General features: G+C 52.6%; 2 protein-coding genes and 1 pseudogene across 2 annotated transcripts; 2 read left to right on the top strand and 1 right to left on the bottom strand.

The window, feature by feature from the left end:
- Positions 1-4567: 4567 nt before the first annotated feature.
- On the top strand, positions 4568-16608 carry LOC137361987 (sulfotransferase 1C2-like; annotated as a pseudogene).
- A 2189-nt stretch (positions 16609-18797) lies between these two features.
- Positions 18798-36212, top strand: LOC137361973 (cytosolic sulfotransferase 2-like). The gene is made up of 3 exons (XM_068026571.1): positions 18798-18925; positions 23623-23801; positions 35951-36212. Exons 2-3 carry the CDS (start codon positions 23630-23632, stop codon positions 36061-36063), a joined length of 285 nt encoding a protein of 94 aa, XP_067882672.1. The 5' UTR covers positions 18798-18925; positions 23623-23629; the 3' UTR covers positions 36064-36212.
- An 11614-nt stretch (positions 36213-47826) lies between these two features.
- On the bottom strand, positions 47827-53869 carry tufm (Tu translation elongation factor, mitochondrial). Its single transcript, XM_068026570.1, is given in 10 exon segments — positions 47827-48521; positions 48997-49116; positions 50200-50351; positions 51127-51231; positions 51440-51572; positions 51871-52035; positions 52823-52927; positions 53419-53507; positions 53510-53671; positions 53806-53869. Coding segments are annotated over 10 exon segments (1266 nt in total). The 3' UTR covers positions 47827-48350.
- Between the last annotated feature and the right edge of the window lie 8631 nt (positions 53870-62500).

Below are 62500 nucleotides of genomic sequence, written 5' to 3'. Positions count from 1 at the left end.
GATAATGAGAGACAGATGTTTTTTATCCTTTCACGGGACATGGGCATCGCTGGCAAGACCAGCATCTGTTGCCCATCCCCAATTGCCCTGGCGAGGGTAAGTGAGTGCTTCGCTGGGTAGTAGCTTAGTCCAGTGACATTACCACTACACCTCCCCGTCTCCCATAATAGATTGTTAGGTTACAGAGAAATAGATAGAGTGATAGATAATTAAGAGATGGATAGAGCGATAGATGGATAGAGCTGTGGATAGATAAAGACAGGCATTGCCAAGCGCTTCTGAACCCTGGCCAGTTGGACTCAGGTTGTAATTACACCATGACTCATATTGGGGGCGCTGTTGCGTGACGTGTTTACATCAGGAAACCCCCCCCCCCCCCCCTTTAGAAATACGCACGTGGGACTTTGACATGGTCAAGGTGGGGGTAGAGTGGAAATCTTGTCAAATCCCACTCATCCCCCTCACGGAGCCAGTTCCCTCTTTCACCAGGAGTGATAGGTGGGATTTTATATGGAGACAGAGGGAGAACGACAGAGAGGCAGAGACAAAGAGAGGGTGACAGAGGGGGGGGGGGATAGGGGGGAGAGAGAGAGCGACAGACAGACAGAAAGAGAGAGAGCGATAGCGAGAGGGGGAAGACAGTGAGACAGAGAGGAAGCAGAGAGAGAGTGATCGATAGAGAGACAGTGTGAGAGAGAGAGAGAGAGGAGCACAGAGTGATCAGAGCACGGAGCACTTCGTAAACAGAGTGCGACAGTTGGGAATCTTTCTGTTCCACTTCGCAGTAGCTCGTGAGTGTTCATCGTTTGTCTCCAAGCAAGGAATGTTAATCTCATTATTACTTCATAAAATTAGTAACTCACTGGTTGTTGAGTTGCAGTTTGAGCTGCAGGGCTTTCTGTAAGAAATGCACTTTTAGGAATGTTATAGAATTCATCGGCATAATCTTGTGTTGTCTAACAGGAAGGTATCGTTTCTCTCTCTTAGAAAGGGACAGAGAAGCATTTTTTTTTTTTTAGCAACCAGGGACATGAGTCTGTCGTGAACACTGGACCTGGTAACAAGGTTATGTTTTTATACATGTTTTTACGTTCAAGATGGAGTCCAGAAAGTCAGGTGACCTCACCTCCACTCTGCCAAAGGACGAGACAGAATTCTTTGGACTGGGAAGAGCTTGGGCTTCATAACTTGGGGTATCAGCCGCTTACAAAGTGCGGTTCAGTTAATTGGGGATTTCTTTAGTTTCATGGTTACAATAAAAGTCTTAAATGTGAAATGTTGAGCAATTTATTACGAAGGTGCCTCTGTGTTTTGTTAAATACATCTTTTCGATGATTCATTTTTGAAAGATTGAGAAAATGATAAACTTTGGGGCTTTCAAAGGGGGTCATGTCAAGGCCACTTGGCCTTGAGAAACAGTCCCTGGAAATGTTTTTCTTTAACAAGGGGCACTGACAGGTATGGTGAGGAAAACAAGCCTTTCCGGGAAATCACCTGACTTCCAGCTCAATAAACAACAGAGAACTTTGGGCACCTGGAGAAGTTGTTTACAAAGAAGTGACAGGTCAAGATTGATGGCGGTCAAAAAGTTGACCTCCTGTTGCCGGTTTCGCTTTTGAATGTTTTGAGTTGGTGTTGAGCTGTATAAAAATGGGGAGAGAACTTTCCGAGGCGAGAAGAGAATTCCCAAGGAAGGAGAGAAGTCCACAACCCAGCTCAGCTTTCCAGCACCTCTCGAAAAGACCCTGAGAAGGCCACTCACCTCGTCTCCTGGCTTTGAAGAAAAGCCTGCTAAATTAATTCTCAACGCCGCCTGAACAGAACTGTTCGAAATGATGCCAGTGACCCGCCCACATGTACTCGGAGGCCGGACTGTACGTCAGTTTTGCATATCTCACCTGCTGTTTCTTGAAGAATGAGCGAGTATTCAGCCCATTGGTTTTTTTGTCTGTAATAGAGCTCTAAAAACAAAGATCCCTTTATTTTTTCCAGCTAACTGGTGAAAATGTGTATGTATATGAGTGAGAGGGGCTAAGGTAAAAAGGGAACTTTACTATTTCAATCTGTGTGTTTATGCTTTACTTCCTTACGGATTAAAACTTGTTTTACAATAAACTGATAATTTAATTGTTTATTTGAGAAACCTGGTTGGTGTGTTTTATTCTGGGATAGAAATAGAGTCAATGATTGACCGTATTGGTAAGTGGGAAAGATTTAAATCTATGTTGTGGCCCGCGGAAAAGTTGAACTGGGACATAACGAATTCTAGAAATTGGTCTGAGGGGGTAACAGGCTGAAATAAACAAAGGTAAGGACCAACGGGTTCATGAGAAGGCCATATAGACATTCCTAAGCTGGCAGCTTGCAGTATTTTGTACCCTTTTATGTGGGGTTTCACACCTGTGCAAAGGCCCATCCCTCATTGCCCCTTGAGAAGGTGGTGGTGAGCTGCCGTCTTGAGCTGCTGCAGTCCGTGTGAGGTAGGTACACCCAGAGTGCGGTGAGGAAGGGAGTTCCAGGATTTTGACCCAGCGACAGTGAAGGAACGGCCGATATAGTTCCAAGTCAGGATGGTGTGTGACTTGGAGGGGAACTTGCAGGTGGTGGTGTTCCCCCGCGTCTGCTTCCCTTGTCCTTCTAGGTGGTAGAGGTCGCGGGTTTGGGTGGCGCTGCCGAAGGAGCCTTGGTGCATTGCTGCAGTGCATCTTGTAGATGGTACACACTGCTGTCACTGTGTGTCGGTGGTGGAGGGAGTGAATGTTTGTGGATGGGGTGCCAATCAAGCGGGCTGCTTTGTTCTGGATGGTGTCGAGCTTCCTGAGTGTTGTTGGAGCTGCACCCATCCAGGCAAGTGGAGAGTATTCCATCACACTCCTGACTTGTGCCTTGTAGACGGTGGACAGGCTTTGGGGAGTCAGGAGGTGAGTTACTCGCTGAAGAATTCCCAGCCTCTGACCTCCTCTTGTATTCACAGTATTTATATGGCTGGTCCAGTTCAGTTTCTGGTCAATGGTAACCCCCAGGATGTTGATAGTGGGGGATTCAGAGATGGTAATGCCATTGAATGTCAAGGGGAGATGGTTAGATTCTCTCTTGTCGGAGATGGTCATTGCCTGGCACTTGTGTGGCGCGAATGTTACTTGCCACTTATCAGCCCAAGCCTGGATATTGTCCAGGTCTTGCTGCATTTCTACACGGACTGCTTCAGTATCTGAGGAGTCACGAATGGTGCTGAACATTGTGCAATCATCAGGGAACATCCCCACTTCTGACCTTCTGATTGAAGGAAGGTCATTGATGAAGCAGCTGGAGATGGTTAAATTACAGACATGTCTCAGGGACTGTTCCTCGAATTGAGGTGAAGTAGCAAGCATCGCGAATTGAAAACGGGGTTAAGGGAGTAAACGAATAAAGAGAGGAGATAACGGGGCGCATTCCGTCCCCTTTTCTACCGCTCAACGGCTGCACGGTTGCAGTGCTGTCTGCTTAAAACGCTGGTATGCATGTCTGAAGCTTGCCGACTGTGGCGGGCATCACATTTTTTTTTGGAAAACATTCTGAAAGCAGAGACAGTCAATGCAAAACACCACGCAAAAACCGCCAGGCTTGCCGTCATTGTTTCTGTGACTTGAATCGACAAAATAAATTGTACACGAGTTGCAATTTCAGACACTCAAAGGGAAACTTTAGCTAACGATTAAGGGGATATGTAAAATATTTTTCGGGATAGTGGGAAATGATACCCAGCCCCGGGTATGTCTTTTTCTGCATCTTTTGTGCCCCCTTTCAGGGTGTTATATTGACAGGACCTCATTGCCCCCTCAATACAAAATGTCCAATCGAATGTCGCGTTCTTTGTCCAAACCACGGGGTAAAAGCCCACCCCAACGTTAGCTCCTACTGCCTGGAGCTTCTCGAGCCTACCCGCACGCCTTCCGTCGCTGATCGATCGGGGCCTTTACAACCTCTTCCATCCCCTCGTTCTACCCTGTTTGCCACGATCAGTTCCACAACCCGCTCCGAGGAACCAGGGGCTTCATTATGTGTTTTCTGTCAGGGCTTGCTGCTGCCCGGGGGCCTTGTACGTATCCATTAGTTTTTAATTTTACGCTTTTGGCCGTGCAAAGGATGCTGGTACACCCCCCCCCCCCCCCCCCCACCCCCGGTGACAGTAAATTGTCCAGCGGTAATCTGTAATCTTACACTCCTCACTTTCCCTTCTCCAACTGCTCATGTGACACAAACAATAACTCAATGGTCAGGAACCCCAGTCCCTGTGGAGATTAACTGTTGGAACGGAGCCAGTTGGTTTAAAGATCACACCCACTCCTTCAAACACACAACTCCAAGTTAGACGCTGACTGCAACTCGCGAGGTAACAGTTCATCTCTCTCCCTCTCTCCCTCCCTCCCTCTCCCTCTCCCTCTCCCTCTCTCCCTCTCTCATACCGACTACAATGGAGTTTGGACCTTTACTGTTGGAAGTTTGTGAGTCAGTATCTGACCCGATATGGGATAGTCTAACACAGCGAGATGTGGGAGCTCGGATAGATTGCCAGCCAGGTGTTTACAGACAATTCAGAACTTCCTTGGATACTGCATGGGAGTGAGGGAGACGAGAGCCTCTCAGTCACTGTGGGTGAGGGTCAGGGGGGAGTGAGGGAGACGGGGGCCTCTCAGTCACTGTGAGTGAGGGTCAGTGAGGAGTGAGGGAGACGGGAGCCTCTCAGTCACTGTGGGTGAGGGTCAGTGGGGAGTGAGGGAGACGGGAGCCTCTCGGTCACTCTGGGTGAGGGTCAGTGGGGAGTGAGGGAGACGGGAGTCTCTCGGTCACTGTGGGTGAGGGTCAGTGGGGAGTGAGGGAGACGGGAGCCTCTCGGTCACTCTGGGTGAGGGTCAGTGGGGAGTGAGGGAGACGGGAGCCTCTCAGTCACTGTGGGTGAGGGTCAGTGGGGAGTGAGGGAGACGGGAGCCTCTCGGTCACTCTGGGTGAGGGTCAGTGGGGAGTGAGGGAGACGGGAGCCTCTCGGTCACTGTGGGTGAGGGTCAGTGGGGAGTGAGGGAGACGGGAGCCTCTCGGTCACTCTGGGTGAGGGTCAGTGGGGAGTGAGGGAGACGGGAGTCTCTCGGTCACTGTGGGTGAGGGTCAGTGGGGAGTGAGGGAGACGGGAGCCTCTCGGTCACTGTGGGTGAGGGTCAGTGGGGAGTGAGGGAGACGGGAGCCTCTCGGTCACTCTGGGTGAGGGTCAGTGGGGAGTGAGGGAGACGGGAGCCTCTCGGTCACTCTGGGTGAGGGTCAGTGGGGAGTGAGGGAGACGGGAGTCTCTCGGTCACTGTGGGTGAGGGTCAGTGGGGAGTGAGGGAGACGGGAGCCTCTCGGTCACTGTGGGTGAGGGTCAGTGGGGAGTGAGGGAGATGGGAGCCTCTCGGTCACTGTGAGGGAGGGTCAGTAGATATTTGAAGTGAATTAACATGTGGATCCCCATTTACAGGAGGTTTGGAAGATGGCGCTGAATTATCACCCTGAGATTGAGGATGTTAAACCTGGGAGGCCGCAGGTAAAACATGTCCAAGGTGTGGCTTTCCCCGATTGGGTGGCTGATAACTGGCAGCAGGTACAACAGTTCCAGGCGAAACCGGGAGACCTTCTCATAGCAACATATCCTAAAGCAGGTGAGTGAGTGAGGGAGAGGGCCAAGGCCCCACGGTGCAGGGAGAGGGCCCAGGCCCCGGGGGGCAGGGAGAGGGCCCGGGCCCCGCGGTGCAGGGAGAGGGCCCTGGCCCCGCGGTGCAGGGAGAGGGCCCAGGCCCCACGGTGCAGGGAGAGGGCCCAGGCCCCGGGGGGGCAGGGAGAGGGCCCAGGCCCCACGGTGCAGGGAGAGGGCCCAGGCCCCGCGGTGCAGGGAGAGGGCCCAGGCCCCGGGGGGCAGGGAGAGGGCCCAGGCCCCACGGTGCAGGGAGAGGGCCCAGGCCCCGGGGGGGCAGGGAGAGGGCCCAGGCCCCACGGTGCAGGGAGAGGGCCCAGGCCCCGGGGGGGCAGGGAGAGGGCCCAGGCCCCTCGGTGCAGGGAGAGGGCCCAGGCCCAACAGTGTCTTTCTGTCTCTCTCTCTGCCTCTGGCTGTCTGTCCCTCCCTGTCTCTCTGTCTCAGTCTCGCTGTCCCTCTTTATCTCTCTCTCTCTGCCTCTCTCTCTACTTCTCTCTTTCTGCTTGTCTGACAGGATCTCTCCCCTGTAATCTCTCTCCCCTGTAATCTCTCTCCCCTCGTGATCTCTCACCTGTGATTTCATCCCTGCGATCTCTCTCCCCTGTGCTCTCTCCCCTACTGGTCTCTCTCCCCGGTGATCTCTCTCCCCTGGCATCCCTCTCGCCTGGCATCCCTCCCGCCCTGTGATCTCCCCCCCTGTGAACTCCCCCCGTGATCCCCCCCCTGTGATCACTCTCCCCCTGTGATCACTCTCCCCCTGTGATCACTCCCCGTGAACTCATTCCCCTGTGATCACTCTCTTTCCCTGTGATCTCTCTCCCCTGTGATCTCTCTCCCTCTCTGCTGTCATCTCTCCCCTGTTACCCCTCTCTCTCCCCTGATCTCCCCCCTCTCCCCTTGGATCTCTCTCACCGTAATCTCTCTCCCCCGGCAGATCACCCCCCCGTGATCTCATCCCCCGTGATCTCCCGCTCCCCTCTGATCTCCCTCTCCCTGCGATCTCCCTCTCCCTGCGATCTCCCTCTCCCTGCGATCTCCCTCTCCCTGCGATCTCCCTCTCCCTGCGATCTCCCTCTCCCTGCGATCTCCCTCTCCCTGCGATCTCCCTCTCCCTGCGATCTCCCTCTCCCTGCGATCTCCCTCTCCCTGCGATCTCCCTCTCCCTGCGATCTCTCTCTCTCCCTGCGATCTCTCTCTCCCTGCGATCTCTCTCTCCCTGCGATCTCTCTCTCCCTGCGATCTCTCTCTCCCTGCGATCTCCCTCTCCCTGCGATCTCTCTCTCTCCCTGCGATCTCTCTCTCCCTGCGATCTCTCTCTCCTGTGATCTCTCTCTCCCTGTGATCTCTCTCTCCTGCGATCTCTCTCTCCTGCGATCTCTCTCTCCTGCGATCTCTCTCTCCCTGCGATCTCTCTCTCCCTGCGATCTCCCTGTCCCTGCGATCTCTCTCTCCCTGCGATCTCCCTGTCCCTGCGATCTCTCTCTCCCTGCGATCTCTCTCTCCCTGCGATCTCTCTCTCCCTGTGATCTCTCTCTCCCTGTGATCTCTCTCTCTCTCTGATCTCTCTCTCCCTGTGATCTCTCTCCCTCTGATCTCTCTCTCCCTGTGATCTCTCTCTCTCCCTGTGATCTCTCTCTCTCTGATCTCTCTCTCTCTCTCTCTCTGATCTCTCTCTCTCTCTGATCTCTCTCTCTCTCTGACCTCTCTCTCTCTCTGATCTCTCTCTCTCTCTCTCTACAGGCACCACTTGGATACAGCAGATTGTGGATTTTATTAATTGTAACGGTGATGTGGAGATGTGTAACCGAGCCCCCATCCACCATCGGATTCCATTCCTCGAATTCTTTGCCTTCGGCCCATCCGGTGAGAATCTTCAACAAATTAAACCTCTAATGACCCGTTTCCCGGGGAGAGTCGGTGCCCGTGGGGGACCCGTACCCCGGGGAGAGTCGGTGCCCGTGGGGGATCCGTACCCCGGGGAGAGTCGGTGTCCGAGGTGGGGCTCCTACCCCGGGGAGAGTCGGTGTCGGTGGGGGACCCGTACCCCGGGGAGAGTCGGTGTCCGTGGGGGGACCCGTACCCCGGGGAGAGTCGGTGTCGGTGGGGGACCCGTACCCCGGGGAGAGTCGGTGCCCGTGGGGGATCCGTACCCCGGGGAGAGTCGGTGTCCGAGGTGGGACCCGTACCCCGGGGAGAGTCGGTGTCGGTGGGGGACCCGTACCCCGGGGAGAGTCGGTGCCCGTGGGGGATCCGTACCCCGGGGAGAGTCGGTGTCCGAGGGGGGGGGCCCCTACCCCGGGGAGAGTGGGAAATACTATTGGATGGTACAATATGAACAGGATTCTTGCACTGTAACACTGGGAGCTCGTAACATCTCCATCTCATTTCAGGTCTTGAACAGATTGAGAAACTGTCGTCTCCCAGGATGATTAAGACCCACCTCCCCATTCAATTCATCCCGAAATCCATCTGGGAACAGGACTGCAAGGTACAGGACCCGACAGACTCCTCTTTGACCAGCTCCCCCACCCCCGGGCTAACCCTTCATCCCTCCCCCCTCACCGTGTTCAACTCCACACCCCTCGCACCATCTCCAACACTAACTCATTCCTGCCCTCAGCCTCCAAACTGAGGGACTCCCTCTCCCTCAGTCTTTGAACTGTAGGACTCCTCACTACAATTATACAGGGTATTGGTGAGACCACACCTGGAGTATTGAGTCCAGTTTTGGTCTCCTTACCTAAGGAAGGATATAGTTGTCCGAGAGGGATCATAACAAAGGTTCACTAGACTGGTTCCTGGGATGAGGGGATTGTCCTGTGACGAGAGATCGAGTCGAACGGGCCGATATTCCCTGGAGTTGAGAAGAATGAGAGGGTGATCTCGTTGAAACGCATAAAATTCTGATGGGGTTTTGACAGGGTAGATGCTGAGAGTCTGTTTCCCCCCCTCACCCCCGGGGCTGGAGAGTCTCGAACACCGGGGGGGGGGTCACAGTCTCAGGATAAGGGCTCGGCCGTTTCACACTGAGATGAGGAGAAATTTCTTCACTCGGAGGGTGGTGAATCTTTGGAATTCTCGATCCCAGAGAGCTGTGGATGATCAGTCGTTGAGCATATTCCAGACGGAGATGGGTAGATGTTTGGGCGCTGAGAGAATGAAGGGGATATGGGGAGAGTGCGCGAAGGCGGAGTCGGGATAGTAAATCGTCCGTGATCGTATTGAATGGAGGAGCAGGCTCGAGGGGCCTTATTAAACACCTTTGCAAAACCCAGTTGAGATGGTAACACATTACTTCTTCCCTCTGTCCTCTCGAATGTTTGCTGTCCTGATGGAGAAAAGTGTGATTCCGGCTCTGTGCCAGCAAACCTCGAGAAACACCTCTCCTTCCCAGGAAGGATCCATTTATCTCAGCTGCCGAGACCCTCAGCTCCTCAATTCCCCCGCCTTGCACCCTCCGTGCACCTCATCTCAGCCGAAACTGCTGCAGCATGTGTCCCTCATGGGATCTTCTCCTCCCTGTTTCCAGGTGATAACGGTTGCTCGGAATGCAAAGGACAACCTCGTGTCTTACTTTCACTTCCATCGGATGGACCGGGTGATTCCTGAGCCGGAAGCTGGCAGGAATTCCTGCAAATATTCATGGATGGACAAGGTGGGATTTATACTCCTGACACAACCTGTCACTGAACAGAGCAGGTACAGTACGGGGGTTAGATACAGAGTAAAGCTCCCTCTACACTGTCCCCCATCAAACACTCCCCAGGACAGGTACAGTACGGGGGGTTAGATACAGAGTAAAGCTCCTCTACACTGTCCCCATCAAACACTCCCAGGACAGGTACAGTACGGGGGTTAGATACAGAGTAAAGCTCCCTCTACACTGTCCCCATCAAACACTCCCAGGACAGGTACAGTACGGGGGGTTAGATACAGAGTAAAGCTCCCTCTACACTGTCCCCCATCAAACACTCCCAGGACAGGTACAGTACGGGGGTTAGATACAGAGTAAAGATCCCTCTACACTGTCCCCCATCAAACACTCCCCAGGACAGGTACAGTACGGGGGGTTAGATACAGAGTAAAGCTCCCTCTACACCTGTCCCCATCAAACACTCCCAGGACAGGTACAGTACGGGGGTTAGATACAGAGTAAAGCTCCCTCTACACTGTCCCCATCAAACACTCCCAGGACAGGTACAGTACGGGGGGTTAGATACAGAGTAAAGCTCCCCTCTACACTGTCCCCATCAAACACTCCCCAGGACAGGTACCAGTACGGGGGTTAAATACAGAGTAAAGATCCCTCTACACTGTCCCCATCAAAACACTCCCAGGACAGGTACAGTACGGGGGTTAGATACAGAGTAAAGCTCCCTCGACACTGACCCCATCAAACACTCCAAGGACAGGTACAGTACGGGGGGTTAGATGCAGAGTAAAGCTCCCTCTGCACTGTCCCCATCAAACAACTCCCAGGACAGGTACAGTACGGGGTTAGATACAGAGTAAAGCTCCCTCTACACTGTCCCCATCAAACACTCCCAGGACAGGTACAGTACGGGGGTTAGATACAGAGTAAAGCTCCCTCTACACTGTCCCCCATCAAACACTCTCAGGACAGGTACAGTACGGGGGTTAGATACAGAGTAAAGCTCCCTCTACACTGTCCCCATCAAACACTCCCAGGACAGGTACAGTACGGGGGTTAGATACAGAGTAAAGTTCCCTCTACACTGTCCCCATCAAACACTCCCAGGACAGGTACAGTACGGGGGTTAGATACAGAGTAAATCTCCCTCTACACTGTCCCCATCAAACACTCCCCAGGACAGGTACAGTACGGGGGTTAGATACAGAGTAAAGCTCCCTCTACACTGTCCCCCATCAAACACTCCCAGGACAGGTACAGTACGGGGGTTAGATACAGAGTAAAGCTCCCTCTACACTGTCCCCCATCAAACACTCCCCAGGACAGGTACAGTACGGGGGTTAGATACAGAGTAAAGCTCCCTCTACACTGTCCCAGGTTTGTGTCTGCTCCAGTTGTACTGATCCTGTTTCGGGAGCAGGGAGAAACACAATGGGATCTTACTGTGTCTAAACGTTCTGTGTTTCAGTGGCCTGGGGTTCTTGGTATGATTACGTGAAGGGATGGTGGGAAGCGAAGGAAAAACATCGAATTCTCTTTCTCTTCTACGAAGATCTGAAGGAGGTAATGGAGGCAGAGGAAGCAAGTTAAAGAGTGGGACAGAGAGGAGAGAGAGAGAGAGAGAGACAGCGAGAGCGGGGGAGACAGCGAGAGAGGGGGAGACAGCGAGAGAGGGGGAGACAGCGAGAGAGGGTGAGACAGAGACAGAGAGAGACAAAGACAGAGAGAGAGAGAGGGAGAGAGAGCGAGAGAGAGAGAGGGACAGAGAGAGAGAGAGACAGATAGAGAGAGACACAGAGAGAGATAGAGAGAGAGAGACAGAGAGAGACAGAGCCAGAGACAGAGCCAGAGAGAGAGACAGAGACAGAGAGCGAGACAGAGAGCGAGACAGAGAGCGAGACAGAGAGCGAGAGAGAGAGAAAGACAGAGAGAGAGAGAAAGACAGAGAGAGAGAGGGGCTCGTAGAGAGAGAGAGAGGGGGCTCTGAGCCTCTCTCTCTCTCGCTGAGCCTCTCTCTCTCTCTCTCTCGCTGAGCCTCTCTCTCTCGCTGAGCCTCTCTCTCTCTCTCTCTCTCGCTGAGCCTCTCTCTCTCTCTCTCGCTCTCTCTCTCTCTCGCTGAGTCTCTCTCTCTCTCTCTCTCTCTCTCTGAGCCTCTCTCTCTCTCTCTCTGAGCCTCTCTCTCTCTCTGAGCCTCTCTCTCTCTCTGAGCCTCTCTCTCTGAGCCTCTCTCTCTGAGCCTCTCTCTCTGAGCCTCTCTCTCTCTCTCTCTCTGAGCCTCTCTCTCTCTCTCTCTCTCTCTGAGCCTCTCTCTCTCTCTCTCTCTCTGAGCCTCTCTCTCTCTCTCTCTCTCTCTGAGCCTCTCTCTCTCTCTCTCTGAGCCTCTCTCTCTCTCTCTCTGAGCCTCTCTCTCTCTGAGAGAGTGAGGCGCTCAGAGATAGAGAGAGAGAGAGGCTGAGAGAGAGAGAGAGAGAGAGAGCGAGCGAGAGAGGTTCAGGGGGAGAGAGAGAGAGAGAGAGGTTCAGGGGGAGAGAGAGAGAGAGAGAGGTTCAGGGGGAGAGGGAGAGAGAGAGAGAGAGCGAGACAGAGAGGCTCAGCGAGAGAGAGAGAGAGACAGAGACAGAGAGCGAGACAGAGAGCGAGACAGAGAGCGAGACAGAGAGCGAGACAGAGAGCGAGACAGAGAGCGAAGACAGAGAGCAGAGACAGAGAGCGAGAGAGGCTCAGTGAGAGAGAGAGAGAGAGAGACTCAGCGAGAGAGAGAGAGAGAGAGAGGCTCAGCGAGAGAGAGAGAGAGAGAGAGAGAGAGAGGTTCAGGGGAGAGAGAGAGAGAGAGAGAGAGAGGCTCAGCGAGAGAGAGAGAGAGAGGGCTCAGCGAGAGAGAGAGAGAGAGGTTCAGCGAGAGAGAGAGAGAGAGAGAGAGAGGTTCAGGGGAAGAGAGAGAGAGAGAGAGAGAGGCTCAGCGAGAGAGAGCGAGAGCGAGAGAGAGAGGTTCAGGGGGAGAGAGAGAGAGAGAGAGAGAGGCTCAGCGAGAGAGAGAGAGAGCAGGCTCAGCGAGAGAGAGAGAGAGAGGTTCAGCGAGAGAGAGAGAGAGAGAGAGAGAGGTTCAGGGAAGAGAGAGAGAGAGAGAGAGAGGCTCAGCGAGAGAGAGCGAGAGCGAGAGATGTTTGTTCTTGCACAGGGTGGGAGTTGACGAGACGTGAACGGGCAAACAGATTACATTTGATGTTTCCAGGACCCCTGGACTGGATGTTCAGTCACCCCTCTCACTGACCCCTGACCCCGGGACTGGATGGTCAGTCCCCCCTCTCACTGACCCCTGACCCCGGGACTGGATTGTCAGTCCCCCCTCTCTCTGACCCCTGACCCCGGGATTGGATTGTCAGTCCCCCCCTCTCACTGACCCCTGACCCCGGGATTGGATGGTCAGTCCCCCCTCTCACTGACCCCTGAACTGGGGGTCAGTCCCTCCCTCACTGACCCCTGAACTGGGTGGTCAGTCCCTCCCTCACTGACCCCTGAACTGGGTGGTCAGTCCCTCCCTCACTGATCCTGGGACTGGATGGTCAGTCCCCCCCCTCTCACTGACCCCTGACCCGGATGGTCAGTCCCCCTCTCACTGGACCCCTGAACTGGGGGGTCAGTCCCTCCCTCACTGACCCCTGACCCCTGAACTGGGTGGTCAGTCCCTCCCTCACTGAACCTGGGACTGGATGGTCAGTCCCCTCTCTCACTGACCCCTGAACTGGATGGTCAGTCCCTCTCTCACTGATCCTGGGACTGGATGGTCAGTCCCCCCCTCTCACTGACCCCTGATCCCGGGACTGGATGGTCAGTGCCCCCTCTCTCTGACCCCTGACTGGATTGTCAGTCCCCGCGCTCATTGACCCCTGACCCCAGGACTGGATGGTCAGTCCCCCCTCTCACTGACCCTGGGACTGGATGGTCAGTGCCTCCTCTCTCTGACCCCTGACTGGATCGTCAGTCCCCCCTCTCACTGACCTCTGACCCCGGGACTGGATGGTCAGTCCCCCCCTCTCACTGACCCCTGACCCCGGGACTGGATTGTCAGTCCCCCCCTCTCTCTGACCCCTGACCCCCGGGATTGGATTGTCAGTCCCCCCCTCTCACTGACCCCTGACCCCGGGATTGGATGGTCAGTCCCCCCCTCTCACTGACCCCTGAACTGGGGGTCAGTCCCTCCCTCACTGACCCCTGAACTGGGTGGTCAGTCCCTCCCTCACTGACCCCTGAACTGGGTGGTCAGTCCCCTCCCTCACTGACCCCTGAACTGGGTGGTCAGTCCCTCCCTCACTGATCCTGGGACTGGATGGTCAGTCCCCCCCCTCTCACTGACCCCTGACCCGGATGGTCAGTCCCCCTCTCACTGACCCCTGAACTGGGGGTCAGTCCCTCCCTCACTGACCCCTGACCTGGGTGGTCAGTCCCTCCCTCACTGAACCTGGGACTGGATGGTCAGTCCCCTCTCTCACTGACCCCTGAACTGGATGGTCAGTCCCTCTCTCACTGATCCTGGGACTGGATGGTCAGTCCCCCCCTCTCACTGACCCCTGATCCCAGGACTGGATGGTCAGTGCCCCCTCTCTCTGACCCCTGACTGGATTGTCAGTCCCCGCGCTCACTGACCCCTGACCCCAGGACTGGATGGTCAGTCCCCCCCCTCTCACTGACCCTGGGACTGGATGGTCAGTGCCTCCTCTCTCTGACCCCTGACTGGATCGTCAGTCCCCCCTCTCACTGACCTCTGACCCCGGGACTGGATGGTCAGTGCCCCCTCTCATTGACCCCGGGACTGGATGGTCAGTCCCTCTCTCACAGACCCCTGACCCCGGGACTGGATGGTCAGTCCCCCCTCTCACAGACCCCTGACCCCAGGACTGGATGGTCAGTCCCACCTCTCACTGACCCCTGACCCCAGGACTGGATGGTCAGTCCCACCTCTCACTGACCCCTGACCCCAGGACTGGATGGTCAGTCCCACCTCTCACTGACCCCTGACCCCAGGACTGGATGGTCAGTCCCACCTTTCACTGACCCCTGACCTGGATGGTCAGTCCCCCCCCTCACTGACCCCTGACCCCGGGACTGGATGGTCAGTCCCACCTTTCACTGACCCCTGTCCTGGATGGTCAGTCCCTCTCTCACTGACCCCTGACCCAAGGACTGGATGGTCAGTCCCACCTTTCACTGACCCCTGTCCTGGATGGTCAGTGCCCCCCTCTCACTGACCCCTGACCCCGGGACTGGATGGTCAGTCCCACCTTTCACTGACCCCTGTCCTGGATGGTCAGTGCCCCCCTCTCAATGACCCCTGGCCCCAGGGACTGGATAGTCAATCCCTCTCACACTGACCCCTGACCCTGGATGGTCAGTTGCTCCCTCTCACTGACCCCTGACCCTCAGACTGGATAGTCAATTTACCTCTCACTGACCCCTGACCCCAAGGACTGGATAGTCAACGCCTCTCACACTGACCCCTGACCCTGGATGGTCAGTTGCTCCCTCTCACTGACCCCCGACCCTCAGATTGGATAGTCAATTTACCTCTCACTGACCCCTGACCCTGGATGGTCAGTCTCCCCCCCCTACCCTCCACAAGGAACCGCCGTTCTCTAACGCCTGGCCATTCTCACCCTAGAACCCCAGACGGGAAATCCTGAAGGTGGCCAAGTTCATGGAGAAGGTTCTGGAAGAGGATGTCGTTGAGAAGATTGTTCGCCTGTCCTCTTTCAGTGCCATGAAGGACAACCCAATGGTCAACTACAGCACCCTCCCGCCGTCCGTGATGGATCAGACCATCTCCAGTTTCATGCGCAAGGGTACGTTCGAAGGGTCAAGGGTCAGAGGCCTGAGGACTGGCCGCTCACCTGCTGCAGCCTGTGGGGGGTGTGGGGTGGGGAGGGTTGGAGGGTGAAGTGTGTCTCTGGACAGCGGGAACGAAAGACTCCTCTCTCTATGGGGTGTGAACGAGGGGCTCAGTGGGTGAGACACCGATCTTTCGCCCCTTTGGGGCCTGGTCATGGGACTCCAAGGGCCCAGGTCCCAGGACTTTTGCAGGAGGCTGGGATTAGCCTGTGTTAAATTATCCTGATTTCAGGAGGGTGTAGAGACTGGTGGAATGGGCAGGCAGGGGGCAAATACAGTTTAATACAGGGAGGGGTGGAGTAACAAGCTGCCTGAAAGGGAGGAGGAAGGAGATTCAACAGTGACTTTCAAAAGGGGGAAATCGGAGAAATACTGGAAAGGGGGAAAATTTACAGGGATAAGGGGGGGGCGGGCATTAGTAACATTCGTGCCACACAAGTGCCAGGCAATGACCATCTCCAACAAGAGAGAATCTAACCATCTCCCCTTGACATTCAATGGCATTACCATCGCTGAATCCCCCACTATCAACATCCTGGGGGGTTACCATTGACCAGAAACTGAACTGGATCAGCCATATAAATACTGTGACTACAAGAGCAGGTCAGAGGCTAGGAACCCTGCAGTGAGTAACTCACCTCCTGACTCCCCAAAGCCTGTCCACCATCTACAAGGCACAAGTCAGGAGTGTGATGGAATACTCTCCACTTGCCTGGATGGGTGCAGCTCCAACAACACTCAGGAAGCTCGACACCATCCAGGACAAAGCAGCCCGCTTGATTGGCACCCCATCTACAAACATTCACTCCCTCCACCACCGACACACAGTGACAGCAGTGTGTACCATCTACAAGATGCACTGCAGCAATGCACCAAGGCTGCTTAGATACAGGGCGAGGGGAAGGGAGGGGATGAGGTTAGTTCCACAGGCATCTACCTCTTTAACTGTACTTACATTGTCTCTCTTTCTCTCTGTCACTGTCTCTATCTGTCTCTCTCACACACTCTCTATCACTCTCGCTCACTGTCTCTCTGTCGCTCTCGCTCTCTCTCTGCCTCTCTCGCTCTCTCTCTGCCTCTCTCGCTCTCTCTCTGCCTCTCTCTCACTCTGTCTCTCTCTCACTCTGTCTCTCTCTCACTCTGTCTCTCTCTCACTCTGTCTCTCTCTCACTCTGTCTCTCTCTCACTCTCTCCCAGGTGAGGTTGGAGACTGGAAAAATCATTTTACCGTCGCTCAGAATGAAGCTTTCGATGAACATTACGAGAGAGAGATGGCAGAAAGTTCACTGAAGTTTCGTGAAGTTCTGTAACAAATCTGAGTCATAAAACAGCACGGAAAAATCAGAATTAAACCTCTTTAACCATCAAACTCTTGAAGACAAATTATTTCACATCAGGTCTGGTCAATCACTGAAACAGTCGTCGGAGGCAACTGAGAGACACCAGTCAGTGTATAGATATCATCCTGACAGAGAGGGACTGAGAGACACCAGTCAGTGTATAGATATCACCCTGAGAGAGAGGGACTGAGAGACACCAGTCAGTGTATAGATATCACCCTGAGAGAGAGGGACTGAGAGACACCAGTCAGTGTACAGATATCATCCTGAGAGAGAGGGACTGAGAGACATCAGTCAGTGTAAAGATATCACCCTGAGAGAGGGGACTGAGAGACACCAGTCAGTGTACAGATATCACCCTGAGAGAGAGGGACTGAGAGACACCAGTCAGTGTACAGATATCACCCTGAGAGAGAGGGACTGAGAGACACCAGTCAGTAAACAGATATCACCCTGAGAGAGAGGGACTGAGAGACACCAGTCAGTGTACAGATATCACCCTGAGAGAGAGGGGACTGAGAGACACCAGTCAGTGTACAGATATCACCCTGATAGAGAGGGGACTGAGAGACACCAGTCAGTGTACAGATATCACCCTGAGAGAGAGGGACTGAGAGACACCAGTCAGTGTACAGATATCACCCTGAGAGAGAGGGGACTGAGAGACACCAGTCAGTGTACAGATATCTCCCTGAGAGAGAGGGGACTGAGAGACACCAGTCAGTGTACAGATATCACCCTGAGAGAGAGGGACTGAGAGACACCAGTCAGTGTACAGATATCACCCTGAGAGAGAGGGACTGAGAGACACCAGTCAGTGTACAGATATCTCCCTGAGAGAGAGGGGACTGAGAGACACCAGTCAGTGTACAGATATCACCCTGAGAGAGAGAGGACTGAGAGACACCAGTCAGTGTACAGATATCACCCTGAGAGAGAGGGGACTGAGAGACACCAGTCAGTGTACAGATATCACCCTGAGAGAGAGGGACTGAGAGACACCAGTCAGTGTACAGATATCACCCTGAGAGAGAGGACTGAGAGACACCAGTCAGTGTCCAGATATCACCCTGAGAGAGAGGGGACTGAGAGACATCAGTCAGTGTACAGATATCACCCTGAGAGAGAGGGGACTGAGAGACACCAGTCAGTGTACAGATATCACCCTGAGAGAGAGGGACTGAGAGACACCAGTCAGTGTACAGATATCACCCTTAGAGAGGGACTGAGAGACTCCAATCATTGAGAGATCTCCCAGATTATTCATCGAAGTGTTATCTGGACCAGCTTTAATAAACAGTTCATCACACATTTCAACCCTGCTGCTCTGAGTGAGAGAGAGACAGAGAGAGAGAGGTTGAGCTAAGGAGAGATGGAGAGATTCGGAGAGTGAGACAGAGGAACACAGAGAGAAAGACAGAGATTGAAAGAGAGAGGGAAAGGGCTAAGGTTGCTCAGTTGCATGGAAACAGGGAGAGAGAGGCGGAGTGAGGTGGCGTGCGAGCGAAGGAGAGATCGGGAGAGAGAATGTGAGAGCAAAGGGCACACATCTGGATAGAGACAGAGGGTGAGAGAGAGAGACAGACAGGCAGAGAGAGATAGACGGAGAGAGAGAGAGACAGAGACTGAGAGAGACCGAGAGAAAGAGAGAGACCGAGAGAAAGAGAGAGACAGAGCGAGAGAGAGACAGACAGAGCGAGAGAGACTGAATGGGAGAGAGACTGAATGGGAGAGAGACAGAGCGTGAGAGAGACAGAGCGTGAGAGAGACAGAGAGACAGACAGACAGAGAGAGAGAGAGAGACAGAGAGAGAGACAGAGAGAGAGACAGAGAGAGACACAGAGAGAGACACGGAGAGAGACAGGGAGAGAGACAGGGAGAGAGACAGGGAGAGAGACAGGGAGAGACACAGAGAGAGAGAGACAGAGAGAGAGAGACAGAGAGAGGCAGGGAGAGAGAGAGACAGAGAGAGAGACAGAGAGAGAGACATGGACAGAGAGCGAGACGGTCAGAGAGAGAGAGAGACGGACAGAGAGAGGGACGGTCAGAGAGAGGGAAAGACGCACAGAAAGAGAGAGACAGAGAGAGACGGACGGAGAGAGAGAGACGGACGGAGAGAGAGAGACGGACAGAGAGAGAGAGACGGACAGAGAGAGAGAGACGGAGAGAGAGAGAGAGAGAGAGAGACAGACGGAGAGAGAGAGACGGACGGAGAGAGAGAGAGACGGACAGAGAGAGAGAGAGAGAGAGACGGACAGTGAGAACGTTATTGCATTGTACAAGGAGGGTTGGAATCGGACTTTGCGTCTTGTGTTTCCTGCTGTGACCTCTGTCCTGGTGATGGTGGTAAGGGGGTGGAGTCTGTTTGTTCGGTTTGATCTTTGTCACCTTGATCCGAGTGAGTGAATGACTTGCAAACTGTGGGTGGGTGTCGACAAAAATGCCTCAAACAAAACCCAGAGGATTGAGGGTTCCTCTCCCTCCGCTGAGCGGGTCGGTGGGTGCAGCAATGGCTGAACTCTGACCTTTAACCCCCCACCCCCCCCCAGGGACCTGCGGTCAAACCTGTCCACATTGTTTAACCCTTTCAGCATCCCTGCCCCTTCGCTGGAATACCCTCAATAAGGAGATTCCAGGGACAGGCAATCGAAAGCTCGGTCAAAGAGGTCGGGTTTAAAGAACGTCTTAATGGAGAGCGAGAGAGCGAGAGAGAGGCGGAGAGGTTGAGGGAGGGAATTCCAGAGCTCGGGGCCCCCAGGCAGCTGAAGGCACGGCCGCCAATGGTGGAGAGATGGGAATCGGGGGATGGTCAAGAGGCCGGAATTGCAGGAGTGAAGAGATCTCGGAGGGTCGTAGGGGCTGGAAGAGGTTACAGAGAAAGGGAGGGTTGTAGGGGCTGGAGGAGGTGACAGAGATAGGGAGGGTTGTCGGGAGTGGAGGAGGTTACAGAGATTTGGAGGTTATCGGGACTGGAGGAGGTTACAGAGATAGGGAGGGTTGTAGGGACTTCAGGAGGTTACAGAGTTAGGGAGGGTTGTAGGGACTGGAGGAGGTTACAGAGTTAGGGAGAGTTGTCGGGAGTGGAGGAGGTTACAGAGATAGGGAGAGTTGTAGGGACTGGAGGAGGTTACAGAGTTAGGGAGAGTTGTAGGGACTGGAGGAGGTTACTGAGATAGGGAGAGTTGTCGGGACTGGAGGAGGTTACAGAGTTAGGGAGAGTTGTAGGGACTGGAGGAGGTTACAGAGATAGGGAGAGTTGTAGGGACTGGAGGAGGTTACAGAGATAGGGAGGGTTGTAGGGACTGGAGGAGGTTACAGAGATAGGGAGAGTTGTAGGGACTGGAGGAGGTTACAGAGATAGGGAGGGTTGTAGGGGCTGGAGGAGGTTACAGAGTTAGGGAGAGTTGTAGGGACTGGAGGAGGTTACAGAGATAGGGAGGGTTGTAGGGACTGGAGGAGGTTACAGAGATAGGGAGAGTTGTCGGGACTGGAGGAGGTTACAGAGATAGGGAGGGTTGTAGGGACTGGAGGAGGTTACAGAGATAGGGAGAGTTGTAGGGACTGGAGGAGGTTACAGAGTTAGGGAGAGTTGTAGGGACTGGAGGAGGTTACAGAGATAGGGAGGGTTGTAGGGACTGGAGGAGGTTACAGAGATAGGGAGAGTTGTAGGGACTGGAGGAGGTTACAGAGATAGGGAGAGTTGTAGGGACTGGAGGAGGTTACTGAGATAGGGAGAGTTGTCGGGACTGGAGGAGGTTACAGAGTTAGGGAGAGTTGTAGGGACTGGAGGAGGTTACAGAGATAGGGAGAGTTGTAGGGACTGGAGGAGGTTACAGAGATAGGGAGGGTTGTAGGGACTGGAGGAGGTTACAGAGATAGGGAGAGTTGTAGGGACTGGAGGAGGTTACAGAGATAGGGAGGGTTGTAGGGGCTGGAGGAGGTTACAGAGTTAGGGAGAGTTGTAGGGACTGGAGGAGGTTACAGAGATAGGGAGGGTTGTAGGGACTGGAGGAGGTTACAGAGATAGGGAGAGTTGTCGGGACTGGAGGAGGTTACAGAGATAGGGAGGGTTGTAGGGACTGGAGGAGGTTACAGAGATAGGGAGAGTTGTAGGGACTGGAGGAGGTTACAGAGTTAGGGAGAGTTGTAGGGACTGGAGGAGGTTACAGAGATAGGGAGGGTTGTAGGGACTGGAGGAGGTTACAGAGATAGGGAGAGTTGTAGGGACTGGAGGAGGTTACAGAGATAGGGAGAGTTGTAGGGACTGGAGGAGGTTACTGAGATAGGGAGAGTTGTCGGGACTGGAGGAGGTTACAGAGTTAGGGAGAGTTGTAGGGACTGGAGGAGGTTACAGAGATAGGGAGAGTTGTAGGGACTGGAGGAGGTTACAGAGATAGGGAGGGTTGTAGGGACTGGAGGAGGTTACAGAGATAGGGAGAGTTGTAGGGACTGGAGGAGGTTACAGAGATAGGGAGGGTTGTAGGGGCTGGAGGAGGTTACAGAGTTAGGGAGAGTTGTAGGGACTGGAGGAGGTTACAGAGATAGGGAGGGTTGTAGGGACTGGAGGAGGTTACAGAGATAGGGAGAGTTGTCGGGACTGGAGGAGGTTACAGAGATAGGGAGGGTTGTAGGGACTGGAGGAGGTTACAGAGATAGGGAGAGTTGTAGGGACTGGAGGAGGTTACAGAGTTAGGGAGAGTTGTAGGGACTGGAGGAGGTTACAGAGATAGGGAGGGTTGTAGGGACTGGAGGAGGTTACAGAGATAGGGAGAGTTGTAGGGACTGGAGGAGGTTACAGAGATAGGGAGAGTTGTCGGGACTGGAGGAGGTTACAGAGATAGGGAGGGTTGTCAGGAGTGGAGGAGGTTACTGAGATAGGGAGGGTTGTATGGATTGGAGAAGGTTTCAGAGATAGGGAGGGTTGTAGGGGTTGGAGGAGGTTACAGAGATAGGGAGGGTTGTCGGGAGTGGAGGAGGTTACAGAGATTTGGAGGTTATCGGGACTGGAGGAGGTTACAGAGATAGGGAGGGTTGTCAGGACTGGAGGAGGTTACAGAGATAGGGAGAGTTGTAGGGACTGGAGGAGGTTACAGAGTTAGGGAGAGTTGTAGGGACTGGAGGAGGTTACAGAGATAGACTGGATCCTGGGAAGAAGGGATGGTCCTTTGAGGAGGTAATTGGAAATGGTAATCTTTGCCTGGAAAGGCTTAACTATCGGGAGTCACTAAAACACATGAAGGATATTTATTTTTAAAATCCGTAACGCAGAGGGATGATAAGGGTCGTGCGGTGGATGCTGTGTATATGGACTTTTGGAAGGTTTCTGACAAGGTGCCACAAGATAGACTTGTTAGAAAGATTGCAGTGCCTGGTTTTAAAGGGACAGTGACTGCATGGATAAAAACGTTTCTGAAGGACAGAAAATATCAGGGATGGGTTGTCAGACTGGAGGGGAGCGCAGTGTGGGGTTTCCCAGGGGTCAGTATTAGGAACGTTCCGTTATATATTAGTGACGTGGACTTGGGGTGCACAGTTTCAAAGTGTGAAGATGACATGAAATTCGGAAATGTAGTGAACCGTGAGGAAGTCCGCAACAGATTTTAGAGGGGAGATAGACAGAGTGGTGAAATGGGCAGACAAGGGGCAAACACAGTTTAACAAAGGGAAATGTCTAGGGATGTGTCCTGGGAGGAAGAACGAGGAGAGACAATTGAAAATAAGGGGTACAATTGTAAAGGGGGTGCAGGAACAGACAGACCTGGGGGCTGGGTGTACACAAATCATTGAAGGTAGCAGGGGCAGGTGAGAAAACGGTTCATCGAACAGTCATGATCCTGGGCTTTATAAACAGAGGCACAGAGTACAAAAGCAAGGAGATGATACTAAACTCTTTGTAAAACACCGGGATCGGACCCAGTTTGGAGTACTGCGCCCAACTGCGGTCGCCAGACTTCAGGAAGGATGTCGCAGCCTCGGAGAGGGTGCGAGGGAGATTTACTGGAACTTTCCCAGGGAATGAGGGACTTCAGTTATCGCGGAGAGACTGGGAGAGGCTGGGATCGCTCTCCGTAGAGCGGAGAAGGTTAAGAGGAGATTTAATCGGGGCGTTTAAAATCAGGAAGGGGATTCGGCGTAGTAAATAATGAGAAACTGTTCCCAGGTGGGGGGGGGGGTCACAGCGATGGGTGAAAGAACCAGAGGTGACGTGAGGAAACATTGTTTTAACGGAGTGAGTTGTTGTGATCTGGAACGAGCTGCCTGAAAGGGAGGAGGAAGGAGATTCAATAGTGACTTTAAAAAGGGGGAAATCGGAGAAATACTGGAAAGGGGGGGGCGGGCTTTAGGGTTTTGGGAAAGTGGGATTAATTGGTTCGTTCTTTGGAAGAGCCAGCACAGGTACGATGGACTGAACGGCCTCACCCAGTCTCTGTCTGATTCGACTACACACCGAGCCCTTCCTATTCTGCGTGCCTGTGCGTTCCCGGGACTCAGGACTAACAACGGGTGTGAGATTGTCGAACTGAGCACTAGGCCGCAGCTGCAGCCTGGGGCTTTCCTGCTCTGTGTGTGCGTGTGTTGTTGCGGGGGTGGGGGAAGACGGGGAGGTGGTGAAGAGGGGGGGGCGAGGGAAGCGATGGGCTGCGGGAGTGGGTGGGGGGAGGTCCTCCGGTGAAGGGGCCCGTTAATCTGAATAGACTGCGTGCTCTCTGGAGGCTGAGCTGCCGCTGAGTTCAGGAAGCAGCCTCCCCCGGTCGATGGATTCAATCAAACGCTTGGCCGGGTCCCGATTCGTTCCAGAGCAGAGAAAGACGGACATCGGGGAAGCAAAGCAACGAGGAACCCATTTCAGGGACGGGCGGGAAACAGGAACGTTTTAACTCCACGTCGAATTATCCGAGGGACTGGCGAGCCCTTGACCCACGCCCGGCGTGTCGTAAAGACACGCTTCGTCACGCCAAGGCGCCAGGCTGAAACTTTGCTGGAACATTCCACCCCCTAATCCCTTGTCCCACCTCCCCCCTCCTTCTCTTTATTCCGCACAGCTCCGCCATGTCGCTCGACGACAAATTTAGCGAAGCCCCGGCCTCCATCTGGAAACGATGCCCTCTCAAGCCGGTGCACGGGATCCCTCTCATGGAGTCAAGCGCGGATAACTGGGAATCTGTGGCCTCTTTCCAGGCCCGTCCGGATGACACCATCATCGCCACGTATCCGAAGGCAGGTGAGGAACGCCAGAGGGAGCACAGGAAGAGTTTAATAACCATATATTACCACCCGAATGCACCCAAACCCCTTCCCGTTTATCCAACTGTACACAAACCCAATGGACTCAAACCCCTTCCCGTTCACTCGCACCATACACCATCCCAATGGACCCAAACCCCTTCCCATTCACTCCCATTGTACACAATCCCAATGGACCCAAACCCCTTCCCGTTCACTCCCACTGTACACAATCCCAATGGACCCAAACCCCTTCCCGTTCACTCCCACTGTACACAATCCCAATGGACCCAAACCCCTTCCCATTCACTCCCACTGTACACAATCCCAATGGACCCAAACCCCTTCCCGTTCACTCCCACTGTACACAAACCCAATGGACCCAAACCCCTTCCCGTTCACTCCCACTGTACACAATCGCAATGAACCCAAACCCCTTCCCGTTCACTCCCACCGTACACAATCCCAATGGACAAAAACCCTTCCCGTTCACTCCCACCATACACAATCCCAATGGACCCAAACCCCTTCCCGTTCACTCCCACTGTGCACAATCACAATGGACAAAAACCCCTTCCCGTTCACTCCCACCATACACAATCCCAATGGACCCAAACCCCTTCCCGTTCACTCCCACCATACACAATCCCAATGGACCCAAACCCTTTCATGTTCACTCCCACTGTACACAATCCCAATGGACAAAAATCCCTTCCCTTCACTCCCACAGTACACAATCCCAATGGACCAAAACCTCTTCCCGTTCACTCCCACTGTACACAATCCCAATGGAACCAGATCCCTTCCCATTCATTCCCACTGCACACTATCACAATGGACACAAACCCCATCCCGTTCACTCCCACCGTACGCAATCCCAATGGACCCAGATCCCTTCCCGTTCACTCCCACTGTACACAATCCCAATGGACCCAAACCCCTTCCCGTTTATTCCCTCCATACACCATCCCAATGAACCCAAATCCCTTCCTATTCACTCCCACTGTACACAATTCCAATGGACCCAAACCCCTTCACGTTCACACCTTCTGTACACAATCCCAATGGACCCAAAACCCTTCCCATTCTCTCCCGCCATACAAAATCCCACTGGACGCAAACCCCTTCCCATTCACTCCCACCGTACACAATCCCAATGGGAGCAAACCCCTTCCCGTTCACTCACACTGTACAGAATCCCAATTGACAAAAACCCCTTCTCGTTCACTGCACTGTACACAATCCCAAAGGACCCAAACCCCTTCCCGTTCACACACCGTACACAATCCCAATGGACAAAAACCCCTTCCCCATCTCTACCACCATGCACAATCCCAATGGAAGCAAACCCCTTCCCGTTCACTCCCACTGTACACTATCCCAATGAACCCAGATCCTTCCCATTCCCTCCCGCCATACAAAGTCCCACTGGACCCAAACCCCTTACCATTCACTCCCACTGTGCACAATCACAATGGACCCAAAGCCCTTCCCGTTCATTCCCACTGCACACAATTCCAATGGACCCAACCCCCTTCCCATTCACTCCCACTGTACACAATCCCAAAGGACCCAAACCCATTCCCGTTCACACACCGTACACAATCCCATTGGACAAAAACCCCTTCCCGTTCACTGCACTGTACACAATCCCAATGAACCCAAACTCCTTCCCGTTCAATCCCACTTTATACAATCCCAATGGACCCAAACCCTTTCCTGTTCACTCCCACTATAGATAATCCCAATGGACCCAAATCCCTTCCCATTCTCTCCCGCCATACAAAATCCCACTGGACACAAACCCCTTCCCATTCACTCCCACTGTACACAATCCCAAAGGACCCAAACCCATTCCCGTTCACACACCGTACACAATCCCATTGGACAAAAACCACTTCCCGTTCACTCCCACTGTACACAATCCCAATGGACCCAAACCCCTTCCTGTTCACTCACACTGCACACAATCCCATTGGACCCAGATCCCTTCCCGTTCTCTTCCAGTGTACACAATCCCAATGGACCCAAACCCTTTCCCGTTCACTCCCACTGTGCACAATCCCAATATATCCAAACCCCTTCCTGTTCACTCCCACTCTACACAATCCTAATGGACCCAAACCCATTCCCGTTCACTCCCATTGTACACAATCCCAATGGATAAAAACCCCTTCCCGTTCACTCCCACTGCACACAATCCCAATGGACACAAACCCCTTCCTGTTCACTCCCACCGTACGCAATCCCAATGGAACCAGATCCCTTCCCGTTCACTCCCAGTGTACACAATCCCAAAGAACCTAAACCCCTTCTCGTTCACTCCCACCGGAGACAATCCCAATGGACCCAAACCCCTTCCCGTTCACTCCCAATGTACACAATCCCAATGGACCCAAACTCCTTCCCGTTCACACCTTCCATACACAATTCCAATGGACCCAAATCCCTTCCCATTCTCTCCCACCGTACACAATCCCACTGGACCCAAACCCCTTCCCCCTTCACTCCCACTGTACACAATCCCAATGGACAATAACCCTTCCCATTCACTCCACTGTACACAACCCCAAAGGACCCAAACCCCTTGCCGTTCACACCTTCCATACACAATCCCACTGGACCCAAACCCCTTCCCCTTCACTCCCACTGTACACAATCGCAATGGACAATAACCCTTCCCATTCACTCCACTGTACACAACCCCAAAGGACCCAAACCCCTTGCTGTTCACACACCGTACACAATCCAAATGGACAAAAACCCTTTCCTGTTCACTGCACTGTACACAATCCCAATGGACCCAAACCACTTCCCTTTCACTGCCATTGTACACAATCCCAATGGACCCAAACCCCTTCCCGTTCACACCTTCCGTACACAATCCCAATGGACCCAAATCCCTTCCCATTCGCACCCGCCGTACACAATCCCAATGGAACCAAAGCCCTTCCCGTTCACTCTGACTGTACCCAATCCCAATGAGCCCAAACCCCTTCCCATTCACTCCCACTGTACACAATTCCAATGGACCCGAACCCCTTCCCATTCACTCCCACTGTACACACTCCCAATGGACAAAAACCCTTCCCGTTCTCCCCACTGTACACAATCCCAAAGGACCCAAACCCATTCCCTTTCACACACCGTACAGAATCCAAATGGACAAACTCCCCTTCCCGTTCACTGCACTGTACACAATCCCAATGAACCCAAACTCCTTCCCGTTCAATCCCACTTTACACAATCCCAATGGACCCAAACCCTTTCCTGTTCACTCCCACTATAGACAATCCCAATGGACCCAAATCCCTTCCCATTCAATCCCACTGTACACAATTCCAATGGACCCAAACCGCTTCCCGTTCACACCTTCCGTACACAATCCCAATGGACCAAATCCCTTCCCATTCTCTCCCGCCATACAAAATCCCAATGAACCCAAACTCCTTCCCGTTCAATCCCTCTTTACACAATCCCAATGGACCCAAACCCTTTCCTGTTCACTCCCACTATAGACAATCCCAATGGAACTAAACCCCTTCCCGTTCACACCTTCCATGCACAATCCCAGTGGACCCAAACCCCTTCCCGTTAACTCCCATTGTACACAATCCCAATGGACCCAAACCACTTCCCGTTAACTCCCATTGTACACAATCCCAATGGACCCAAACCACTTCCCTTTCACTGCCATTGTACACAATCCCAATGGACAAAAACCCCTTCCCGTTCACACCTTCCATGCACAATCCCAATGGACCCAAACCCCTTCCCGTTAACTCCCATTGTACACAATCCCAATGGACCCAAACCACTTCCCTTTCACTGCCATTGTACACAATCCCAATGGACAAAAACCCCTTCCCGTTCACTCCCACAATACACAAGCCCAATGGACCCAAACGCCTTCCCGTTCACTCACACCGTACACAATCTCAATGGACCCAAAGCCCTTCCCGTTCATTCCCACTGTACACAATCCCAATGGACAAAAACCCTTCCCGTTCACTCCACTGCACACAATCCCAAAGGACCCAAACCCATTCCCATTCACACACCGTACACAATCCAAATGGACAAAAACCACTTCCCGTTCACTGTACGGTACACACTCCCAATGGACCCAAACCCCTTCCCGTTCACTCCCAGTGTACACTATCTCAACGGACCCAAACCCCTTTCCGTTCACACACCATACACAATCCCAAGGCACCTAAACCCCTACCATTTCACTCCCATTGTACACAATCCCAATGGACAAAAACCCCATCCCGTTCATTCTCACAGTACACAAGCCCAATGGACCCAAACCCCTTCCCATTCACGTCCACTGCACACTATCCCAATGGACCCAGATCCCTTCCCATTCACCTACACTGTACATATTCCCAATGGATCCAAACACCTTCCCGTTCATTCCCACTTTACACAATCCCAAAGGACCCAAACCACTTCCCGTTCACTCCCACTGTACACAATCCCAATGAATGCAAACCCCTTCCCGTTCACTCCAACTGTACACAATCCCAATGGACCCAAACCCCCTCCCGTACACTCCCACCGCATACAATCCCAATGGACCCAAATCCATTCCCGTTCACTCCCACTATACACAATCGCAATGGAACCAAACCCCTTCCCGTTCACTCCCACTATACACAATCCCAATAGACCCAAACTCCCTCCCGTACACTCCCACCGCATACAATCCCAATGGACCCAAATCCCTTCCCTTTCACTCCCACTGTACATAATCCCGATGGACCCAAACCCCTTCCCGTTCACTCCCACTATACACAATCCCAATGGACCCAATCCCCTTCCTGTTCACTCCCACCGTACACAATCCCAATGGAACCAAACCCCTTCCTTTCATTCCCACTGTACACAATCCCAATGAACCCAGATCCCTTGCCGTTAACTCCCAGTGTACACTATCTCAACAGACCCAAACCCCTTTCCGTTCACTCTCACTGTACACAATCCCAATGGATCCAAACCCCTTCCCATTCACTTCAACTGTACACAATCCCATTGGACACAAATCCCATCCAGTTCACTCCCACTGTACACAATCCCAATGGACCCAAACCCCTTCCCATTCACTCCCACTGTACACAATCCCAATGGACCCAAACCCCTTCCTGTTCACACCCACTGTACACAATCCCAATGGACCTAAAACCCTTCCTGTTCACACCCACCGTATAGCATCCCAATGGACCCAAACCCCTTCCTGTTCACACCCACTGTACACAATCCCAATGGACCCAAACCCCTTCCGCCGTACACAATCCCACTGGACCCAAAGCCGTTCCTGTTCACACCCACTGAACCCAATCCCAATGAACCCAAACCCCATCCCGTTCATTCCCACAGTACACAAGCCCAATGGACCCAAACCCCTTCCCGTTCACGTCCACTGCACACTATCCCAATGGACCCAGATCCCTTCCCATTCACCTACACTGTACTATTCCCAATGGATCCAAACACCTTCCCGTTCATTCCCACTTTACACAATCCCAAAGGACCCAAACCACTTCCCGTTCACTCCCACTGTACACAATCCCAATGAATGCAAACCCCTTCCCGTTCACTCCAACTGTACACAATCCCAATGGACCCAAACCCCCTCCCGTACACTCCCACCGCATACAATCCCAATGGACCCAAATCCATTCCCGTTCACTCCCACTATACACAATCGCAATGGAACCAAACCCTTTCCCGTTCACTCCCACTATACACAATCCCAATAGACCCAAACCCTTTCCCGTTCACTCCCACTATACACAATCGCAATGGAACCAAACCCTTTCCCGTTCACTCCCACTGTACATAATCCCGATGGACCCAAACCCCTTCCCGTTCACTCCCACTATACACAATCCCAATAGACCCAAACCCCTTCCCGTTCACTCCCACTGTATACAATCCCAATGGACCCAATCCCCTTCCCGTTCACTCCCACCATACACAATCCCAATGGAACCAAACCCCTTCCTTTCATTCCCACTGTACACAATCCCAATGAACCCAGATCCCTTGCCGTTCACTCCCAGTGTACACTATCTCAACAGACCCAAACCCCTTTCCGTTCACTCTCACTGTACACAATCCCAATGGATCCAAACCCCTTCCCATTCACTTCAACTGTACACAATCCCATTGGACACAAATCCCATCCAGTTCACTCCCACTGTACACAATCCCAATGGACCCAAACCCCTTCCTGTTCACTCCCACTGTACACAATCCCAATGGACCCAAACCCCTTCCTGTTCACACCCACTGTACACAATCCCAATGGACCCAAACCCCTTCCCGTTCACACCTTCCGTACACAACCCCAATGGACCCAAATCCCTTCCGCCGTACACAATCCCACTGGACCCAAAGCCGTTCCTGTTCACACCCACTGAACCCAATCCCAATGAACCCAAACCCCTTCCCGTTCATTCCCTCTGTACACCATCCAAATGAACCCAAACCCCTTCCCGTTCACACCTTCCGTACACAATCCCAATGGACCCAAACCCCTTCCGGTTCACTTCCACCGTAAGGAATCCCAATGGACCCAAACCCCTTCCTGTTCACTCCCAAAATACACAATCCCAATGGACCCAAACCCCTTCCCGTTCACATCTTCCGTACACAACCCCAATGGACCCAAATCCCTTCCCATTCGCTCCCACCGTACATAATCCCACTGGACCCAAAGCCGTTCCTGTTCACTCCCATTGAACCCAATCCCAATGAACCCAAACCCCTTCCCGTTCACTCCCACTGAACACAAGCCCAATGGACCCAAATTCTTTCCTGTTCACTCCCACTATAGACAATCCCAATGGACCCAAATCCCTTCCCATTCACTCCCACTCTACACAATTCAAATGGACCCAAACCCCTTCCCGTTCACACCTTCCGTACACAATCCTAATGGACCCAAAGCCCTTCCCGTTCATTCCCACTGTACACAATCCCAATGGACAAAACCCTTCCCGTTCACTCCACTGTACACAATCCCAAAGGACCCAAATCCCTTCCCGTTCACACACCGTACACAATCCCAATGGACAAAAACCCTTCCCGTTCACTCCCACTGTACACAATCCCAATGGACCCAAACCCTTCCCGTTCACTCCCACTGCACTCAATCCCAATGGACACAAACCCCTTCCTGCTCACTCCCACCGTACACAATCCCAATGGACCTAAACCCCTTCCACTTCACTTCCGCCGTAAGGAATCCCAATGAACCCAAACCCCTTCCCGTTCACACCTTCCGTACACAACCCCAATGGACCCAAATCCCTTCCCATTCGCTCCCGCCGTACACAATCCCAAGTGACCCAAAGCCGTTCCTGTTCACTCCCACTGTACACAATTCCAATGGACCCAAACCCCTTCCTGTTCACACCTTCCGTACACAATCCCAATGGACCCAAAGCCCTTCCCGTTCACTCCCACTGTACACAATCCCAATGGACAAAAACCCATTCCTGTTCACCCCCACTGTACACAATTCCTATGGACCCAAAACCCCTTCCCGTTCACTCCCACCGTACACAATCCCAATGGACCCAAATCCCTTCCCATTCACTCCCACTGTACACAATCCCAATACACCCAAACCCTTCCTGTTCACTCCCACAGTACACAATCCCAATGGACCCAAACCCCTTCCCGTTCACTCCCACTGTACACAATCCCAATACACCCAAACCCCTTGCCGTTCACTCCCACAGTACACAATCCCAATGGACCCAAACCCCTTCCCGTTCACTCCCACTGTACACAATCCCAATACACCCAAACCCCTTCCCGTTCATTCCCACTGTACACAATCCCAATGGACCCAAACCCTATCCTGTTCACTCCCACTATAGACAATCCCAATACACCCAAACCCCTTCCCGTTCACTCCCACAGTACACAATCCCAATGGACCCAAACCCCTTCCTGTTCACTCCCACTGTACACAATCCCAATACACCCAAACCCCTTCCCGTTCATTCCCACTGGACACAATCCCAATGGACCCAAACCCCTTCCCGTTCACTCCCACAGTACACAATCCCAATGGACCCAAACCCCTTCCCCTTCACTCCCACTGTACAAAATCCCAATGGACCCAAACCCCTTCCCGTTCACTCCCACAGTACACAATCCCAATGGACCCAAATCCCTTCCCGTTCACTCCCACTATACACAATCCCAATGGACCCAAATCCCTTCCCCTTCACTCCCACTGTACACAATGCCAATGGACCCAAACCCCTTCCCCTTCACTCCCACTGTACACAATCCCAATGGACCCAAACCCCTTCCCGTTCACTCCCACTATACACAATCCCAATACACCCAAACCCCTTCCCGTTCACTCCCACTGTACACAATCCCAATGGACCCAAGCCCCTTCCCGTTCACTCCCACTGTACACAATCCCAATGGACCCAAACCCCTTCCCCTTCACTCCCACTGTACACAATCCCAATGGACCCAAACCCCTTCCCCTTCACTCCCACTGTACACAATCCCAATGGACCCAAACCCCTTCCCGTTCACTCCCATTGTACACAATCCCAATGGACCCGAACCCCTTCCCGTTCACTCCCACAGTACACAATCCCAATGGACCCAAACCCCTTCCCGTTCACTCCCACTGTACACAATCCCAATGGACCCAAGCCCCTTCCCGTTCACTCCCACTGTACACAATCCCAATGGACCCAAACCCCTTCCCCTTCACTCCCACTGTACACAATCCCAATGGACCCAAACCCCTTCCCCTTCACTCCCACTGTACACAATCCCAATGGACCCAAACCCCTTCCCGTTCACTCCCATTGTACACAATCCCAATGGACCCGAACCCCTTCCCGTTCACTCCCACAGTACACAATCCCAATGGACCCAAACCCCTTCCCGTTCACTCCCACTGTACACAATCCCAATGGACCCAAACCCCTTCCCCTTCACTCCCACTGTACACAATCCCAATGGACCCAAACCCCTTCCCGTTCATTCCCACTGTACACAATCCCAATGGACCCAAACCCCTTCCCGTTCACTCCCACTGTACACAATCCCAATACACCCAAATCCCTTCCCCTTCACTCCCACTGCACACAATCCCAATACACCCAAACCCCTTCCCGTTCATTCCCACTGTACACAATCCCAATGGACCCAAACCCCTTCCCGTTCACTCCCACTGTACACAATCCCAATGGACCCAAACTCCTTCCCCTTCACTCCCACTATACACAATCCCAATGGACCCAAACCCCTTCCCGTTCACTCCCACTGTACACAATCCCAATAGACCCAAACCCCTTCCTGTTCATTCCCTCAGTACACCATCCCAATGAACCCAAACCTCTTCCCGTTCACACCTTCTGTACACAATCCCGATGGAACCAAATCCCTTCCCATTCTCTCCCGCCATACACAATCCCACTGGACCCAAACCACTTCCCCTTCACTCCCACTGTACACAATCCCAATGGATCCAAACCCGTCCCTGTTCACTCCAGCCGTACACAATCCCAATGGACCCAAACCCCTTCCCGTTCACTCGCACTGCACACAGTTCCAATGGACCCAAACCCCTTCCCGTTCACTCCCACTGTACACAATCCCAATGGATCCAAACCCCTTCCCATTCACTCCCACTATACACAATCCCAATGGATCCAAACCCCTTCCCATTCGCTCCCACTGTACACAATCACAATGGACCCAAATCCCTTCCCCTTCACTCCCACTGTACACAATGCCAATGGACCCAAACCCCTTCCCCTTCACTCCCACTGTACACAATCCCAATGGACCCAAACCCCTTCCCGTTCACTCCCACTATACACAATCCCAATACACCCAAACCCCTTCCCGTTCACTCCCACTGTACACAATCCCAATGGACCCAAGCCCCTTCCCGTTCACTCCCACTGTACACAATCCCAATGGACCCAAACCCCTTCCCGTTCACTCCCACAGTACACAATCCCAATGGACCCAAACCCCTTCCCCTTCACTCCCACTGTACACAATCCCAATGGACCCAAACCCCTTCCCCTTCACTCCCACTGTACACAATCCCAATGGACCCAAACTCCTTCCCCTTCACTCCCACTATACACAATCCCAATGGACCCAAACCCCTTCCCGTTCACTCCCACTGTACACAATCCCAATAGACCCAAACCCCTTCCTGTTCATTCCCTCAGTACACCATCCCAATGAACCCAAACCTCTTCCCGTTCACACCTTCTGTACACAATCCCGATGGAACCAAATCCCTTCCCATTCTCTCCCGCCATACACAATCCCACTGGACCCAAACCACTTCCCCTTCACTCCCACTGTACACAATCCCAATGGATCCAAACCCGTCCCTGTTCACTCCAGCCGTACACAATCCCAATGGACCCAAACCCCTTCCCGTTCACTCCCACTGTACACAATCCCAATGGATCCAAACCCCTTCCCATTCACTCCCACTATACACAATCCCAATGGATCCAAACCCCTTCCCATTCGCTCCCACTGTACACAATCCCAGTCTCTCACTCTCCTGTCCCTCCCACTCTGTGTCTCACTCTCCTGTCCCTCCCACTCTCTGTGTATCTCTGTCTCTCACTCTCCTCTCCCTCCCACTCGGTGTCTCACTCTCCTGTCCCTCCCAATCTCTGTGTATCTCTGTCTCTCACTCTCCTCTCCCTCCTGCTCCCTGTGTATCTCTGTCTGTCACTCTCCTGTCCCTCTCACTCTCTGTCTCTCACTCTCCTCTCCCTCCCGCTCTCTGTGTATGTCTCTCACTCTCCTGTCCCTCCCACTCTCTGCGTATCTCTGTCTCTCACTCTCCTCTCCCTCCTGCTCCCTGTGTATCTCTGTCTCTCACTCTCCTGTCCCTCCCACTCTCTGTGTATCTCTGTCTCTCACTCTCCTGTCCCTCCCACTCTCTGTGTATCTCTGTCTCTCACTCTCCTGTCCCTCCCACTCTGTGTATCTCTGTCTCTCTGTCTCTCACTCTCCTGTCCCTCCCAATCTCTGTGTATCTCTGTCTCTCACTCTCCTGTCCCTCCCGCTCTCTGTGTATCTCTGTCTCTCACTCCTCTGTCCCTCCCACTCTCTCTCTATCTCTGTCTCTCACTCTCCTGTCCCTCCCACTCTCTCTATCTCTGTCTCTCACTCTCCTGTCCCTCCCACTCTCCTGTCCCTCCCACTCTCTCTGTATCTCTGTCTCTCACTCTCCTGTCCCTCCCACTCTCTGTGTGTCTCTGTCTCTCACTCTCCTGTCCCCATGTGACTGTGACTAAGGTAAACTTTTCCTCCTCATCCTGTCTGCACCCATTGACATGGCTGACCACACCATCCTCCTCCAACACCTCTCCACTGTTGCCCAGCCGGGTGGGACTGCTGTCACCCGGTTCCGTTCTTATCTATCTCTTCGGAGCCAATCACCTGCAATGGCTTCTCTTCCTGCTCCTGCACCGTGACCTCTGGTGTTCCCCCGAGGATCTATCCTTGGCTCCCCCCTCCTCCCTATTTCTCATCTACGTCCCTATGACCCTCTGAGATCTCCGCACTCCTCCAATTCCGACCTCTTGACCATCCCCCGATTCCCATCACTCCACCATTGGTGGCCGTGCCTTTAGCTGCCTAGGACCCTGAGCTCTGAAATTCCCTCCCGAAACCTCTCCGCCTCTCTCTCTCTTCCTTTAGGACACTCCTTAATCCCCACATCTCTGACTGAGTTCCTGGTTGCCTGTCACTGACATCCCCTCATGTGGCTTGGGGTTAAATTTTGTCTGATTTACGCTCGTTTAAAGTGCTTTGGGGATGTATTACTGTGTTAAACACAAGTTGGCTCTGTCTCTCTTCACCCATCTCTCTCTCTCCGTGTCTATCTCTCTTCATTCCTCTCTCTCTCTCTCTCTCTCCCGTATCTCTCAGTCCATCTCTGCGTATCCCTCTCTCTACCCCGTGTCTCTCTCTCCGTCTCTCTCTCTCCCTCCGTGCGTCTCTCTCTCTCCCTCCGTGCGTCTCTCTCTCCGTGCAAATCTCTCTCTCTCTCCCTCTCCCGAGGAGCTGATCGTCGCACTAACGTTCCGACTTTCCCCTTTCCCCATCCAGGAGAAGTTGGAGACTGGAAAACTCACTTCACGGTGGCTCAGAACGAGGCTTTTGATGAAGATTATGGTCAGAAAATGGGGAAAACCTCACTCAGGTTCCGCACTCACGTCTGACGGAGGCTGTGGTTCCATGGCAGAGACTGGGCCAATGCAACCCCCTCACCCTCACACCCCTCGCCCTCACTCAACCCCCCTTTCCCTCAACCTCACTAACCCCCCTCCCTCACCCACCTCCTCTCCCCAATTCGTCCTCTATCCCTCACTCACCCCCATGCCTCACTTGCCCCCCTCACTCAATACCTCTCCCTCACTCGCCCCTTCTGATTCACTCACTCCCTCTTCCTCACTCAACCCCCCTCCCTCATACCCCATGCTGCCACTACCCCTCCCTCACTCGCCCCTCTCCCTCCCTCACTCACCCCCCACTTCTTCTCTCGCTCCTCCCCGACTCCCCCTTCGCTCACTCTCCCCCTCTCAGGCGCCCCCTCTCCCTCACTCTACCCCCCCCCCCCCCCCACAGGACCCCCTCTCGCTCACTTGCCCCCATCCATCACTCGCCCCCCCCTCTCTCACCCACTTTCATTCACTTGCCCCCCCCCAACTCACTCATCCTCATTCACACCTTCTCCCTCACGTGCGCCCTCTCCTCACTCACACACTCTCCTGTCCCCTGTTCCACGAGGGCCCAGTCACACTCCCCGTCTGTCTCAGTTTGTGTCAACACTGACTTGTACAAGTGTTCCACAAGCAAATGTCAGTAAACTTTGTTCCAATCTTTCATACGAGTCTCAATGATTTTCAGGATACAGGTTCCCCACGGGCGCCGACTCTCCCCGGGGTACGGGTCCTCCACGGGTGCCGACTCACCCCGGGGTAGTGTTCCCCCACGGGCACCGACTGTCCCCGGGGTACTAGTCCCCCGCGGGCACCGACTCTCCCCGGGGTACAAGTCCCCCACGGGCACCGACTCTCCCCGGGGTACAAGTCCCCCGCGGGCACTGACTCTCCCCAGTAAAGATATTCAGTCTTGGGATAGCTGCGAGACAGGTTAACATAGAACGAACCACAGCCAATTGCCTTTTTAGAATGATACAATACTGATAACCAAACAGTCTGCATTCCTGTAGAGCCTTTCACATCCTAAAGTGTCTCGACCAGTGAAATACTTTTTTTTTTATAAAAGCGTGCTCACTGTTGTAATGGAGAAAACCCATCAGCGATTTGTGCACAGCAAGATCCCACACACAGCGATGTGATAGTGACCCACATCATCTGTTTTTTTTTTAGTGATTTTGGTTGAGGGATAATTCTCAGTCCCGGGAGACCGGGAAGAACTCCCTCCACACTGCATCCCCTACTCTTCTTCCAATAGAGGCCTGGGATCTTTTACATCCACCCAAGGGGGCAGACAGGGCCCTCGGTTTAACGTCTCATCCTGAAAGACAGCACCTCCGACAGTGCAGCACTCCCTCAGTACTGACCCTCCGACAGTGCAGCGCACCCTCGGTACTGACCCTCTGACAGTGTGACACTGCCTCAGTACTGACCCTCCGACAGTGCTGCACTCCCTCAGTACTGACCCTCCGACAGTGCCACACTCCCTCAGTACTGACCCTCCGACAGTGCGGCGCTCCCTCAGTACTGACCCTCCGACAGTGCGGCGCTCCCTCAGTACTGACTCTCCGACAGTGCGGCGCTCCCTCAGTACTGACCCTCCGACAGTGCGGCACTCCCTCAGTACTGACCCTCCAACAGTGCCACACTCCCTCAGTACTGACCCTCCAACAGTGTGGCACTCCCTCAGTACTGACCCTCCAACAGTGCGGCACTCCCTCGGTACTGACCCTCCGACAGTGCGGCGCTCCCTCAGTACTGACCCTCCGACATTGCGGCACTCCCTCGGTACTGACCCTCCGACAGTGCGGCACTCCCTCGGTACTGACCCTCCGACAGTGCGGCACTCCCTCGGTACTGACCCTCCGACAGTGCGGCACTCCCTCGGTACTGACCCTCCGACAGCGCGGCTCCCTGCTCTAAGAACAGCCCCAGCTTCTCCCAGTCTCTCCACGTTAACTGAAGTCCCTCATCCCTGGGACCAATCTGGACAATCTCCTCCGCATCCTCTCTGGGGCCTCAACCTCCTTCCTAAAGTGCAGTGCCCAGAATTGGACGCAATTCTCGAGCTGGGGCCGAACCCAGTGTGTTAGAAAGATTTCGTATCACTTCCTTGCTGAATATGGTGCAACAGTGCACCCTGTTGGTGACACTCTGGTATTGCACCGGAGGAATGATTCCGAGACAAGAGTTCAAACCCACTCCGGCAGCCGGTGGAATTTAAATCCAATTAATAAAAGTCTGAAACTGAAAGCTAGTCTCCGTCATGGCTCCATAACACTATCATCGACCCTGCATGAGATTCCAGATCCACAGCCAATGGGGCTGACTGTTACGACCAGGTGAGAAAGGGGTCTAGGGGGCCCCTCTCAGTCGTCGTCACCTGGTCTTGCTGTGACAGTGTTTTATTTTTTAACACACTGTGTTTTTAGCTCCCCCTTGGTGAATCCTTGCTCACCACTTTTCAGTTATAAGGCAATTATACGGATACACAACACGCCCACACTGGCACGCACACGTGATACGCACATGCAGATAGAGACAGAAAAGAGCAGAAGAAAAATAAAGTGGAAAAGTTTGAGGCTATATCTGAAGAGTTGTTGTTATAGATCTTCGAGCTCACTGAAGAGTCCTTGATTGTAGGTGGATCTTGCTTTTCGTTGGGGCCCAGGATTCTTCTTAAATCTTGTTCGCTGTCGGAGACTTTTCTCTCTTCGGGTTCATGTGTCTTCAGTGGATTCAGAGGCTTGTGAGAAAGAGATGGGAGCAGACAGGAGAGATCTTCTTGGTCCAGGAGCAAACAGATACTCTTTGAATTCAAACTGTTGGTTCAATTCAGAAAACCCTAGCTTTCCAAGCAGGTTAGTCATGTGGCTAACTGGTCTGACCACGTCTTGGATTGTATCACCTGAGCAGTCTCTGGAATGCTCCTCTTGCACACAATACCCGGTGATCAAGGTCCACTGTGGGTTGAATGTGTCAGGGAATGGTCCTTTGTCCTTCCAATCACTGTCTGTTATTATGCAAATGTCTTTTCCACCCATGGCTGATCTGTTTAACAAGTCCTTTCCGCGGTCCAGCAACAGTTTGAAATCAACGTTCGTGCCTCATTCTTGGCAGGTGGGAGCCTAGTATGATACCTCCACACCCAGCAGAATGAACTGCGGTTTGAGAAAAGGGTGGAGAGAAAATATAAGATACAGAAAAAAAACATGCATTTCTCTCATTCATTCACAAATCCTAAAACATATTAAAATGGCCCCCTTTTTTGGCGTCCCAATAAACATGTGGTTCTTTTTTGGGGAAGTTTCTCTTCCGTTTGCCATTTCCATGGCTGCCTAGTGTGTTTGTTCCTGCTGAGGTAACTTTTTTCCCCAGGAGAGTCAAGAGAGGCGGATCTTTCCTGAACTCTCTTTCAGTGCTTTGCTGAGTCATGCAAAGATAGGGAGATGGGGGGAGGGGGGGACGTTTTCTTGTTCAAACTGTGGGGCAGGATACTTTGCTAATCGTTCCTTTGTCTCCTGGGACACTCCTGCCTGCAGGTATTTGTGCAGACTCCACTGCACTCCCCTGTGGCACTTCAACTAGGTGAGGCATCACCCTGGCAGTTTCTTTGCCCCCCCTAGAGGTCTTTCTTTGTCTCTGCAGCTTCCTGTACATGCTGTTAGCAACTCTGGTCGGGTGCTTCTAGTGTCTGCATTTGCATAGGAGGAAAAGTTTTCAAATTTTTCCGGGTTGGCTGACCGGACAGCAGGGGTTTTCATCCGGGATTCCTCCCGGACATCCTTTAACCATCCCTCTTGGCTGCTTTGCCACACCCCCCCCCCCCCCCTTCCCTTTCTAAACTCTTGCCAGCCTTGTGCCTGCCTGTCCCCTTCTCTTCTTGCCGGGGGTCCCTTACAGTTCACCAGCCCTCTGCTGGAGGGTCCTCCTAACACCGCTACAGGACTGAGGGGTGCAGGTTTCACTGTAGGTTGGGGTTTCCCCTCAACCTGGCCCACGTGACAACACCTGCAGTGCTCCACCACATCTTTGTGGAGTTTTGGCCAGTCAAACTGCTGTCTTATGCGGGCTTTGGCCTTTCGTATACCGGCATGTGTAGCCACTGTCGTCTTGTGGGCCCTTAATATGTCTCCCCGGTATCTCTGCGGCACCACTACCTGGTGAACGACTGTCCACTCCTTGCCCTCAGGTCTGTGAGGAGAACTCCATTTCCTCATCAGTACCCCATTCTTTTAAATAGTAGCAATCAGGGACTCCCTCTGCTTCACTTTCAGACTGGGCAGCCTGTGCTAACTCTCGCGATACTGGGTCGGCTCGCTGAGCCCCAGCTAGGGAAAATCCATTTTAATTCGTTCCCTGGGTCTCCTAACTTTCCAGAGAAAGTCTCAGACAGGCAGACCTCATGGTCATCTGCCTGCAGTGCCAATTCAGTCTCCTGTGCGGGAGCTGGTTTGATCATGGCTTGATCCGCGACACATTCAGGGAAACTGCAGGGGATCCGTCTCCTACCTGTCTATCTGACCTCCTGTGGACTTTCTTTCACTACTGGGGAAGCTACCACCTTCACCCCCCCCCCCCCCCCGTCAGATCATTACCTTGGAGCAGGTCAACCCCCGTCCACAGGCAAACGAGGGACAATCCCTACGGACACCGGTCCCAAAACTAGTTCATACTCCAGGTGCGCCCAGTGTACAGGTACAGGCGTACACTGCCCTCCAATACCATTCTGGTGTTCACTGCACTCTCTGGGGGTAAGGTCAGGCCTTTTCCCAGTAAAAAGGGATCTAGTGGCCCCTGTGTCCGAGAATCACTATGGGCTTGCTTGCCCCACTCGAGGGGTATGGGGTGACTCTCCCTCCAGACACAAAACCTTCAGGAATCCTATTAAATTTTCCTGCATTTGTCGTAAGCTTCCTGGATCTCACTCTTACTGCAGTTACTGCGCCTGATAAATCCTACCGGCTTTTCCCCTTAGTTTCCAGCAGTCAGCTTTTAAAATGCCCTGCTTTATTACAATGGAAGCACACAAGTGTCCGGGTCTCACCCTTGCTCCGATCACCTTCCCACCCTTTGTCCTTTTCGGATTTGTCGGGTTGATTAGGAAAGGTCGCCCCCCCCCCCTCCCCCCACGGGAAACCGACTTATAAAATTAAAGCAAACTCATTGGCCAGGCTTGCCGGACCGCTGCTCCTCTACATGGGTCTTTATGGAGAGTGGGAGAGAGTGTCTAAATTGCTCTAACAGAATTACTTCTCTGAGATTCTCATAGCTGAGCCGCTTACTTCTTTCAAACTCTAGGTAAATGTGATTAGCTTGCTTCTGGAGGGTTCTAGACTTTTGGCGATAGGCTTTGGGTACTAATTCATATGCCCCAAGGATAGCATTTTTGGTCAGTTCATAATTTGATGAACTCTCATCTGGCAACGGGGAATAAACCTCATGGGCTCTTCTAGTTAGCTTGCTTTGTATTAAAAGAGGCCAGGTCTCAGCTGGCCATTTTAGCTGCCTTGCCAGTTTTTCAAAGGACACAAAAAAATGCTTCTACTTCCTCCTCATTGAATCTTGGAATTAGTTGCGCTAGTTTTAACAATTCCATACCCAGCCCTGAATCATGCACCTCCATACTGGCTATGCTTTCACTGGGATTACTCGGTCGCCCCCTAGTTAACTGAAGCCGTATCAGCTCGCTTTCTTCACATTCCTTCCGGAATATTCTTTTTCCTCTTTCTCTCTCCCGCCTTTCATTTTCTTCATGCTCCTTCTGGAAGGCTCTCTCCTTCCTCAAATTCAAGTCTCCTCTGTTCCAATTGTATCTTTGCTAACAACACCCTGTCTGGGTCTGCTTCTAACCCGGTTTCTGCTTCTTCAGATTCAAGGGAAATATGGTTGGCCACGAGACTTAGGAGTTCAGACTTCCTAGCCTTGCAACATAGAGTGATCCCACACTGCTCAGCCTGTAATCCTCTATTACCAGTTCTGATGAAGGGTCACTGACCTCAAACGTTAACTCTGCTTCTCTCTGCACAGATGCTGCCAGACCTGCTTGAGTATTCCCAGCATTTCTTGTTTTCATTTCTTCTTAAACCTCGTTCGGTGTGGGAGGCTTTTCTCTCGCGGGGTTCATATGTCGTCAGTGGATTCAGAGGCTTGCGAGAAAGAGATGCGAGCAGACAGGAGAGAGCTTCTTGGTCCAGGAGCAAACAGACACTTGGAGTTCAAACTGCCTGCACAATTCAGAAAACCCCAGGTTGCCAAGCAGGTTAGTCATGTGACTAACTGGGCCCGACCAAATGTAAAATATCCCCAAATTTGCAGATGACACAAAACTGGGTGGGGGGGGGGGGGGGGGGGGGGGAGTTGTGAGGAGGATGCAGAGAGGCTTCAGGGTGATTTGGACAAGTTGAGTGAGTGGGTTAATGCATGGCAGATGCAGTATAATGTGGATAAATGTGAGGTTATCCACTTTGGTAGCAAAAACAGGAAGGCAGATTATCTGAACGGCTGTAAACTGAGAGAGGGGAATATGCAGCGAGACCTGGGTGTTCTCGTACACCAGTCGCTGAAGGTAAGCATGCAGGTGCAACAGGCGGTAGAAAAAGGCAAATGGTATGTTGACCTTCATAGCGAGAGGATTAGAGTACAGGAGCAGGGATGTCTCGCTGCAGTTATACAGGGCCTTGGTGAGGCCACACCTGGAATACTGTCATACAGCATAGAAACAGGCCCTTCGGCCCACCGCGTCCATGCCGACCATAATGCCTATCTATACTAATCCCACCTGCCTGCATTAATTCCATATCCCTCTTTGCCTTGCTCATTCAAGTATCTGTCCAGATGCCTCTTAAATGTCTCTACTGTTCCTGCCTCCACCACCTCCTCGGGCAGCTCATTCCTGATACCCACTATTCATTGTGTGAAAAATTTACCCCTTTGATCCCCTTTAAACCTCCTCCCTCTCACCTTAAATCTATGCCCTCCAGTTTTAGTCACCCCTACCATGGGAAACAGACTCTGGCTATCTACCCTATCTATGCCTCTCATAATTTTATACACCTCTATCATGCCCCCTCTCAACCTCCTTCGCACCAGGGAAAACAGACCCAGCCTCTCCAATCTCTCTTTATAACTCAAGCCCTCTAAACCAGGCAACATCCTTGTGTATCTTTTCTGCACCCTCTCTAGCTTAATCACATCTTTCCTGTAGTGCGGCGACCAGAACTGCACACAGTACTCCAAATGCGGCCTAACCAACGTTCTGTACAACTGTAACATGACGTCCCAACTCTTGTACTCAATGCCTCGGCCGATGAAGGCAAGCATGCCATACGCCTTCTTCACCACCCTGTCTACCTGTGTTGCCACTTTCAGGGAACTATGTACTTGCACCCCAAGGTCTCTCTGCTCAACAACACTCCCCAGGGCCCTGCTGTTCACTGTATATGTCCTGCCCTGGTTTAACTTCCCAAAATGCCTCACTTCGCACTTGTCTGCGTTAAATTCCATTTGCCAATCCCTTGCCCCCTTTCCCAGTTGATCTATATCCTGTTGTAACCTCAGACAACCTTCTTCACTGTCCACTATACCACCAATTTTGGTGTCATCTGCAAACTTACTAATCATGCCCCTTACATTCACATCCAAGTCATTAATATGTATGACAAACAACAGAGGGCCCAGCACCGATCCCTGCGGCACACCACTGGTCACCGGCCTCCAATCTGAAAAACAACCCTCCATTACCACCCTCTGCCTCCTATCACCAAGCCAATTTTGTATCCAATTGGCTAGCTCACCCTGGATCCCATGTGTTCGAACCTTCTGGACCAGCCTACCATGCGGGACCTATAGAACAGTACAGCACAATACAGGCCCTTCGGCCCACGATGTTGTGCCGAACCTTTAACCTACTCTAAGATCAAACTACCTACCTATCTTTCATTCTACTATCATCCACGTACCTATCCAAGAGTCGCTTAAATGTCCCTAATGTATCTGCTTCTACTACCACCGCTGGCAGTGCATTCCACACACCCACCACTCTCTGTGTAAAGAACCTACCTCTGACATCTCCCCGAAACCTTCCTCCAATCACCTTAAAATTATGCCCCCTGGTGATAGCCCTTTCCACCCTGGGAAAAAGTCTCTGGCTATCCACTCTATATATGCCTCTCATCATCTTGTACCCCTCTATCAAGTCACCTCTCATCCTTCTTCGCTCCAATGAGAAAAGCCCTAGCTCCCTCAATCTTTCTTCGTAGGACATGCCCTCCAGTCCAGGCAGCATCCTGGTAAATCTCCTCTGCACCCTCTCTAAAGCTTCCACATCCTTCCTATAATGAGGCGACCAGAACTGAACACAATATTCCAAGTGTGGTCGAACCAGGGCCTTATAGAGCTGCAGCATAACCTCGCGGCTCTTAAACTCAATCCCCCTGTTAATGAAAGCCAACACACCATACGCCTTCTTAACAACCCTATCAACTTGGGTGGCAACTTTGAGCGATCTATGGACATGGACCCCAAGATCCCTCTGTTCCTCCACACTACCAAGAATCCTGTCTTTAAGCCTGTATTCTGCATTCAAATTCGACCTTCCAAAATGAATCACTTCACACTTTTCCAGGTTGAACTCCATCTGCCACTTCTCAGCCCAGCTCTGCATCCTGTCAATGTCCTGTTGCAACCTACAACAGCCCTCCACACTATCCACAACTCCAGCAACCTTAGTATCATCGGCAAACTTGCGAACCCAGCCTTCCACTTCCTCATCCAAGTCATTTATAAAAATCACAAAGAGCAGAGGTCCCAGAACAGATCCCTGCGGAACACACTGGTCACCGAGCTCCAGGCTGAATACTTTCCATCTACTACCACCCTCTGTCTTCTATGGGCCAGCCAATTCTGTATCCAGTCAACTTTCCCTGTATCCCATGCCTCCTTACTTTCTGAATGAGCCTACCATGGGGAACCTTATCAAACACCTTGCTAAAATCCATATACACCACATCCACTGCTCTTCTTTCATCAATGTGTTTTGTCACATCTTCAAAGAATTCAATAAGGCTTGTGAGACATGACCTGCCCCTCACAAAGCCATGCTGACTGTCTCTAATCAAACCATGCTTTTCCAAATAATCATAAATCCTGTCTCAGAATCCACTCCAATAATCTGCCCAATACCGACGTAAGACTGACTGGTCTATAATTCCCAGGGTTATCCCTATTCTCTTTCTTAAACAGGGGAATAACATTTGGCACCCTCCAATCATCCAGTACTACTCCAGTGGACAGTGAGGACGCAAAGATCATCGCCAAAGGCACGGCAAACTCTGCCCTCGCTTCCCGCAATATCCTTGGGTATATCCCGTCTGGCCCCGGGGACTTATCTGTCCTCATATCATTCAAAATTTCCAGCACATCCTCCCTCTTAACCTCAACCTGTTCGAGCATATCAGCCTGTTTCACGCGGTCCTCACAAACGACCAGGTCCCTCTCACTAGTGAATACTGAAGCAAAGTATTCATTTAGGACCTCCCCTACCTCCTCCGACTCCAGGCACAAGTTCCCTCCACTATCCCTGATCGGCCCTACCCTCACTCTGGCCATCCTCTTGTTCCTCACATAAGTGTAGAACGCCTTGGGATTTTCCTTAATCCTACCCGCCTAGACAAACAACAGAGGGCCCAGCACCGATCCCTGCGGCACACCACTGGTCACCGGCCTCCAATCTGAAAAACAACCCTCCACTACCACCCCCTGCCTCCTATCACCAAGCCAATTTTGTATCCAATTGGCTAGCTCACCCTGGATCCCATGTGTTCAAACCTTCTGGACCAGCCTCCCATGCGGGACCTTGTCAAAGGCCTTGCAAAAGTGTGCAGTTTTAGTCTCCTTATCTGAGGAAGGATGTTCTTGCTATAGAGGGAGTGCAGCGAAGGTTTACCAGACTGATTCCTGGGATGGCGGGACTGACGTACGAGGGGAGATTGAGTCGGTTAGGATTATATCCGCTGGAGTTCAGAAGAGTGAGGGGGGGGATCTCATAGAAACCTATAAAATTCTAACAGGACTTGACAGGGTAGATGCAGGAAGGATGTTCCCGATGGTGGGGGAGTCCAGAACCAGGGGTCACAGTCTAAGGATACGAGGGCAAACCATTCAGGACGGAGATGAGGAGAAATTACTTCACCCAGAGAGTGGTGAGCCTGTGGAATTCGCTACCACAGAAAGCAGTTGAGGCCAAAGCACTGAATGTTTTCAAAAAGGAGTTGGATATAGCTATTGGGGAAAAGGGTATGCAGTGAAAGCCGGAACAGGCTACTGAGTTGGATGATCATAATGCAAGGCTCGAAGGGCCAAATGGCCTACTCCTACGTCTTTCCCAGCCAGGGCTGATCAGTTTAACAAGTCCTTGCTTAAAGTCAATGTTCATGACAAAATTAATGTGCCTCATCCAGGTGGGGGCCTGGCATGACGACGACTCTTAACTGCCCCCGAAATGGCTGACATTTTTTATGCGCGCGTGAGGTGTGGGCGTCGCTGGCCAGACCAGCATTTATTGCCTATACCTAATTGCCCTCAAGAAGGTGGTGGTGAGCTGCTGCAGTCCGTGTGGGGTAGGTACACCCACAGTGCGGTCAGGAGGCGAGTTCCAGGATTTTGACCCAGCGACAGAGAAGGAACAGTGACATAGTTCCAGGTCAGGATGGTGTGTGACTTGGAGGAGAACTTGCAGGTAGAAGTTGCGGGCTTGGGCGGCGCTGTCGAAGGAGCCTTGGTGAGTTGCTGCAGTGCATCTTGTAGATGGTACACACTGCTGTCACTGTGTGTCGGTGGTGGAGGGGGTGAATGTTTGTGGATGGGGTGCCAATCAAGCGGGCTGCTTTGTCCCAGATGGTGTCGAGATCCTCGAGTGTTGTTGGAGCTGCACCCATCCAGGCAAGTGGAGAGTATTCCATCACACTCCTGACTTGTGCCTTGTAGATGGTGGACAGGCTTTGGGGAGTCAGGAGGTGAGTTACTCACTGCAGAATTCCCAGCCTCTGACCTGCTCTTGTAGTCACAGTATTTATATGGCTGGTCCAGTTCAGTTTCTGGTCAATGGTAACCCCCAGGATGTTGATAGTGGGGGATTCAGAGATGGTAATGCCATTGAATATCAAGGGGAGATGGTTAGATTCTCTCTTGTTGGAGATGGTCATTGCCTGGCTCTCGTGTGGTGTGAATGTTACTTGCCACTTTTCAGCCCAAGCCTGGATATTATCCAGGTCTTGCTGCATTTCTACACGGACTGCTTCAGTATCTGGAGTCACGAATGGTGCTGAACATTGTGCAATCATCAGGGAACATCCCCACTTCTGACCTTATGATTGAAGGAAGGTCATTGATGAAGCAGCTGGAGATGGTTGGGTCTGGGACACTACCCTGAGGAACTCCTGCAGTGATGTCCTGGAGCTCAGATGATTGACCTCCAACAACCACAGCCATCTTCCTTTGCGCTAGGTATGACTCCAACTAGCAGAGAGTTTTCCCCCTGATTCCGATTGACTCCAGTTTTGCTAAGGCTCCTTGATGCCACACTCGGTCAAATGTTGCCTTGATATCAAGGACAGTCACTCTCACCTCTGGGTGCAGGGTTTTAACACTGTTAGGACTTGCCGTGCAACGCCTGGGGCCTGTTTTCTCCGCACGGCCGACACTGTGGGGCGGGGGGAAACGGGAAACAAACCACATTCCCGCTGACTCGGAAAAGCAAACGCCTTCGACCTTTGCCTGACTTTATTGTAAAAAATAAACCAACACGAGATGCTTTAAATTAAACTCGGCAGCGACATAGAGAGAAAGGAATCTGTAAAGTCACATCAAAAAAAAAACACAACGTGGTTGGGGTGGGGGGGGAGAGGGGGGAAGGAAGAGGAGGAGAGAAATATACAATGACATTTTTCAGTATTGCTGAAAATAGAAACATGTTGTCGAAGCTTTTGGTCGTGCACTCATCAGGACAAGTTGTTGTTTTCTCTTACATTGGTTATTCTCGTTGATTGTCCTGACGAATGCAAGACGAAAGCCTTCGACAACACGTCTCTATTTTCAGCAGTACTCAAATGACTACATTTTTGAGTGTCACACAACTCCCTACATTTCCCCGAATTCCAACCCCAACTCCCCCCCCCCCCCCCCCCCCCCCCCACTTTACCACGAGCCGTCTGGAATGGGTGATTACGAGGGCGATGGAGAGGCTTCGCGGGGCGAGGGGAAGGGGAGACGCGGAGGGAGTGCAAGAATCAGCCCCAATTCAGATTGTCCTCGGGTCTGCTCTCCAGGACAGCCGTGACCAAGCCGGTTCCGATGGTGCGATTTCCGTCACGCAGCGTGAAGCGCTGCCCCTTCTCGAGGACCATGGGCTGTCGGAGTGTGAGGGTGAGGGACGTGTCTTCGCCTGGCATCACCAGCTCCTGTAGGGGCACCGGGAGAGAAAACACAACAGAACGAACGTCAGGGAGCTCAGGGTTTTCGGACCTCAGCACGCAGCGGGTAAAGGTTCACTCCCGCCTGGCACGGTACGGTCCGGGTGTTTGTGTGTGTGTGTGTGTGTGTGTGTGTGTGTGTGTGTGTCAGCTCCTGTTGCATGTACAGTACACACAGCGGGTAAAAGGGAGTGATTCACTCCCGTCCGGTACTCTACGGTCCGCGCACATGCTTGTGTGTGTGTGTGCGTGTCGAAGGCGAGGATAGGCAGTCAGAGTCACGGATCAGTCACAAGCGCGTGGAAAGGAGGAACCTGTTCGAGGGGCTGAATGGGCCTCCTCCTGTCCCAGCGTTGCTCCCGACGGGCCTGTGTTTGTGCGCGAGCGCGCCAGTCCGGACTCGCAGCCGGATCGTGGGAGAGGAAGGAGCCGATGCCGGGGGCCGGGGCCGCGCAGCCATTACCTTGCTCTTTGGAAGCTCCACGCGACAGGCCATGTCCCAGGTGAGGGAGAACATGACAGGCATGAAATTCGTGACGAAAGGCTTGTGACGGCCGCCCTCTTGCTTGCTCAAGACGTAAACCTACGGAGTGGAGGGGGTGAGGGGGGGAGAGAAGGGGGGAGAAAGGTGAGTGCAAATGACCCTTGCTCAGCTTCGTGCCGACCCGACGTTTCAATTCTCCCTGGGGGTCCTGGGCGAACGGGAATGAGGGGATTGTCCGATGAGGAGAGATCGAGTCGAACGGGCTGATAGAGTTTAGAAGAATGAGAGGGTGATCTCATTGAAACGGATAAAATTCTGAAGGGGTTTTGACAGGGTAGATGCTGAGAGACTGTTTCCCCCCCCTCACCCCCGGGGCTGGAGAGTCTCGAACACTGGGGGAGGGGTCACAGTCTCAGGATAAGGGCTCGGCCGTTTCACACTGAGATGAGGAGAAATTTCTTCACTCGGAGGGTGGTGAATCTTTGGAATTCTCGACCCCAGAGAGCTGTGGATGATCAGTCGTTCAGTATATTCCAGATGGAGATGGATAGGTTTTTGGGCACTGAGGGAATGAAGGGAATATGGGGGGAGTGCGCGAAGGCGGAGTCGGGGTAGTAAATCGTCCGCGATCCTGTTGAATGGGGGAGCAGGCTCAAGGGGCCGAATGGCCTGCCTCCGGCAACTATTTCCGATGTTTTTAAAGACGTCGAGGCCTCGGAGGACATTTACTGGAATGGTAGCAGCAAACGAGGGTCTTCAGTTGATGCGGAGAGACTGGGAAAAGCTGGGAGTGCTCCCCACACAGCGGAGAAGGTTAAGGGGAGATTTAATCGAGGCGTTCGGAATCGGCAAGGGAGGCCGGATTTCTGCCGGCAATGAGTCAGTGGCCGGAGGCAAAATGAGGAAGAGGAGAGTAATTCCTCCACTTCGGAGGGGTCGTTAAAGGTCTGGAACCGGCTGACAGAGAGGGCGAAAGAAGCAGGCACGCGATAGGATCTTCCAAAAGGCAACGGGCGCGAACGTGAAGGGGACGAAGTTGCGGGAAATCAGGGGAGTGGGACGAAGGTGTATAGCACGGGCATGATGGGAGGAATGGCCCTTTCTGTTACAAGACTATTATTCCGACCCCTCGTTACTTCTTAGCTGCGCCCCCTGCCAGCCCACCGAAGTCTTAGTTCTTACCTGTGCCTCCACTTTCTGATGGGGTTTAATAGATCCCGGTTTGCACAGTATCATCCCGCGACGCACATCCTCCCGCTTCAGCCCTCGCACCAGAGCGCCGAGATTATCACCGGCCTCCGCCCGGTCAAGGTTCTGGTGGAACATCTCGATACCTGCGAGGATCGAGAAACAAAAAGAGAAAGTCACCACCCCCCACCGTTTTGGCGGACGCAACACCGAGACCTTGCTGAGAAAACGCCCGGTACACTAGGGAAGTCTTCATATCCGGTCGCGCTCCCTCAGGCCGAGGCCCCAGCACATTTGTCCCCCCCTCCCTCCTCCCGCTGTGGGGACGCCCACCCCCCGCCCTGTTAGCACGCCCAGCTCCTTGCTAAACAGGCCACGTTCCACACCCTTCACGGCAGCTCACCGGGGTCAGATGCGGCTTAATGGGCGGCACCCTCTCTTGCCTCGAGGGTCACAACGTCGTAGGCTCGAAGCCAGACTCCTCCCGCTGCCCCCAAACACACACACACACTCCCGAGCCTCAACACCCCCAGAAACCAGGTTGTCGAACGCTGGCACTGAGGGAGCTCCGCACTGACGGAGGGTCAGCACCGAGGGAGTGCCGCACTGTCGGAGGGTCAGTACTGAGGGAGCGTCGCACTGTCGGAGGGTCAGCACCGAGGGAGCGCCGCACTGTCGGAGGGTCAGTACTGAGGGAGCGTCGCACTGTCGGAGGGTCAGCACCGAGGGAGCGCCGCACTGTCGGAGGGTCAGCACCGAGGGAGCCCCGCACTGTCGGAGGGTCAGCACCGAGGGAGTGCCGCACTGTCGGAGGGTCAGTACTTAATTGGCTCCGAGCGACTTGGGGATGTCTCGACGGGCGATCGGAGGCTTTGGGATTTTGCGAGATGTGTGAAAGGCATTGCAGGAAGATTCATTCACCTGTCACGACTGATCGGAGATTCTTGTTGTGTCCAATGAATTCACAATCGTCACCTTTCTTAATCAGCCCTCGCTCCAGGGTCCCAGTCACAACTGTCCCTCGACCTGGCAGAGGAGAGAGAGGTGGGGAGAGATACGTAAGGGGGGTGGCTCCTTCTGACACCGCACTCCCCCCCCAAAAGCACTCGGAGGCAGATCAATCGCTGACTCGCAACTGGTCTCATCAGTTCTCATCGACAACTTGGGGAGAGAAATCGGAGACAGATCGTGGGGACCCGTACCCCGGGGAGAGTCGGTGCCCGGTGCTGCATACCTGGGATGGAGTAAATCTGTTCGATGGGGAGCAGGAACGGATGTTCAAGGTCCCGATCCGGGAGAGGAATGTAGGTGTCGACGGCATCCAGGAGCTTGAGGATGGAATCCCGTCCGATCTCCACATTCCGATTCTGGGAAACACACAGGAGGAGGAGAAATGGTCTGAGTGAAGGCCTGGGAGAGGGTGCGGAGGAGGCTGACCCTTTACCGTCCCGGGCACCAGGGTTTACAGTTCGTGCGGAGAGACTGGGAGAAGCTGGGATTGTTCCCCTTCGAGCAGAGGAGGTTAAGGGGAGATTTAATCGAGGCGTCCAATTCACAAGAAGGGGTTCCGACAGAGGAGATAGGGAGGAGGGTGTGGGGGGGGGGGGGGGGGATGGGTTAACAGACACCGGCCACTGTACCCAGAGCAGGCTGAATTCCACTTACCTCGAGTGCGCAGAGGGCAGAGCCGAGAATCACCGGGGTATTCTCACCGTCATACCCGAATTCAGTGAGCAGCTCCCGCATTTCCAGCTCCACCAAGTCTAACATCTCCTGGTCCTCCACTGCATCAGCCTTGTTAACATACACGACTATGTGCTGCACTCCGATCTGTGGACACGGGAGACAGAGGATACCAGAGGTAAGGGGGTGAACGAGGGAGGGAGGGAGGGAGGGGCGTACTGACCCTCCGACAGTGCAGGGACCACGGGAGGTCGGGTCTCTGCCGGATGTGCATGGCGGGCTCGAACCCTCGACAAGAGAGAGGGGGGGGGAGAGACAGAGGGGGGGGAGAGACAGAGGGGGGGAGAGACAGAGGGGGGGAGAGACAGAGGGGGGGAGAGACAGAGGGGGGGAGAGACAGAGGGGGGGAGAGACAGAGGGGGGAGAGACAGAGGGGGGGAGAGACAGAGGGGGGGAGAGACAGAGGGGGGGAGAGACAGAGGGGGGGAGAGACAGAGGGGGGAGAGACAGAGGGGGGAGAGACAGAGGGGGGAGAGACAGAGGGGGGGAGAGACAGAGGGGGGGAGAGACAGAGGGGGGGAGAGACAGAGGGGGGGAGAGACAGAGGGGGGGAGAGACAGAGGGGGGGAGAGACAGAGGGGGGGAGAGACAGAGGGGGAGAGACAGAGGGGGGAGAGACAGAGGGGGGAGAGACAGAGGGGGGAGAGACAGAGGGGGGAGAGACAGAGGGGGAGAGACAGAGAGGGAGAGACAGAGAGAGAGAGGCAGAGAGAGAGAGGCAGAGAGAGAGACAGAGAGAGAGACAGAGAGAGACCCCTGACTGCTGCCACCTTGTACAAAGGCAGTCAAGACGACTGGGCCGGCACATTCGATGGACAGTGGAAGGGGATGCAATCCCCCACCTCCTGCTACCCCTCTCCCCACCCCTGCTCACCTGCTTCGCGAGCAATAAGTGCTCCCGTGTTTGCGGCATCTGCCCGTCCGTTGCCGCAACAACCAAGATGCAACCGTCCAGTTGCGCCGTTCCTGTAATCATGTTCTGTGGCGAGAGAGAGAGAGAGAGAGAGAGAGACGGTAAATTAAGGACGCGTGAAAGTGGACGCAGGCTGCACGACTGGCACAGTTCTTGCCAGGCCGCGCAGCGGGTCACCTTGTCCCACGACGGGACATGATGGTTACGTGAGCGCTGGCAGGCACGGGACAGTCAGAGTTCAATTGCAAACCTGCCTGGGACAGTCAGAGTTCAATTGCAAACCTGCCTGGGACAGTCAGAGCTCAATTGCAAACCTGCCTGGGACAGTCAGAGCTCAATGCAAACCTGCCTGGGACAGTCAGTCCGAGTTCAATTGCAAACCTGGCTGAAGGGAAATCCAGGTGCCCCATCCCCCCCACTGCACCACCCCAGCAGCCCCCGGACCCACCCGCGCCCTCCCCGCCCCACAAAGTGGTACACAGTGCCAGGGTGACCTCACCAGTGGTTACCGCAGCTCTGCAAGGCCATGAGCGCTGGCGCCCGTCAGCAAGCCTCACCTTGACGTAGTCAGCGTGCCCTGGACAGTCAGTATGGGCATAGTGCCTGTTGGGGGTGGTGTACTCCACATGAGAGGCATTGATGGTGATCCGCGAGCCTTCTCTTCGGGCGCATTGTCGATGTCTTCGTACTTCTTGAACTGGGCGCCTCCGGCATCAGCCAAAACTGCGGGGTTGGGAGGCGGGGGAAAGTGAGGAAAATCGGAGCAACAGGATTCCCAAGTAAATATCGCAATGGGCCACCTCAACGTCGCTGGTCACACCCACCAAAACTTACATTTCCCCAGTCACCGGCTCCATCGCTCAGCCCTCCCTCACAATCTCTGCGACCCCTCCGTCCCGCTCCTCCCTCCCTTCCGGCTACACACCCCGCACCCTCTTGCTCACCCTGCACACTCCCCCCGGACTTCCTGCTGTCCCCTCCCTGCTCCTTCTCCATCTCCATCTCCATCTCGCTGCACTCCCGCACCTCCCTCCTCCTCCAGTGTTCCTCCCTCAGACCTCTCCCCTTGTCCCCTCCCTCCCAACACTGTTAGAAATGTGGGATATATCAGTGTTACAGTGAGGGGTGTGGGACATATCAGTGTTACAGTGAGGGGTGTGGGATATATCAGTGATACAGTGAGGGGTGTGGGATATATCAGTGTAACAGTGAGGGGTGTGGGATATATCAGTGTAACAGTGAGGGTGTGGGATATATCAGTGTTACAGTGAGGGGTGTGGGATATATCAGAGTGTTACAGTGAGGGGTGTGGGATATATCCGTGTTACAGTGAGGGGTGTGGGATATATCAGTGTTACAGTGAGGGGTGTGGGATATATCAGTGTGTTACAGTGAGGGGTGTGGGATATATCAGTGTTACAATGAGGGGTGTGGGATATATCAGTGTGTTACAGTGAGGGGTGTGGGATATATCAGTGTGTTACAGTGAGGGGTGTGGGATATATCAGTGTGTGGGATATATCAGAGTGTTACAGTGAGGGGTGTGGGATATATCAGTGTTACAGTGAGGGGTGTGGGATATATCAGTGTGTTACAGTGAGGGGTGTGGATATATCAGTGTGTTACAGTGAGGGGTGTGGAATATATCAGAGTGTTACAGTGAGGGGTGTGGGATATATCAGAGTGTGACAGTGAGGGGTGTGGGATATAACAGTGTTACAGTGAGGGGTGTGGGATATATCAGAGTGTTACAGTGAGGGGTGTGGGATATATCAGAGTGTTACAGTGAGGGGTGTGGGATATATCAGTGTTACAGTGAGGGGTGTGGGATATATCAGAGTGTTACAGTGAGGGGTGTGGGATATATCAGTGTTACAGTGAGGGGTGTGGGATATATCAGAGTGTTACAGTGAGGGGTGTGGGATATATCAGTGTTACAGTGAGGGGTGTGGGATATATCAGTGTGTTACAGTGAGGGGTGTGGGATATATCAGTGTGTTACAGTGAGGGGTGTGGGATATAGAGAGTGTTACAGTGAGGGTGTGGGATATCTCAGTGTTACAGTGAGGGGTGTGGGATATATCAGTGTTACAATGAGGGGTGTGGGATATATCAGTGTTACAGTGAGGGGTGTGGGATATATCAGTGTTACAGTGAGGGTGTGGGATATATCAGTGTTACAGTGAGGGGTGTGGGATATCTCAGTGTTACAGTGAGGGGTGTGGGATATCTCAGTGTTACAGTGAGGGGTGTGGGATATATCAGTGTTACAGTGAGGGGTGTGGGATATATCAGTGTGTTACAGTGAGGGGTGTGGGATATATCAGTGTGTTACAGTGAGGGGTGTGGGATATATCAGAGTGTTACAGTGAGGGGTGTGGGATATATCAGTGTTACAGTGAGGGGTGTGGGATATATCAGTGTTACAGTGAGGGGTGTGGGATATATCAGAGTGTTACAGTGAGGGGTGTGGGATATATCAGTGTTACAGTGAGGGGTGTGGGATATATCAGAGTGTTACAGTGAGGGGTGTGGGATATATCAGTGTTACAGTGAGGGGTGTGGGATATATCAGTGTGTTACAGTGAGGGGTGTGGGATATAGAGAGTGTTACAATGAGGGGTGTGGGATATCTCAGTGTTACAGTGAGGGGTGTGGGATATATCAGTGTTACAGTGAGGGGTGTGGGATATATCAGTGTTACAGTGAGGGGTGTGGGATATATCAGTGTTACAGTGAGGGGTGTGGATATATCAGTGTTACAGTGAGGGGTGTGGGATATCTCAGTGTTACAGTGAGGGGTGTGGGATATATCAGAGTGTTACAGTGAGGGGTGTGGGATATATCAGTGTGTTACAGTGAGGGGTGTGGGATATATCAGTGATACAGTGAGGGGTGTGGGATATATCAGTGTAACAGTGAGGGGTGTGGGATATATCAGTGTTACAGTGAGGGGTGTGGGATATATCAGAGTGTTACAGTGAGGGGTGTGGGATATATCCGTGTTACAGTGAGGGGTGTGGGATATATCAGTGTTACAGTGAGGGGTGTGGATATATCAGTGTTACAGTGAGGGGTGTGGGATATATCAGTGTGTTACAGTGAGGGGTGTGGGATATATCAGTGTGTTACAGTGAGGGGTGTGGGATATATCAGTGTTACAATGAGGGGTGTGGGATATATCAGTGTTACAGTGAGGGGTGTGGGATATATCAGTGTGTTACAGTGAGGGGTGTGGGATATATCAGAGTGTTACAGTGAGGGGTGTGGGATATATCAGAGTGTTACAGTGAGGGGTGTGGGATATATCAGTGTTACAGTGAGGGGTGTGGGATATATCAGTGTTACAGTGAGGGGTGTGGGATATATCAGTGTTACAGTGAGGGGTGTGGGATATCTCAGTGTTACAGTGAGGGGTGTGGGATATATCAGTGTTACAGTGAGGGGTGTGGGATATATCAGTGTTACAGTGAGGGGTGGGATATATCAGTGTGTTACAGGGAGGGGTGTGGGATATATCAGTGTTACAGTGAGGGGTGTGGGATATATCAGTGTGTTACAGTGAGGGGTGTGGGATATCTCAGTGTTACAGTGAGGGGTGTGGGATATCTCAGTGTTACAGTGAGGGGTGTGGGATATATCAGTGTTACAGTGAGGGGTGTGGGATATCTCAGTGTTACAGTGAGGGGTGTGGGATATCTCAGTGTTACAGTGAGGGGTGTGGGATATCTCAGTGTTACAGTGAGGGGTGTGGATATATCAGTGTTACAGTGAGGGGTGTGGGGTATATCAGTGTTACAGTGAGGGGTGTGGGATATATCAGTGTTACAGTGAGGGGTGTGGATATCTCAGTGTTACAGTGAGGGGTGTGGGATATATCAGTGTTACAGTGAGGGGTGTGGGATATCTCAGTGTTACAGTGAGGGGTGTGGGATATCTCAGTGTTACAGTGAGGGGTGTGGGGTATCTCAGTGTTACATTGAGGGGTGTGGGATATCTCAGTGTTACAGTGAGGGGTGTGGGATATCTCAGTGTTACAGTGAGGGGTGTGGGGTATCTCAGTGTTACATTGAGGGGTGTGGGTATCTCAGTGTTACAGTGAGGGGTGTGGGATATCTCAGTGTTACAGTGAGGGGTGTGGGATATCTCAGTGTTACAGTGAGGGGTGTGGGGTATATCAGTGTTACAGTGAGGGGTGTGGGATATCTCAGTGTTACAGTGAGGGGTGTGGGATATCTCAGTGTTACAGTGAGGGGTGTGGGATATATCAGTGTGTTACAGTGAGGGGTGTGGGATATCTCAGTGTTACAGTGAGGGGTGTGGGGTATATCAGTGTTACAGTGAGAGGTGTGGGATATATTAGAGTGTTACAGTGAGGGGTGTGGGATATCTCAGTGTTACAGTGAGGGGTGTGGGGTATATCAGTGTTACAGTGAGGGGTGTGGGATATCTCAGTGTTACAGTGAGGGGTGTGGGATATCTCAGTGTTACAGTGAGGGGTGTGGGATATCTCAGTGTTGCAGTGAGGGGTGTGGGGTATATCAGTGTTACAGTGAGGGGTGTGGGATATCTCAGTGTTACAGTGAGGGGTGTGGGATATCTCAGTGTTACAGTGAGGGGTGTGGGATATCTCAGTGTTACAGTGAGGGGTGTGGGGTATCTCAGTGTTACAGTGAGGGGTGGGGTATCCAGTGTTAGTGGGGTATCTCAGTGTTACAGTGAGGGGTGTGGGGTATCTCAGTGTTACAGTGAGGGGTGTGGGGTATCTCAGTGTTACAGTGAGGGGTGTGGGGTATCTCAGTGTTACAGTGAGGGGTGTGGGTATCTCAGTGTTACAGTGAGGGGTGTGGGGTATCTCAGTGTTACAGTGAGGGGTGTGGGATGTATCAGTGTTACAGTGAGGGGTGTGGGATGTATCAGTGTTACAGTGAGGGGTGTGGGATATCTCAGTGTTACAGTGAGGGGTGTGGGATATCTCAGTGTTACAGTGAGGGGTGTGGGATGTATCAGTGTTACAGTGAGGGTGTGGGATATATCAGTGTTACAGTGAGGGGTGTGGGATGTATCAGTGTTACAGTGAGGGGTGTGGGATATCTCAGTGTTACAGTGAGGGGTGTGGGATGTATCAGTGTTACAGTGAGGGGTGTGGGATATATCAGTGTTACAGTGAGGGGTGTGGGGATATATCAGTGTTACAGTGAGGGGTGTGGGGTATATCAGAGTGTTACAGTGAGGGGTGTGGATAAATCAGTGTTCCAGTGAGGGGTGTGGGGTATATCAGAGTGTTACAGTGAGGGGTGTGGGATATATCAGTGTTACAGTGAGGGGTGTGGGGTATATCAGTGTTACAGTGAGGGGTGTGGGATATATCAGTGTTACAGTGAGGGGTGTGGGATATATCAGTGTAACAGTGAGGGGTGTGGGGTATATCAGTGTTACAGTGAGGGGTGTGGGATATATCAGTGTTACAGTGAGGGGTGTGGGATATATCAGTGTTACAGTGAGGGGTGTGGGATATATCAGTGTTACAGTGAGGGGGTGTGGGATATATCAGTGTTACAGTGAGGGGGTGTGGGATATATCAGTGTTACACTGAGGGGGTGTGGGATATCTCAGTGTTACAGTGAGGGGTGTGGGATATCTCAGTGTTACAGTGAGGGGTGTGGGGTATCTCAGTGTTACAGTGAGGGGTGTGGGATATATCAGAGTGTTGCAGTGAGGGGTGTGGGATATCTCAGTGTTCCAGTGAGGGGTGTGGGATGTATCAGTGTTACAGTGAGGGGTGTGGGATGTATCAGTGTTACAGTGAGGGGTGTGGGATGTATCAGTGTTACAGTGAGGGGTGTGGGATATATCAGAGTGTTACAGTGAGGGGTGTGGGATATCTCAGTGTTACAGTGAGGGGTGTGGGATATCTCAGTGTTACAGTGAGGGGTGTGGGATATATCAGTGTTACAGTGAGGGGTGTGGGATATATCAGTGTTACAGTGAGGGGTGTGGGATATATCAGTGTTACAGTGAGGGGTGTGGGATATATCAGAGTGTTACAGTGAGGGGTGTGGGGTATCTCAGTGTTACAGTGAGGGGTGTGGGATATATCAGTGTTACAGTGAGGGGTGTGGGGTATCTCAGTGTTACAGTGAGGGGTGTGGGATATATCAGAGTGTTACAGTGAGGGTGTGGATATATCAGAGTGTTACAGTGAGGGGTGTGGGATGTATCAGTGTTACAGTGAGGGGTGTGGGATATCTCAGTGTTACAGTGAGGGGTGTGGGATGTATCAGTGTTACAGTGAGGGGTGTGGGATATATCAGTGTTACAGTGAGGGTGTGGGATATATCAGTGTTACAGTGAGGGGTGTGGGATATATCAGTGTTACAGTGAGGGGTGTGGGATATATCAGAGTGTTACAGTGAGGGGTGTGGGATATATCAGAGTGTTACAGTGAGGGGTGTGGGATATATCAGAGTGTTACAGTGAGGGGTGTGGGATATATCAGAGTGTTACAGTGAGGGGTGTGGGATATATCAGAGTGTTACAGTGAGGGGTGTGGGATATCTCAGTGTTACAGTGAGGGGTGTGGGACATATCAGTGTTACAGTGAGGGGTGTGGGATATATCAGAGTGTTACAGTGAGGGGTGTGGGATATATCAGTGTTACAGTGAGGGGTGTGGGATATATCAGTGTTACAGTGAGGGGTGTGGGATATATCAGAGTGTTACAGTGAGGGGTGTGGGATATATCAGAGTGTTACAGTGAGGGGTGTGGGATATATCAGAGTGTTACAGTGAGGGGTGTGGGATATATCAGTGTTACAGTGAGGGGTGTGGGATATATCAGAGTGTTACAGTGAGGGGTGTGGGATATATCAGTGTTACAGTGAGGGGTGTGGGATATATCAGAGTGTTACAGTGAGGGGTGTGGGATATATCAGTGTTACAGTGAGGGGTGTGGGATATATCAGTGTGTTACAGTGAGGGGTGTGGGATATATCAGTGTTACAGTGAGGGGTGTGGGATATAGAGAGTGTTACAGTGAGGGGTGTGGGATATCTCAGTGTTACAGTGAGGGGTGTGGATATATCAGTGTTACAATGAGGGGTGTGGGATATATCAGTGTTACAGTGAGGGGTGTGGGATATATCAGTGTTACAGTGAGGGGTGTGGGATATATCAGTGTTACAGTGAGGGGTGTGGGATATATCAGTGTTACAGTGAGGGGTGTGGGATATCTCAGTGTTACAGTGAGGGGTGTGGGATATCTCAGTGTTACAGTGAGGGGTGTGGGATATCTCAGTGTTTACAGTGAGGGGTGTGGATATATCAGTGTTACAGTGAGGGGTGTGGGATATATCAGTGTGTTACAGTGAGGGGTGTGGGATATATCAGTGTGTTACAGTGAGGGGTGTGGGATATATCAGAGTGTTACAGTGAGGGGTGTGGGATATATCAGTGTTACAGTGAGGGTGTGGGATATATCAGTGTTACAGTGAGGGGTGTGGGATATATCAGAGTGTTACAATGAGGGGTGTGGGATATCTCAGTGTTACAGTGAGGGGTGTGGGATATATCAGAGTGTTACAGTGAGGGGTGTGGGATATATCAGTGTTACAGTGAGGGGTGTGGGATATATCAGTGTTACAGTGAGGGGTGTGGGATATATCCGTGTTACAGTGAGGGGTGTGGGATATATCAGTGTTACAGTGAGGGGTGTGGGATATATCAGTGTTACAGTGAGGGGTGTGGGATATATCAGTGATACAGTGAGGGGTGTGGGATATATTAGTGTTACAGTGAGGGGTGTGGGATATATCAGTGTTACAGTGAGGGGTGTGGGATATATCAGTGATACAGTGAGGGGTGTGGGATATATCAGTGTAACAGTGAGGGGTGTGGGATATATCAGTGTTACAGTGAGGGGTGTGGGGATATATCAGAGTGTTACAGTGAGGGGTGTGGGATATATCCGTGTTACAGTGAGGGGTGTGGGATATATCAGTGTTACAGTGAGGGGGTGTGGGATATATCAGTGTTACAGTGAGGGGTGTGGGATATATCAGTGTGTTACAGTGAGGGGTGTGGGATATCTCAGTGTTACAGTGAGGGTGTGGGTATATCAGTGTTACAGTGAGAGGTGTGGGATATATAGAGTGTTACAGTGAGGGGTGTGGGATATCTCAGTGTTACAGTGAGGGGTGTGGGGTATATCAGTGTTACAGTGAGGGGTGTGGGATATCTCAGTGTTACAGTGAGGGGTGTGGGATATCTCAGTGTTACAGTGAGGGGTGTGGGATATCTCAGTGTTACAGTGAGGGGTGTGGGGTATATCAGTGTTACAGTGAGGGGTGTGGGATATCTCAGTGTTACAGTGAGGGGTGTGGGATATCTCAGTGTTACAGTGAGGGGTGTGGGGTATCTCAGTGTTACAGTGAGGGGTGTGGGGTATCTCAGTGTTACAGTGAGGGGTGTGGGGATATCTCAGTGTTACAGTGAGGGGTGTGGGGATATCTCAGTGTTACAGTGAGGGGTGTGGGATGTATCAGTGTTACAGTGAGGGGTGTGGGATATATCAGTGTTACAGTGAGGGGTGTGGATATATCAGTGTTACAGTGAGGGGTGTGGGATATATCAGTGTTACAGTGAGGGGTGTGGATAGTATCAGTGTTACAGTGAGGGGTGTGGGTATATCAGTGTTACAGTGAGGGGTGTGGGATATATCAGTGTTACAGTGAGGGGTGTGGATATATCAGTGTTACAGTGAGGGGTGTGGGATATATCAGTGTTACAGTGAGGGGTGTGGGATATATCAGTGTTACAGTGAGGGGTGTGGGATATATCAGTGTTACAGTGAGGGGTGTGGGTATATCAGAGTGTTACAGTGAGGGGTGTGGGATATATCAGAGTGTTACAGTGAGGGGTGTGGGATATATCAGAGTGTTACAGTGAGGGGTGTGGGATATATCAGTGTTACAGTGAGGGTGTGGGATATATCAGTGTTACAGTGAGGGGTGTGGGATATATCAGTGTTACAGTGAGGGGTGTGGGATATATCAGTGTTACAGTGAGGGGTGTGGGATATATCAGGTGTTACAGTGAGGGGTGTGGGATATATCAGAGTGTTACAGTGAGGGGTGTGGGATATATCAGGTGTTACAGTGAGGGGTGTGGGATATATCAGTGTTACAGTGAGGGGTGTGGGATATATCAGAGTGTTACAGTGAGGGGTGTGGGATATATCAGAGTGTTACAGTGAGGGGTGTGGGATATATCAGTGTTACAGTGAGGGGTGTGGGATATATCAGAGTGTTACAGTGAGGGGTGTGGGATATATCAGTGTTACAGTGAGGGGTGTGGGATATATCAGTGTTACAGTGAGGGGTGTGGGATATATCAGAGTGTTACAGTGAGGGGTGTGGGATATATCAGTGTTACAGTGAGGGTGTGGGATATATCAGTGTTACAGTGAGGGGTGTGGGATATATCAGAGTGTTTACAGTGAAGGGGTGTGGGAATATATCAGAGTGTTACAGTGAGGGGTTGTGGGATATATCAGTGTTACAGTGAGGGGTGTGGGATATATCAGTGTTACAGTGAGGGGTGTGGGGTATATCAGTGTTACAGTAGGGGTTGTGGGAGGTA

Source organism: Heterodontus francisci, unplaced genomic scaffold, assembly GCF_036365525.1.
Source record: "Heterodontus francisci isolate sHetFra1 unplaced genomic scaffold, sHetFra1.hap1 HAP1_SCAFFOLD_518, whole genome shotgun sequence".
In the NCBI taxonomy this organism is placed as follows: domain Eukaryota; kingdom Metazoa; phylum Chordata; class Chondrichthyes; order Heterodontiformes; family Heterodontidae; genus Heterodontus; species Heterodontus francisci.
Note: the sequence above shows the minus strand (reverse complement) of the source record. Positions and strands in the feature narration are given on the sequence as shown.

What these genes read in the sequence shown, in the direction of transcription:
- LOC137361973 (XM_068026571.1), top strand. Translation starts at nt 23,630, where the DNA reads ATGTCGCTCGACGACAAATTTAGCGAAGCCCCGGCCTCCATCTGGAAA. An exon ending in CGCCACGTATCCGAAGGCAG is followed by an intron (nt 23,802 to 35,950) that starts GTGAGGAACGCC and finishes TTCCCCATCCAG; the next exon opens with GAGAAGTTGGAGACTGGAAA.